At 34.4% G+C, this 72,089-nt stretch overlaps 3 protein-coding genes and 2 non-coding genes across 8 annotated transcripts; 3 read left to right on the top strand and 2 right to left on the bottom strand.

Annotated features, from left to right (window-relative positions):
* Positions 1-21,383: 21,383 nt before the first annotated feature.
* MEE14 (maternal effect embryo arrest 14) lies at positions 21,384-23,169 on the bottom strand. The gene is made up of 3 exons (XM_016326408.3): positions 22,721-23,169; positions 22,568-22,641; positions 21,384-21,960 (listed from the first exon to the last, which is right to left on the bottom strand). Exons 1-3 carry the CDS (start codon positions 22,947-22,949, stop codon positions 21,649-21,651), a joined length of 615 nt encoding a protein of 204 aa, XP_016181894.1. The 5' UTR covers positions 22,950-23,169; the 3' UTR covers positions 21,384-21,648.
* Positions 22,202-22,282, top strand: TRNAL-AAG (transfer RNA leucine (anticodon AAG)). Its single transcript has one exon. It is a non-coding gene; the product is annotated as a tRNA-Leu (tRNA).
* Positions 23,170-31,968: 8,799 nt separating the features above from the next.
* Positions 31,969-39,282, bottom strand: LOC107623255 (Clathrin adaptor complex small chain family protein). 4 transcript variants are annotated; one of them, XM_021112803.2, is made up of 9 exons: positions 39,028-39,282; positions 38,530-38,756; positions 36,031-36,108; positions 35,607-35,649; positions 35,476-35,537; positions 34,838-34,934; positions 33,012-33,082; positions 32,452-32,543; positions 31,969-32,257 (listed from the first exon to the last, which is right to left on the bottom strand). In XM_021112803.2, exons 3-9 carry the CDS (start codon positions 36,097-36,099, stop codon positions 32,191-32,193), a joined length of 501 nt encoding a protein of 166 aa, XP_020968462.1. In that variant the 5' UTR covers positions 36,100-36,108; positions 38,530-38,756; positions 39,028-39,282; the 3' UTR covers positions 31,969-32,190. The 4 variants fall into 4 exon arrangements, with proteins under 4 accessions (XP_020968462.1, XP_088364130.1, XP_088364121.1 ...); XM_088508004.1 differs by lacking the exon at positions 33,012-33,082; XM_088507995.1 differs by lacking the exons at positions 38,530-38,756; positions 39,028-39,282 and adding an exon at positions 37,538-38,442.
* A 1,262-nt stretch (positions 39,283-40,544) lies between these two features.
* On the top strand, positions 40,545-42,755 carry LOC107620572 (uncharacterized). The gene is made up of 3 exons (XM_016322709.2): positions 40,545-40,771; positions 40,865-40,980; positions 42,310-42,755. Exons 1-3 carry the CDS (start codon positions 40,548-40,550, stop codon positions 42,753-42,755), a joined length of 786 nt encoding a protein of 261 aa, XP_016178195.2. The 5' UTR covers positions 40,545-40,547.
* A 7,201-nt stretch (positions 42,756-49,956) lies between these two features.
* Positions 49,957-50,064, top strand: LOC148579858 (small nucleolar RNA R71). Its single transcript, XR_015893921.1, has one exon. It is a non-coding gene; the product is annotated as a small nucleolar RNA R71 (small nucleolar RNA).
* Positions 50,065-72,089: the final 22,025 nt, after the last annotated feature.

The raw sequence follows: 72,089 nt of genomic DNA, 5'->3' as shown, positions 1-72,089 counted from the left end.
TGAGTGGGTAAAATTCTTGTCCTTAAACTTTATTATTCCACTTGAGTATGGTTTGCTTGAGACAGATGGTCAACTTAAAGCTCTTTGTAGATCTAAGAGCAAAAGAGAAATGGTTAGTGGTTAGAATTGCCATTCGAAGTTCATTATGGTTGCATGTTCAAAGTCTAAATGCAAGGATTGGTGTAGAGCTAGATTGCTTAGGTCTAGGAAGATGTTTGTGTGCTCGAGTGAGAATTTGGATTGCTTGTCACCCAATTAGAATTGTAATAATCAACTTGAAGACGAGAGTGAAAACAAGATTTGGGATCCCGAATTACAAGATGAGGATTAATTTTGGGAGCTGTTAACTTGTGTGAAACTTCACCAAGGTTTGGTGTACTTGATTGGAAATTCTGGCAATCATTTGAAGTCCAAGCATTGGTAGAAGTTCAAGGATGAATTCAAGCACAAGCCTCCTTGATTAGAGCTTCCCAAAATGTCCCACTTAATAAGGACAATAAATAAAAGTGCTAGGTAGGAGACACCCAACTTAATTCTCTTAGATTCTCTTGTAATTTCTCATTTTTGCCATTTTTAGTTTATGAACTCTCTTGTTAATTTCAATTTCCTTTAATGCAATTTTGATGTTTTATGTTTCCTTAATACTTGTTTGAGTTATTGTTATTATTTTCTTGCATTTGGTAGTAGTAGATTTCATTGTTATTGCAATTTAATATGCTTCTCTTTTTATGCACACCAAATATTTGATAAAATGCTTGGCTTAGTTTTTTAGTAGATTTTGAGTATTCTTGACTTGGAAAGAGAAGTTTGGTAATCTTGAGTCATTAATACCCAATTTATGTTGGTGATCTAGAGTTGTTAGTTAATCTTGTTTCCATTGATGCTACTTATGGATTAGGGTTAACTAGGCCTAATTGATCTTCTCCCAATGTGGAGATAATGTAATAAGCTTAACTCTTGGTAATTATTATGTCATGATTAATGACTAGGATAGAAGACCTTGATTTTCAATTCTTGCCATGAATGCCTCTTTAGTGTTTGCTATCTTTAGTTGTTTGATTTACTTTCTTGTCATTTAAATTTCATGCCATTTAATTTCTTGTCTTTTTATCAACCCACTCCCGTGAATCTCATAACTAATAATTGAGCATTCAATTGTAATTCCTAAGGAGAACGACCCAAGATCTAATACTCTCGGTATTTTTGTTGGTTTGCACTTGTGACAAACAAAATTAAACTCTGATGTGGGTCGATTGTTGGTTTGGAGCTATACTTACAACGAAGCGATCCTTTTATTGAGGAGAAATTCCGAACTAACGTTTGGCCCGACATCATTGTGATATGGAGCTTCGTTTTCTTCTAGATTTGGTTCGATTATTGGCCTGAGTCCTGACAAAAAAAAAACTCCAAAAGACCTACCATCAAACTCATGGTTATTGACCAAAAAAAAAACTCATGGTTGATATTATTAATCAAACCCAACAGAACTTTCATCAAACACTTAACAAATTCACAAATCAAATTTTTAAAAAATCTACTGACAAAACTCCAAATAATAGTATACGAAAAAAAAACCTCCAAATAATAAAACCCCAACTAAACTCTCAATTGAAACCCAATATACTCAAAAGGCAAATATTACCATGTCTATAAAATCATACATTTACAATATCTACTATCAAACTTATAATTTTATACTAGTTATCAAACTCAACTAAAGCAAAAATCAAACTCCAACAAATTTAAAAATCAAATGCTAACAAATTCATAAATCAAACATCGAAAAAATATCCATCAAACTCATGATTTGCACAATAATGCTTGATGAAAATTTTAATTAATATTTTTATTGGCAATAAATTAATCTGATGATAATTGATAAAAAAATTTTCTATAGTCAAACCAGAAAAGCGATATTGGTACCAACTAAAGTTCGACTATGATGAGTAGTTTCGACAGCAGAGAAATAATATTTGGTAATGAATCATGTGTGTCCACATGAGACGTTCTAACTCAAATATTAACTAGAGCAGTCGAAATGTCAGGAATAAAAAGTGTGTTGGTGGGTTTTCAAACATCAAGTGGGGCCCACACAACTTTAAAACAAATAATAATAATAATAATAATAATAATAATAATAATAATAATAATAATAATAATAAATAAAAGAAAGAAGTGGCTTTTAGCCATGAGAGAGAGAGAGAGAGACTTTCAATTTTTGAAATAAAGAAAACGAAGCTCTCTGCTTCGACGAAGAGAAGAAAAATTGGGGAGAAAGGGCATGCTAATTTGATCCGATTAAACCGATAAATTTACTCCATTTCTTATGAAATTTCAGTATGTTATTCCTGGTGTAGAGATAAACATTAGGATATAGCTTGCTAGTTATATTACCTTCTCTTTTGTCTTATTTGAGATACCCACTTTGTGGAGGACTTATGTTGATTCCAAAAGTTTTGATGATGTATTTTGTTAATTATTAAGATGCCCTAGTGCCACTAGAAAGATTGATTTGTACCCATTATTTTGATAGTGGATGATTATACTGGACTAGGTCTTGTGGATTTTTTGTCTCTGTTTCGAGGGTTTTCCAACGATAAAATTCTAGTGTTTGATTAAATGAAAAAAAATACTATGGGCTAAATATGGTCAAATTGAATTCCAAAAATTATTCAATTTGAAAGATCCTCATGGAAGATATGTTGTATAGCAAGGAATTGTATGATCCTGTGGAAGGGGATAAATCCAAAAGTACTAAATCCAATACTGAATGGAAGAAGTTGAATCGAAAGGCAGTTGCTTTGATTAGGCAATGGCTCGATCTTAGCGTGTATCCACATGTTGAAAGAAGATGTGGAAGAAATTGAAGGAGTTATATGAGAGGAAGAATGTGCAAACCAAAGCATTCTTGATTCGGAAGCTAGTCAATATGAAATATATTGAAGGTAAATCAATGCCGGAGTATTTGACCATATTTTAGAAAATAATGAACTAACTGACAAATAATGAAATCACTTTAAATGATGAGTTACAAGCCTTGTTGTTGTTGAGTTCTTTGCTTGACAATTGGGAAGTTCTGGTTGTGACAGTGACAACTCAACTCCAAATAGAAAGTTGACGTTAGCAATGGTTAAAGAGAGCATGTTGAATGAAGAAGCTAGAAGAAGAGAGCAAAGTTTGATTAATGCCTCCTCCCAGTCAAAAGCACATGTTTCAGAGTCACGAGAGAGAAGTTAAAATAGAAAATCTCATAGTTCTAACAGGTCAGAAAGTCAAAGCAAGTCAAGAGGAAAGTACAAGCCAAGAAAGGAGTTCATTTGTCACCATTGTGGCAAGTCGGGGAATATCAAGAGGTATTTTAGGTTCTTGAAAAGAGAACAACGAAGGGGAAGAAACGAAGACAAAGGTAAAGATAGTGATAAAGAAACTGCTGCTATTGTTTATGAAGATGTTCTTATCACATATGATGAAAACTATGTTAATCTTATCTGTGATGATTCCACTTGGATTATGGACTCTGGTGCTTCATGTCATGTCACTCCGAGGTATAAATTTTTCACTTCTTATACTTCTGAAAATTTTGGTAAAATCAAATTGGGAGATAAAGGAGTGTGTGATATTATTGGTATGGGTGATATGTGACTTGAAACCAACATGAGATGCAAGTTGTAGTTGAATAATGTTAGGCATTTGCCAGATATGCGGTTCAATCTTATTTCAGTGAAGGCATTGGATCAAGAGGGGTATTGCACTTCCTTTGGTAGTGAAAAATGCAAGATTACTAAAGGGGCTCTCATTGTTGCTAAAGAAGACAATAGTCTCACTACTCTGTACCGGTTGCAAGCAAAGTTATGCAAAGAAAAGGTGAATGTAGCTGATGATTCCTCTTCTGGTTCATGGCATATGTATCTTGGTCACTTAAGCAAGAAAGGACTAAGCGTCTTAGTCAAGAAGCACTCACTTCTAGTGAAAGATACGACTTTAAATACTTGTACTCATTGTTTTGTTAGAAAGCATACTAGAGTATCATTTCATAGTTCTGGATCTTATAGGATATTACATGTTCTAGATTTAGTTCACACTGATGTTTACACTATAGATGCCAAGAAACTAGGTGGTGCATCATACTTTGTTACTTTTATTGATGATTATTCTCGAAAAGTGTGAGATTTTATTTTGAAATCTAAAGACCAGGTGCTCGGTATCTTTGAACACTTTTATGCAAGTGTTGAAAGAGAAACAGAAAGGAAATTGAAATGTGTTCAAGCAGATAATGGTGGTGAATATAGGGATCCATTTGAAGAGTATTGTAAAGGACATGGGATCAAGCTTGAGAAGACAATTCCTAAGACTTATCAATATAATGGAGTTGCAGAGAGAATGAATCGCATTATCCCAATGATAGAGTCAGGTGTATGCTCTCTCATGCAAAGTTGCCTAAATACTTTTGGGGTGAAGCGATGAGGATTGCGGTAGATTTGATCAACCTTTCTCCTTCAATTCCACTAAATGGTGATGTTCCAGAGAAAGTTTGGAGAGGGAAAGATGTCTCCTATAGTCACTTGTGAGTGTTCAGCTACATGGCTTTTATTCACATTCCAAGAGATGAAAGGTCCAAACTTGATAAAAATTCAAAGCAGTGTGTCTTCATGGGTTATGGTCATGAAGACTTTGGTTACATATTATAGGATCTAGTGAGCAAGAAAATAATTAGAAGTCGAGATGTAATTTTTCTTGAAGACCAAACTATTGAAGACCTTAAGAAGACAAATAAGCCAACAATAACTATTAGACATTCTGTTGATGATGAACATGGTCCTTCCACTAGACCTCCTATTGATGGGGGAGATGTATAAGTTGATAATGATGGTGATGATTTGCATGATGAACCTACATCTCAACCTGAGGTGTCAGATACAGAAGTTCACCAGATGTTGAAGTTCCACCAGAACCACCAGTTGAGCTTGAATTGAGAAGATATACTAGAGAGCGTCATCCTTCTCAAAGATACTCTTCTCATGAGTATGTGATGAACACTGAGACTGGAGAGCTAGAGAGCTACTAGGAAACTATGTTTAATGAGCATAAGAAAGATTGATTGAAGGCCATTGATGAGCGGATAATTTATACCCTTTTTGGCATTGTTTTTACATAGTTTTTAGTGTGTTTTAGTTACTTTTTATTATATTTTTATTAGTTTTTATGCAAAAATCACATTCCTGGACTTTACTATGAGTTTGTGAGTTTTTCTATAATTTCAGGTATTTTCTGGCAGAAATTGAGGGACCTGAGCAAAAATCTGATTCAGAGGCTGAGAAGGGACTGCAGATGCTATTGGATTCTGACCCTCCTGCACTCGAAGTAGATTTCTGGAGCGACAGAAGCCCAATTGGTACGCTCTCAATTGCGTTGAAAAGTAGACATCTTGGGCTTTCCAGCAATATATAATAGTCCATACTTTGTCCGAGATTTGATGGCCCAAACTGGCGTTAAACGCCAGCCAAAGACCCTTTTCTGGTGTAAAATGCCAGAACTGGCACACTTCTTGGTGTTAAACGCCCATTTTGGCACCCAGGGTGGCGTTTAACTCCAATTTGAGGCATATGCACGTGGAAGCTTGAAAGCTCAGCCCAAGTACTCACCAAGTGGGCCCCGAAAGTGAAATTCTGCACTATCTACACCTAATTACTCATTTTCTGTAAACCTAAGTTACTAGTTTAGTATAAAAACTACTTTTAGAGATTCATTTAGCAACTCATGACATTTTACATCTCATATTGTATTTTCTACGGCATGAGTCTCTAAACCCCATAGGTGGGGGTGAAGAGCTCTGATGTGTCTCAATGGATTAATGCAATTACTATTGTTTTCTATTCAATCACGCTTGATTCTATTCTAAGATACTCACTCGTACTTCAATATACAGAATATGATGATCCGTGACACTCATCATCATTCTCAAACTTATGAACGTGTGCTTGACAACCACTCTCGTTCTACCTTAGCTCATCGTAGTCATTGGGCGACAGCTTGAGTGCGTATCTCTTGGGTCTCTAATCCACAGACCGAGTTCGTGGGATTAGAACCTTCGTGGTAGAGGCTAGAACCAATTGGCAGCATTCCTGAGATCCAGAAAGTCTAAACCTTGTCTGTGGTATTCCAAGTAGGATCTGGAACGGGATGACTGTGACGAGCTTCAAACTCATGAATGTTGGGCACAGTGACAGTGCGCACAACGATAGAAAGATCCTATTCCGGACACAAGTGAGAACCGACAGATGATTAGCTGTGTGGCAGCTGTACCTGGTGTTTTTCATCCGAGACGAGAGATCCGACAGTTGATTAGCCGTACAGAAACCGTGCCTGGTATTTTTCATCTGAGAGGACGGATGGTAGCCATTGACAATAGTGATCCACCAACATACAGCTTGCCATTGAAGGAAGCCATGCGTGTTTGGAGAAGAAGACAGTAGGAAAGTAGAGATTCAGACGATAGAGCATCTCCGGAACCTCAACCTGTTCCTCATTACTGAATCACAAGTACCATTTATTTCATGTTATTTACTTTTCATAAACAAAATCATTTTTATCATTAATCTCCTGACTAAGATTTACAAGATAATCATAGCTTGCTTCAAGCCGATAATCTCCGTGGGATCGACCCTTACTCACGTAAGGTATTACTTGGACGACCCAGTGTACTTGCTGGTTAGTTGTACGAAGTTGTGAAAAGTGTAATCACAATTTCGTGCACCAAGTTTTTGGCGCCGTTGTCGGGGATTGTTCGAGTTTGAACAACTGACGGTTCATCTTGTTACTTAGATTAGGAAAAATTTATCTTTTTGGTTTAGAGTCACTAAAATTGAGTCTTCTATTATTGTTTTTTTTTTTCCGTTAAAATTTTAATAAATAGATAAAAAAAACGAATAAATTGATAATTGAGTCTTCTGTCTGAGTTTAGTTTCATGTTTTAAGTTTGGTGTCAATTGCATGTTTTTATTTTCCTTCAAATTTTTTGAATTGTATATTCTTTTTATTCTTCATATTTTCGAGTTTTATGTTCCTTGTTCTTTCTTAATCTTTAAGTTGTTCTTGTTTATTTTCCTTGTTTGATCTTTAGTTTTTCTTGCTTTGTGTCTTTCCTTGTTTTTCTTGTGCATTTTTGAATTATTAGTGTCCAAAGTATAAAAATTTTCAAGTTTGGTGTCTTTTGTGTTTTTATTTTCCTAAAGATTTCCAAAATTTGTTCTTGGTGTTCATCTTGATCTTCAAAGTGTTCTTGGTGTTCATCTTGACATTCAAAGTTTTCTTGTTTGTTTTCTTTGTTTTGATCTAAAAATTCTAAGTTTGGTGTCATTTTATTGTTCTTCTCTTTCCTCATTAAATTCAAAAAAAATTAAAAAAATATCTTTTCTCTTTATTTTAATTGAATTTTCGAAATTTACATAAAAAAATTTAGATTTTTATTTTAAAATTTTTACATTATCTTATCTTAGTTTTAAATTTCAAAATTCAAATCTTTTTCAAAAATCATATCTTTTTCAAAATCTTATCTTATCTTATTTCAAATTCAATTTTCAAATTTCAATTAAATTCCAAAATTCAAAATTCAAATTTCAAAATTTAAATTTAAAATTTTAAAAATCAAACCTTTTCAAAATTTAAATCTTTTTCAAATCTTTATCTTATATTGTTGACTTTTTTTCAAAATTCAATATTCAAAATTTAAAATTCAAATTTTAAATTTTAAATTTCAAATTTCAAAACTTTTTAATTTAAAAACTTATCTTCTCTTAAAATTCCTTGTCTTCTCTTACCTAACTTATCTTTTCTAATCTCAAATCTTAAAATCAAATCTTTTTAAAATATTTTCTTTTATTTATTTTCTTACAAGTATCTTTGATTTTAAGACATATCTTTTTCAAAACTTCCTAACCACTTTCTCTCCATTTTTCAAAAATCCTCACCTACAATTTTTCAAATCTTTTTAATTAGTTAATTATTTTAGTTTTCAATTTTCTTTTATTTCTTTTTCTTCTAATTTTTGAACTTATATTCAGTTTTTCATTTATTTTATTTTATTTTATTTTCTTTTTAATTTCGGTTTTCAAAAAAAAAAAGAGAAAAGAATAAAATTTTTATTTACAATCCACATCACTTCCCTTTTTCCATCATGGACCTAAGTGGAAATGAACAATCCAGGACTCTGAGGTCATATGCTAACCCCGCTACTGGTTCATATGGGAGTAGTATCTGTATACCCCCTATCAGAGCTAGCAATTTTGAGCTAAACCTTCAGCTCATTATCACGGTGCAGCAAAATTGCCAGTATTTCGGTCTTCCACAAGAAGAACCTACTGAGTTTCTGGCACAGTTCTTACAAATTGCTGACACAGTACGTGATAAAAAAGTAGATCATGATGTCTACAGATTATTACTGTTTCCATTTGCTGTAAAAGATCAAGCTAAGAGGTGGTTAAATAACCAACCCACAGCAAGCATAAGAATATGGAAACAGTTATCAGACAAATTCCTGAATCAATATTTCCCTCCAAAAAGGATGACACAGCTAAGGCTGGACATCCAAGGCTTTAAATAAGAGGATAATGAATCTCTTTATAATGCATGGGAGAGGTACAGAGATATGCTAAGGAAATACCCCTTTGAAATGTTTTCAGAATGGATGCAGTTAGACATCTTCTACTACGGGCTTACAGAAAAGGCCCAGATATCTCTAGACCACTCAGCTGGTGGATCTATACACATGAGAAAGACAATTGAAGAGGCTCAAGAGCTCATTGATACAGTTGCCAGAAATTAGCACCTGTACTCAAGTGGTGAGACCTCCATGAAAGAAGAGGCTGAGGCAGTATCCACTGAACTTAGTCCTTCAGAACAAATTGCTGAACTTAATCAGCAACTATTTTCTATAACAAAACAGTTAGCAGAATTTAAAGAGATGCTACTAGAAACCAAATATGCTAACCAAAATATGGAAAAACACTTGAATCAGACAAGACAACAGTTATCTAAACAGATAACAGAAGAATGCCAAGCTATTCATTTAAGAAGTGAAAAGACATTGAATGTCTCAACTCAAAGTAGCAGGAAGCTAAGAAACAAACATCTGATAGAGGATGACCAAACCACTGTCCAAAATCCCTCTGAGGATAGTAGGAGACCAGAGAAAAATGATTCTAGCATTCAAACGCCAGAAAAGGGCCAGAAGTTGGTGTTAAATGCCCAGTGGATGGCCAATTCTGGCGTTCAAATGCCAGAAAAGGGTGGCAATCTGGCGTTGAACGCCCAAAAAGCACCGAGTATTGGCGTTCAAATGCCAATAAGGGATCAGACACCTGCAAGTGCTGATAACAACCCCCTTAAGCAGGCTTCTCCAACCACTTCTGTAGGAAATAAACCTGCAGCAACTAAGGTTGAAGAATATAAAGCCAATATGCCTTATCCTCAGAAACTCTGCCAAGCAGAACAGGATAAACAATTTGCCCGCTTTACAGACTATCTCAGGACTCTTGAAATAAAGATTCCATTTGCAGAGGCACTTGAGCAAATACCCTCTTATGCTAAGTTCATGAAAGAGATCTTAAGTCATAAGAAGGATTTGAGAGAGACTGAAAAAGTTTTTCTCACTGAAGAATGCAGTGCAGTCATTTTAAAAAGCTTACCAGAGAAGCTTAAAGATCCCGGAAGCTTTATGATACCAAGCACATTAGAGAATGCTTGTACCAAGACAACTTTATGTGATCTTGGGACAAGTATCAACCTGATACCTGCATCCACTATCAGAAAGCTTGGTTTGACTGAAGAAGTCAAACCAACCCGAATATGTCTCCAACTTGCTGATGGCTCCATTAAAATTCCATCAGGCGTAATTGAGGACATAATTGTCAAAGTTGGGCCATTTGCCTTTCCCACTGACTTTGTAGTACTGGAAATGGAGGAGCACAAGAGTGCAAATCTCATTCTAGGAAGACCTTTTCTAGCAACTGGATGAACCCTCATTGACATCCAAAAAGGGAAGATAACCCTGAGAGTCAATGAGGATGAGTTTAAGTTGAATGTTGTCAAAGCTATGCAGCATCCAGACACATCAAAAGACTGCATGAGCGCTGATATTATTGACTCCCTGGTGGAAGAGGTCAATATGACTGAGAGTCTCGAATCAGAGCTAGAGGACATTTTTAAAGATGTTCAGCCTGATCTGGAGGAACCAGAGAAAACAGAAGAACCTCTGAAAACTCCTCAGGAAGAGGAGAAGCCTCCTAAACCTGAGCTCAAACCACTACCACCATCCCTGAAATATGCATTTCTGGGAGAAGATGACACTTTTTCGGTAATCATAAGCTCTGCTTTAAAGCCACAGGAAGAGAAAGCACTAATTCAGGTGCTAAGGACACACAAGATAGCTCTTGGGTGGTCCATAAGTGATCTTAAGGGCATTAGCCCAGCTAGATGCATGCACAAGATCCTATTGGAGGATGATGCTAAGCCAGTGGTTCAACTATAGAGGCGGCTGAATCCAGCCATAAAGGGAGTGGTGCAAAAAGAGGTCACTAAGTTACTAGAGGCTGGGATTATTTATCCTATTTTTGATAGCCCCTGGGTGAGCCCTGTCCAAGTTGTCCCCAAGAAGGGAGGCATGACAGTGGTTCATAATGAAAAGAATGAACTGGTTCCTACAAGAACAGTTACAGGGTGGCGTATGTGTATTGACTACAGAAGGCTCAATACAACCACCAGGAAGGATCATTTTCCTTTACTATTCATAGACCAGATGCTAGAGAGACTAGCAGGCCATGAATACTACTACTTTTTGGATGGCTATTCAAGTTACAACCAAATTGCAGTAGATCCTCAAAACCAAGAGAAAACAGCATTCACATGCCCATCTGGAGTATTTTCCTACAGAAAGATGCCATTTGGTCTGTGCAATGCACCTGCAACCTTTCAGAGGTGTATGCTCTCTATCTTCTCTGATATGGTAGAGAAATTTCTGGAAGTCTTCATGGATGACTTCTCAGTATTTGGAGACTCATTCAGCTCCTGTCTTGACCATCTAGCACTTGTTCTGAAAAGGTGCCAAGAGACTAACCTGGTTTTAAACTGGGAGAAATGTCACTTTATGGTTACTGAAGGAATCGTCCTTGGGCACAAAATTTTGAATAAGGGAATAGAGGTGGATAAAGCTAAGGTAGAGGTAATTGAAAGATTACCACCACCTGCCAATGTTAAGGCAATCAGAAGCTTTTTGGGGCATGTAGGATTCTATATGAGGTTTATAAAGGATTTTTCAAAAATTGCAAAATATCTGAGTAATCTGCTAGCTGCTGATACACTATTTGTCTTTGACACAAAGTGTCTGCAGGCGTTTGAGACTCTGAAAGCTAAGCTGGTCACAGCACCAGTTATTTCTACACCAGACTGGACATTACCATTCGAACTAATGTGTGATGCCAGTGACCATGCCATTGGTGTAGTATTGGGATAGAGGCATGACAAACTTCTGCATGTCATTTATTATGCTAGCCGTGTTTTAAATGACGCGCAGAAAAATTACACAACCACAGAAAAGGAGTTGCTTGCAGTGGTTTATGCCATTGACAAGTTCAGATATTATTTAGTAGGATCAAAAGTGATTGTGTACACTGATCATGCTGCTCTAAAATATCTCCTCACAAAGCAGGATTCAAAACCTAGACTCATAAGATGGGTGTTGCTTCTGCAAGAGTTTGATATAGAAATAAGAGACAGAAAAGGGACAGAGAACCAAGTAGCTGATCACCTGTCCCAGATAGAACCAGTAGCAGGAGCATCCCTCCCTCCTACTGAGATCTCTGAAACCTTTTCGGATGAGCAACTCTTTGCCATTCAGGAAGTACTGTGGTTTACAGACATTACAAACTATAAAGCTGTGAGATTCATACCCAAAGAGTACAGTAAGCAGCAAACGAAAAAATTGATTTCTGATGCAAAGTACTACATGTGGGATGAACCATATCTCTTTAAGAGATGTGCAGACGGAATAATCTGTAGATGTGTGCCTAGAGAAGAGGCAAAGAAGATCCTATGGCATTGCCATGGATCACAATATGGAGGACATTTCGGAGGTGAGCGAACAGCCACAAAGGTTCTCCAATGTGGCTTCTACTAGCCTACTCTCTATAGAGACTCCCGAGAGTTTGTACTTAACTATGACAGTTGCCAGAGAGCTGGTAATCTGCCTCACGGTTATGCCATGCCTCAGCAAGGGATCTTAGAGATTGAGTTGTTTGATGTATGGGGTATTGACTTCATGGGGCTTTTTCCACCATCATATTCAAACACTTATATTCTGGTGGCAGTAGACTATGTATCTAAATGGGTAGAGGCAATTGCAACACCCACTAATGATACTAAGATAGTGATGAAGTTCCTCCAGAAGCATATTTTCAGCAGGTTCGGTGTCCCTAGGGTACTGATCAGTGATGGAGGCACTCATTTCTGCAATAAACAGCTTGACTCTGCTCTGATCCGATATGGAATTAACCACAAAGTGGCAATTCCATATCATCCACAGACAAATAGGCAGGCTAAAGTCTCAAATAGAGAACTAAAATGAATCCTAGAATGGACTGTAAGTACCCGTAGAAGGGATCGGGCAAGAAGTCTGGATGATGCTTTGTGGGCATACAGAACCGCATTCAAGACTCCTATAAGGACCTCTCTATACCAGCTTGTGTATGGAAAAGCATGTCATCTGCTAGTGGAACTGGAACACAAGGCCTACTGGGTAACCAGGTTCCTAAACCTTGATGCTAAGGTAGCTGGAGAGAAAAGATTACTCCAGTTGAATGAGCTGGAAGTGTTCAGACTCAATACTTTCGAGAATGCTAAAATTTATAAGGAGAAAGCAAAAAAGTGGCATGATAGAAAGCTGTCATCTAGAGTCTTTGAGCCAGGACAGAAGGTTCTACTGTTTAACTCTAGGCTTAGATTGTTCCATGGGAAATTGAAATCCCGGTGGAAGGGACCATATGTGATAACAAGTGTGTCACCATATGGATATGTAGAGCTTCAGGATATTGACTCTAACAAAAAGTTTATTGTTAATGGACAAAGAGTCAAGCATTATCTTGAAGGTAATGTTGAGCAAGAATGCTCAAAACTGAGACTAAATTAAAGCTCAGTAAAGTCCAGCTAAAGACAGTAAAGAAGCACTTGTTGGGAGGCAACCCAACCATTAGCAAAAATTAGATGTTTATAACAATTATATAAGTTTATTTAATTTTGTTATTTATGTTTGTTAATACATTTCAGTAAATAATACAGAAAAATTAAGGTTCAGAACATAAAGCAGAAGAATCACAGAGAAAAAGAGCTCACTGGCGTTAAAACGGCAGTAAAGAGGCATTTTGGGCGTTAAACGTTCATCTTTTAATTTTTAATTTTCAAATATTAATAATCTTTCCAATTCTTTTTAATTCTTTTTTTTCAATTCTTTTCAATTCCTTCCAAAACATTTTCAAAACTTACATATCTTTTCAAATTCTTTTCAACTCTTTTTAATTTTTCTTGCATACAGTAATAAGTTTTTAAAATTAATTGCATCATTCTTCTTCTACTCCCTTCTATCTTATTTTGCTTAAGGACGAGCAAACCTTTTAAGTTTGGTGTGGAAAAAGCTCTGCTTTTTGTTTTTCCATAACCATTAATAGCACCTAAGGCCGGAGAAACCTCTAGGAAGAGGAAAGGGAAGGCAGTTGCTTCCAACTCCGAGTCATGGGAGATGGAGAAAGTCATCTCAAAAGCCCATTACTAGAAAGAGGATGGAACAAACAAGAGAGCCCACTCATGGACCTCAACAAGAGCACTCCATTATCCTCCATGAAATCAGAGAGGACCAAAGAGCCATGAGAGAGGAGCAACAAAGGCAAGGAAGAGATATTGAGGAGCTCAAGCACTCCATAGGATCTTCAAGAGGAAGAACTAGCCGCCCTCACTAAGGTGGACCCGTTCTTTAATCTCCTTGTTTATTTTCTTTTCTGCTTTATGCTTTATGTTTTAACTATGTTTGTGTCTTCATTACATAATCATTAGTATTTAGTGTCTATGTCTTAAAGCTATGAATGTTCCATGAATCTTTCACCTTTCTTAAATGAAAATATTTTCTGAAAAAGAAAAAAAATTACATGAGTTTCGAATTCTATCTTGAAAATAGTTTAATTATTTTGATGTGGTGGCAATACTTTTTGTTTTCTGAATGAATGCTTGAACAGTGCATATTTTTTATAGTATAAGTTTATGAATGCTAAAATTGTTGGCTCTTGAAAGAATAATGAAAAAAGAGAAATGTTATTGATAATCTGAAAAATCATAAAATTGATTCTTAAAGCAAGAAAAAGCAGTGAAAAGCAAAAGCTTGGCGAAAAAAATGCGAAAAATAAAGAAAAAAAGAAAGAAAAAGAAAAAGCAAGCAGAAAAAGCCAGTAATCCTTTAAACTAAAAGGCAAGGGTAAAAAGGATCCAAGGCTTTGAGCATTAATGGATAGGAGAGCCCAAAGGAATAAAATCCTGGCCTAAGCGGCTAAATCAAGCTGTCCCTAACCATGTGCTTGTGGTGTGAAGGTGTCAAGTGAAAAGCTTGAGACTGAGCGGTTAAAGTCATGGTCCAAAGCAAAAAGAGTGTGCTTAAGAACTCTGGGCACCTCTAACTGGGGACTCTAGCAAAGCTGAGTCACAATCTGAAAAGGTTCACCCAGTTATGTGTCTGTGGCATTTATGTATCCGGTGGTAATACTGGAAAATAAAATGCTTAGGGTCACGGCCAAGACTCATAAAGTAGCTGTGTTCAAGAATCAACATGCTAAACTAAGAGAATTAATAACACTATCTGAATTCTGAGTTCCTATAGATGCCAATCATTCTGAACTTCAAATGATAAAGTGAGATGTCAAAACTGTTCATAAGCAAAAAACTACTAGTCCCGCTCATCTAATTGGAACTAAGCTTCATCGATATTTTGAAATTTATTGTATTTTCTCTTCCTTTTATCCTATTTTATTTTTAGTTGCTTGGGGACAAGCAATAATTTAAGTTTGGTATTGTGATGAGCGGATTATTTATATCATTTTTGGCATTGTTTTTACATAGTTTTAGTTACTTGTTATTATATTTTAATTTTTATTATTTTTTATGCAAAAATCACATTTCTAGACTTTACTATGAGTTTGTAGGTTTTTCTGTAATTTCAGGTATTTTCTGGCTGAAATTGAGGGACCTGAGCAAAAATCTGATTCAAAGGCTGAGAAAGGACTGCAGATGCTATTGGATTCTGACCCTCCTGCACTCAAAGTGAATTTTCTAGAGCTACAGAAGACCAATTGGCGCGCTCTCAATTGCGTTGGAAAGTAGACATCTTAGGCTTTCCAGCAATATATAATAGTTCATACTTTCTTTGAGATTTGATGGCCCAAACTGGTGTTAAACGCCAGCCAGAGACCCTTTTCTGGCGTAAAACGCCAGAACTGGCACACTTCTTGGCGTTAAACGCCCATTTTGGCACCCAGGGTGGCGTTTAACTCCAATTTGAGGCATATGCACGTGGAAGCTTGAAAGCCCAGCCCAAATACTCACCAAGTGGACCCCGGAAGTGGAATTTTGCACTATCTACACCTAATTACTCATTTTCTGTAAACCTAAGTTACTAGTTTAGTATAAAAACTACTTTTAGAGGCTCATGACATTTTATATCTAATATTGTATTTTCTACGGCATGAGTCTCTAAACCCCATAGGTGGGGGTGAAGAGCTCTGCTGTGTCTCAATGGATTAATGCAATTACTATTGTTTTCTATTCAATCATGCTTGATTCTGTTCTAAGATACTCACTCGTACTTCAATATAGAGAATATGATGATCCGTGACACTCATCATCATTCTCAAACTTATGAACGCGTGCTTGACAACCACTCCCGTTCTACCTGAGCTCAACGTAGTCATTGAGCGACAGCTTGAGTGCGTATCTCTTGGGTCTCTAATCCACGGACCGAGTCCGTGGGATTAGAACCTTCGTGGTAGAGGCTAGAACCAATTGGCAGCATTCCTGAGATCCGAAAAGTCTAAACCTTGTCTGTGGTATTCCAAGTAGGATCTGGAACGGGATGACTGTAACGAGCTTCAAACTCACGAATGTTGGGCACAGTGACAATGTGCAAAAGGATAGAGAGATCCTATTTCGACATAAGTGAGAACCGACAGATGATTAGCCGTGCGGTAGCTGTACCTGGTATTTTTCATCCGATACGAGAGATTCAGATGACAGAGCATCTCTGGAACCTCAACCTGTTCCTCATTACTGAATCACAAGTACCATTTATTTTATGTTATTTACTTTTCATAAACAAAATCATTTTTATCATTAATCTCCTGACTAAGATTTACAAGATAACCATAGCTTGCTTCAAGCTGACAATCTCCGTGGGATCGACCCTTACTCACGTAAGGTATTACTTGGACGACCCAGTGCACTTACTGGTTAGTTGTACGGAGTTGTGAAAAGTGTAATCACAATTTCGTGCATCAGCCATGCAAGAAGAAATGAAATCCTTGCATGAGAATCATACGTTTGAATTGGTGATACTACCGAAGGGTAAGAGAGCATTCAAGAATAAATGGGTGTTCAAATTGAAAGCGGATGAAAATGTCTCACGGCCAAGATACAAAGCTCGGTTAGTTATGAAAGGTTTTGAGCAAAAGAAAATTATTGATTTTGAGGAGATTTTTTCTCCAGTTGTAAAGATGTCCTCTATTCGAGTTGTGCTTGGATTGACAGCTAGCTTGAATTTAGAGGTTGAGCAGCTTGATGTGAAGACTACATTCCTTTGGTGAGATATATAAAGAAATTTATATTGAGCAACCAGAGAGTTTCGAGGTTAAAGAAAAGGAGCATCTTGTATGCAAGTTGAAGAAGAGCTTATATGGGATGAAGCAAGCACCAAACCAATGGTACATGAAGTTTGATTCCTTCATGGAAGGTCATGGGTATAGTAAGACTTTTTCTTATCATTGTGTGTATGTTAAGAAATTCTCTAATGGTGATTTTATAATTATCTTGCTTTATGTTGATGACATGTTAATTGTTGGTCATGACACTAAGAAGATTGAAAGTCTTAAGAAAAACTTGAACAGATCCTTTGCTATGAAGGATTTTGGTCCTGCAAAGAATGGCATGAGTATCACTCGTGACAGGAAGAATGAAAAACTGTGGTTGTCGCAGCAAAAGTATATTGAGAAGATTTTAGAAAGGTTTAGCATGAGTAATTCCAAACCTATTAATACTCCACTTGCTAGTCATTTCAACTTAAGTTCGCGGCAATGTCCTACAAGTGAGAAAGAGAAAGCAGAAATGAAGAAGATTCCATATGCATCTGCAGTTCGTAGTTTGATGTATGCTATGGTTTGCACCAGGTCAGATATTGCTCATGCGGTTGGAGTTGTTAGTCGGTTTCTTTCTAATCCTGGCAAGGAACACAAACAGTGAAGTGGATTCTCAGATACCTTAATGGCACTTCTAGAGCTTGTTTATGTTTTGGGAGTGGCCAACCTGTGTTGGATGGTTACACATATGCGGATATGGCTGGGGATTTTGATTCAAGAAAGTCTACTTCTGGTTATATGATGACTTTTGCAGGGGGAGCTGTGTCGTGGCAATCTCGACTTCAGAAATGTGTTGCTTTGTCCACTACAGAGGCAGAATACATTGTTGTTGTTGAAGCTTCTAAGGAACTCTTGTGGATGAAGAAATTTCTACAAGAGTTAGCATCAATCAAGAGAAGTTTGTGTTATTTTGTGATAACCAAAGTGCTATCCATCTCAGCAAGAATCCAACGTTTCATTCCAGATCGAAGCACATAGAGGTGAGGTATCATTGAATATGTCAAGCGCTTAAGATGAAGTAATATTCACTTGCGAAGATCTATACTGATGATAATAGTTCAGATATGATGACTAAGAGTTTACCTACAGTGAAGTTTAATTCCTGCAAAGAGAAGGCGGACCTAGTGGAGCAGCCTATCCCCACTTGAGTTGGTGAGGGAAAGATTTGTAGGTGGGTCCCCAAACCTCAAATGGGATTCACACAACTTTAAAACAAAAAAATAAAAATAATAAATAAATAAAAGAAAAAAGTGGCTTTTAGCTATGAGAGAGAGAGAGAGAGAGAGAGAGAGAGAGAGAGAGAGAGTTCTTTCAATTTTTGAAAGAAAGAAAACAAAACCCTCTACTTCAACAAAGAGAAGAAGAAAAATTAGGGGAAAGGGCATGCCGTTTTAATCTGATTAAACCGGTAAACTTGCTCCATTTCTTATGAAATTTTAGTATGCTATTCCTAGTGTAGTGATAAATATTAGGATATAACTTGCTAGTTGTATTTCCTTCTCTTTTGTCTGATTTGAGATACCCACTTTGTGGAGAGTTTATGTTGATTCCATCAGTTTCGACGATGTATTTTGTTGATTATTGAGATGCCCTAGTGCCACTAGAAAGACTGATTGTGTACCGATTATTTTGATAGTGAAAGATTTTACTGGACTAGGTCCTGTGGGTTTTTTGTCCCTCTTTTGGGGGGTTTTTCCACGATAAATTCTGGTGTTTGATTATTTAATTTCTACCATTATATTTGCTACTTAGAGTATCTTTGGTATTGTCTATTTAATCGCACAGGTTGTGAAAAATTTATTTTTGGTGCTTTCGCTTTTAAACAGGTTCTTATTAAAACTCAATTTCCCAGAAAAGTGTAATGGTGAATCAGATAGTCAAATTGATAAGTAAGAAATGGGATGCAATTAACATGTGTTTGGAAATTAACTTGACCCTAACAAAGAGATTATCTTGAACATGGGAATAGTACTTGAATTTCAAGTTTTGACAAGAATGTGGGCAGTTATCCTTGAGGAAAGAGTAATGATAAGAATGTGGGTAAGGTTGATGACGGTTAAAAAACTCTCAGCAAAAAAAAGAGGATTCCTGCTCTATAAATAGGAGAACCAACAGGAAATCTCTACAAAATTACAGTTACATTGACGTAACGAAAGATCATGGAGTGTAAGTGCATGTGAGTGTTAGAGTCAATTATTTAACACCATAAATCCCTCGCCGCTCCCCATTGAGGGAGAAGTCAGAGTTGTCGTCGAGGGAGAAGCACGTCCATGAGCGGGAGTGGTGGAGACGACGTCGTGGAGAAGACAGAATCAATGTTGCCGCTGTTCCACACTCCTCGCTGCTGCTCCTCGCGTGCCGTTATTCCAATTCTTTTTTTTTTTTAATTGTTTTTTTTTTCACTTCTGTTTCTGCTTCGATTTCTTATGTTTCTTCTGTTTCTGCTTTTGATTCCATTATTGTTGTTGATAATGTTGTGATGAAGAAGAAGAAGAAGAATATGTTGATGTTGTGATGATGAAGAAGAAAAAGAATAAAAGAAGAATATTTTGGTTCGAAGGGCAATTTTAAAACCAAATTAAACTTTAGAGACGTTTTTGTATACAAGAAAAGGTTAGGGTCAAAAATATTTTTCAATCTCTACCTTAGAGACCAAAATCGTACTTAACTCATCATTTTATTCTTTAAGCATTTTCTTTCCATTTTAGTTCTTTGATTTAACTTCTGGCCTTGTTATTCATTTTACTTGTTTAAGCAATTTTCTTTTCTTCTTTTCGATTCCTAGTTCACTTTTAAGTCGGTTAGATTCTACTTTAACTTTTGTTCATGTTAATATTTGTTTGTACATTTTATTATCATTAATTAAAGACTTTTAGTTTTTTTTTATTTATTGCAAAATTTATTTCGATATTAAAGTTGATAATTTCCGAGATGAGCTCATTTTTTTAAAAGAGTTGTATCTACAATTCCAAATAAGATCATTGATACAAATTTAATAGACATCTGTATCGAAATTAAATAAAAATCAAGCGAAATATGAGAAAATTATGAAAAAATACATATGTTGTGTGTTAGTCAAATAAATTATAAAATGAATTGGAAAACCATGCGAAAAATTTGCAATAGTTTAATTAAAAGAGTAAAGATGAAAGGGAAAAATTCTGAAGATAATTCTAAAAATAAATATGTTAAAAAACTGATCATAATTGACAGAAAATTCTAATAGCAAGATTGAAAGAGAGAATACTATAAAAATTCACCTATGAAATATTTTTATGTGTGGGTAGGTTAGTGAAATAATTTATAGGATAAAAATCAACTTAAATGCCACGGAAACATAAGAATTTTATTCAACTGAAAAATGACAATGGAACATAGAAATGATGCGTTCAATTTAAAAAATTAAAATTGAATATAGATAAAAATGCTAAAAAAAATAAGATTAGGTTGGATGCTTTCTCTTATTTAACACGCATTTAACGCTTTATGATGCATAAACTTAGAGCAATTTCAATAAAATACTTTTTGGTATTATTTTTTATTTTACAATAATTAAACTGATTTAAAATTAAAATTTGTATTATATATCATTTTTGAAATGATACTAATATTAATAAAAAAAAAATTAGTAAAATATTATTACTTATATATCTATTAAACGTATTAAATAAATATTATAATTTTGTTAAGTACTATTACATTAAAATAAAACCAAGCATTTAAGTGACAAATTTTACATTAAATTTTAAATCAATTTTTATGATATATAATTTTACAAATGTTTATGTGACTTTTTGTGAGACCCAAAATAAAATTAAACTAAAATCAAGTATTAAAGATACTTAGTATTTTTTTTTCAATTTTTAAAAATAATTAAAATATGTAATTAATTAATAACAACTCTTTTTATATGGTTATCAATAATATTTAGTGTATGAATAATATTTTTCTACAATTGTCAATAGTATTTATTTATACCAAGCACATCAAAACACGTAAATTTTATATTTATTCTAAACAATCCCTATAAAATGTCTCTTATTCTTGTCGATTTTCCCAATTTTTAAGTACAAATTAAATTTCAAACCTCCAAGAAATTTATGCAACTTGAAATTAAGCATATAGCCTCCCCATCATTTATTAACAAAAAGTTCACTCTTCTTCGAGGACTTTACTGAATAAATCTAAATTAAATCCTACAAACTTATCAGTTATCAGTAAATTCACGAGTCTTAATATATGACTCACACAAGGACCCCACCGACCAAAGCAAAGAAAAAAGAACAAGGCCCCCGTTGATGGATATAACAAGAGTGAAGAAAAATGAATAGTTTAAAGTTTGTACTAAACACCTTTTAAGTTTGAAACTAGATTTAGGGACTAAAAAGGAATGAATGATTAAGTCTGAAAGACGGAAAATTTTAAACCATGTAGCAATTGAGAAGCAAAATATAGGCACATGAACCAATAGTATATTAACAATAGTGGAATGCTGTAAATGCAAAATTCCAAACTAGCAGTTCTTTATACATAACACATTTCATATTTCAACAATAAACTCTGCACACAATCCTTGTCAAAACATTAAAATGAAACCTTATTAATCTATATTATCAGAATCTTAACAAAATTTATATACCCTTTAACATTGAGGGTACTCCCAAGGACAACCCACTAATTAAGTATTAAACATTAATCAATAATCACCAATTAATCATCAATCTGTTTGATGATCAGGTGCAGGAGAATACCAAGCAGGGAACCTTCCTTTGCTTCTGAGAAGCCTTGTAAATGGTGAATCAGGCATTCTACCTTGCTCCTCTTCCAATAATTCATCAGCTGATTTTGGTAACCCATCTGGTATAGGACAGTGTCTATCTTCCTCCTCAGATTTCACATTCTTGGCCCAATTGACACCGTTCTTCTTCAGATTGTGCATTATTGCAATGCCATGCAAACATCCTATTAAGGATTTTACGCCACCGGTTTGGAGAATCAACCTCTCTATGTCTTCCTTTGGTGACTCTTTCTGTTAAAAAAAACTGTTACATTAGTTATTTCTAATATGCCTCTCCCTTTATGAATATCATATGTACATTTTTTTTTTAATTATAAAAGCACAAGATGGGACAATGAAACTCAAATCAAGTATCAAGAAGACATCATAATGACCTAATATGGCTTGTATTTTAAAAAGATTCACTGACAAAACACATGCCACCTAAAAACAAACAGTTATCATTTGAAATTTGATGTACAGTAATAACAAAGTGGAGATGGCCGAGTTGGTCTAAGGCGCCAGATTAAGGTTCTGGTCCGAAAGGGCGTGGGTTCAAATCCCACTTTCCACACAAATTTTATTGCTTTTTGTTTCAATGGCAGAGTTTAAACCAAAACTTTCTTTTGTTTTCTCTTATTTATTTTGTTCATGTTTCGTACCACATAAATTTGGACTTCCTGAAGAAAACTATAGCCTTTTCTCAGAAACAAAAAAAAACTTATATACCTTACTTCTAAACTTCGTATATAAACTTGATCAACATTAAAAGATTAAAGAAAGAATCAAAAAAGAAATAAAAGGACCTAAGTCAAACAAATAGAGGATAATGGCAGAAGTTGCAGAAATAAGAACAAACCTCAAGATCTTTGAGCTCAAAATACGCTTGCCAGCAACTATAGGATTCGTCACCTTCAAGCGTTGAGCAATAATCTGCACATCACAAAACATGAAGGATTTGGAAACGATACGGAAGGTTGAAGAAAGAGAAGAGAAAGATGTTGGTACGTACCAGCGAGCTCTTTCTCAGATTTTTGGATCAAAGGAGGGTCTTTGACGGCCCTCTCAAACTTGGTTCGGCTAAAAGGTTCAAGCTTTGGGATGTTAGACTCGTTCTTCTTCGATGAACAACAGATCGTGGAACCAAATCTCACTGTCGAATGAGTTCCGTTGTGACGATGAACATCTCTTGCGTCGAGAAGCAGGGGCGTAGAACTGGTTCGAATCAGTGCTGATTTCATCCTCCCTTGTAACGATTCGGATTAATTTAATAAAAAAATCTGGGTTTGGATAACGTTCTTCTTCAAAGGAGATTGATCGATGCAGAAAAAAGCATAGGCACCGGTAAATAATACTGTGATATTTTTATGGATAAGGATGAAAAATATATTATTTTAGATTTAGATATTTATTAAGAGAGAGAGTGTGTGTTACTGGGTGTGCGTGTGTGGAAGTTTGATTAATTTGGTTCGTTGGATGATAATTTTGATTTTTTGGGGAAGATGTTGAGCGTTGATTGGTGAAATGGTGAATAGTCTTTTGGCTAAAGTGGGACCACGATTTTGAACTTTTTAATTAGTGATTTTAATAGTAAGTGATTGAGTTTAAGTGGGGCCCAGTTGTGGAATATAGTGGTGTTTGGATGTGAGGTGTTTTGGGTGCATTGGGCTGTTTGTAGAAGGTGGCAAACGAAAACAACTGCGGCGGTTTTTAGAGTCGGCTTGTGGAAGATAAGACCTTGTCTTGTGCCCATGGGAATGGAACTGGATATTCTGGTTGAGATTGAGATTCGGATTGGGATAAAGTGCTCATGCGTCGGGTGAAACTGAGTTTAATGTGATTTAGATTCGATTCGAAATATATATTGGGTTTATTTATTAGATCTAAATCCGTCTCTAGATCTAATAAAATCTACATATTTTTGGGTAATAATTATACCAGATAAAAACCAGACCGTTATCATTACAATACTTTGATATCTTTTTATAAGTTAGTATGTAAAAATATTCAAATTTCTAAGATTCTAATTATTATTTAACATAATAAAATTCACTTAAAAAAATATAACAAGAACCAATTCTTCTTCAAAATTAAAACATAACCACAATCAATAGTAATATTGTCTAATAGCACCAAATATTTAAGTCAATACAAATAACACAATGTTATGCATAGGCCTAAAGTCTTATGCATTCTAAACATAAAACATTAACTTATAGTCTTATAATCACTAATAACACAAAATATTAAGTTTAAAATACTTAAATAATTAAATTTCACATAAAAATAACCATTATCCATCAATAGCCATTAATATTGTCAACTTGTTCCTTGTGATATGGATACATTAGTAAAACCTACAAAACATATAAAATTACTCATTTTTCATATAAAAGATTATTACTTGAAATAAACACAAGTAATAATTTAGAAATTAGTAAAAAATCAGTAAACACAAAACAAGTAATCAGTAAACACATCAGTAATCAAAAACAATTCAGAACAAAAATCAGTTAAATAAATCAGTAAACACACATCAACATCCACATCTAATCAGAGTTCTAATAATGAAAATCAACACCCACATCCCTAAATTCACAAATTCTGATAATCAAAATCCTTAATCCCTAATGAGAATATTAATTAAATAATAAAATTAATTACTTACCTAAAGAGAAGACTGGAGAAGAGAGAGGAACAGAAGGAGCGGGACTAGTAGAGCAGAAAAATGGCGGGACAGTAATAGAAGAGGACGACCAGACTAAGCACAGAAGCGTCAGGTCACCGAGAAACAAGGCAGCACCATAGGTCATCACCGTCGTCAGTCAAACGAGGAGCTACATCGGTGACTGGGGTGAGACACTGAGGGCTAAGAAGACCAGAACGGGAGGAGGAGGCGGCTGCGTGGTGAGTGCTTATTGGGAGTGCGTCTTGCGTGGCTGCGTGCTGGGATACTGGGAGTGGGCCGTGGAGAGAGAAGACAAGGTCAGCGGTCACCGGATTAGCCTGTGCCGTTGGGAGTGGGGACTGGGGGTATGGGAGTGAGGCTGAATGGCTGAGCCGCTAAAAGAGGCAGTGAATAGAGAATGAAGTAAATGCTTTGTTGCCCTAGCCCCTAATTTAAAATCTATAATTATGTATGATGACTAAGCCACCGAATCGGATTCAGGTGACCCGAATTATAGCCTAGTCCCGGTTTCACTCCCTTCCCAATTTTTATTTTTTCTCTCCGGATCACTTTAGGTCCGGGTCTTCATCGTCCAAAATCTTGAATCTTCGGATTGGATTGGACCGTGTGCATCCCTAGATTGAAATTAGGATTAGGCGACTAAAATGGATCAAATTTATGAGGACATGTCTAAACTCTAAAATAATCTTTTCACTTTTATGCATAATAAATTCGTTATTTTTCATGAATTATTAGATTTTATTATATAAAAATAAAAAATATTAATATATAATATTTTAAAAATAATAAATATAAATAGTGCATATTAATACGTAATAATTAGTACATATATATAAATATATTTTAATATATAATATTTTAAAAATAATAAATATAATATTTTATTTTAAAATAAATAAATATAAAATATATAAATATATATATAATATTTTTATTATTAATATTAATTATTATGCAGTATTATTTTTAATTATAAATAAATTATTTTATATTACATGAAAATAATCAGATTTTTTGTTAAAAAGATTAAAAACATTATATTAGTCAATTTTGTTAAAAATATATTATTAAACATAACAGAAAGAGCTTGACGTCGACGACTCTGATCTCTCTTCTTTTTTCTGTTTTTGCAAGCGATTCCATTCCCATTTTGATTCCGATTCTACTTCCATCCAATACCACAAGAAGGGTTTATATAATTATATGTGTATAACATACACAAAAAATAAGGGTTTATTTTATGGTCAAATCTGAAAAAGAGAAAAGAAAACATTCGCTCTGCAAAGTTAGGGTATTTCAACTCGTGAGTTCCAATTAGTAGTATAGTTTTAGAATAGAAGAAATAATAAAATTAAATTGAATTAAAGAAAACAAACACAATAATACAAATTAAGATGAAAAAGAAATTAGAAACTCTTTTATTCATGCACCAGAGTCAAAACAAGACCGATTTAGATCAAAATCTTTTTTGTTCCTCTTTTTTCATCATTAGTGATCGATTTGGATCCTGTGTTGAGGTTGGATTTTGATTTTTTGGATGCTGTTAGGAATAGTTAGGATTTTAAGGTTGAAGATGACAATCGTTAGGTAATTTGAGAATTTAATGTATTTTTTAATTGAATCAATATAAATTTAATGATTGGATATTTTTGTTTGATTTTTTTCGTATTTGTAATAGAAACTAAAACAAACAGAAATACAATACCAAAAAATTACACCGCAGAATTTTTTTATAAAATCTGTTTGAGATCATCACTTAGCTGAATCTACATCGATTGTAAATAAACACTCTTAGTTTCTATCTTAGCTAGACAATCAGCCGCAACATTAGCTTCTCTTCTAACTCAAGTGAATAACACCTCCCAATTTTTACTTAACAACTCCATAATCTTTTCGATAATATTCATATTATCTTCTGTAACATAAGTGTTAATACTGTTAAGTAAAAAATACATCTTTATAAAATCAATTTCACAAATTAGGAAATCACAATCAACTTCCTACACATTTATAAGACCATTTCAGATTGCCAATAGCTCATTCCTAAAAACTGAATCAAATGGCAGATATCCCGAACTGCCTAGCACCTAGGTGCTATAAAAATCACGGATAACGCATCCAAAGCCCGTAACAAGAGTCCGGAAGGACACTAGCATCATAGTTGACTTTAAGAACATTTTGGGGAGGTGGTTGCTGATGAGGATTTTATAAAACCACAAGCTATCGGCAAGTGCATCGAATTATATCAAGTAATACTACGAGAGTGGGTTATCGTTCCCACGAGAATTAACGGACTAAGCAACAGTAACCAATTGATTAATCTAGTTAGACAATCAAAATTAAGGATTTTAGAAATCTTTAACATAAAATAGTGAATTAAATACCAGCAAGTAGTAATTGTTGAGAAAGTAATATGATCGAAAGAGTTAAAGTTTCAGAGATGTTGAACTTCCGGAATAATGCTTTTCACTCTCTACTTTAATCATACAACATGTATCTATGGCAAATCATTAGTAATCAAATCTCAATTCCTTGGTAATTCAATTTCTCTTAACTTAATAAGCCACCAATTCCTTGATTAACTGATTATGAAAAGAGGTGAAGTACGTTCACTGATTTTAGAAGTCACGCAATTCACAAGAATTTATCCTAGTTGATTAGATGTCACTTATCAAGTCTAGTTTCAAAACTTAAAGAATTGTGAGAAGGAGTTTTCAAGCTTAATTCTAAAAACCAAGTTTTTCAAGATGATATTTAGAATTCAGTTAAGATTAGAATTATTTTCCAATAGATTCAAACCCTTCTGATGAAGAACGAAAACTCTTTCTTAAGAAAACATAAATGCATTAATCAAAAGTAGAAAAGCTATAACATTAGTCCATTAAAATCAATAGAGCTCATAACCTTAACTAAGGATGCTAAGCTTCAAAATAAAAAACAAAGTATGAAAAACGATCAAAAGGTCCCAAGTTTTCTCCGTCCAAGTTTTCAAGAGCCTTTTATCCTCAACCTAAAACAAAACCTAAAATTCAAATTAAAATCTAATGAAATCAAATCAAATCTTCCACAATTAATCTTCTATTCTTAATGTGATTCATGTCCAAAGCTTAATGATCCAATCCTTTAACAATTCAAATGTGGGCTTGAGTGGTAACTTGAAGTTTGTGGGTTCATGAGCCATGGGCGTGTGACACGCCCACATACTGGCGTGTTGAACGCCCAATCTTTTCAAGTCCCTGGGAGTCTCCACTTTGTGCATGTGGCACGCCCACCTCTAGGCGTGTTTCACGCCAATCTTCCTTCAAGTCTTGGGAATAATCATTTTGGGCGTGTGGCACGCCTAACCTTGGCATGTTACACGCCAACTTTTAATATTGGATGAAACTTCGAAGGCATGTAGAAATGGCACGCCCTTGTTGTTTGGCATGTGGCACGCCATGAAATTGTGCAATCCTAGATGTCCACCCTGGGCGTGTGGCACGCCACCTTCTCGGCGTGTTGCACGCCAACTTTGAGCTTCATCTGGAGACATTTTTTGGGCGTGTGGCACGCCCTCTCCTTGGCGTGTTGCACGCCCATTTTGTGTCTTGAAATGCCTTGAATTTGATCCTCTAGAGAATTGGTCCAACATGCCACGCCCTTGCATTGGCGTGTGGCACGCCAGCTTTTCTTTTGGTCTTGGGGAGCTTGTTTCATGGGCGTATGGCACGCCCTCTTGCTTACGTGTTGCACGCCACCTTCATCATCAATCCTGGGAGTTCTTCTATGGGCGTGTGGCACACCATCCTCTTGGCATGTTGCATGCCACTTCAGACGTGTGAAATGCCCAAAATTGATGGCCCATGGAGGTGCTTTGGAGTTGGCGTTTGGAACGCCACTTATGGGGATGTAAAACGCCTAAATTTTGTGCCTGGAAGTGGCGCTGGCGTGTGGCACGCCATGCTAGGCATATGGCATGCCAATGGTGCTTGGGATTGGAGCTTTGGCAAAAAAACAGGGTTGCAGGCGTATGGCGCGCCAATGTTTAGACATGTGGCATGCCAAGTTGTGTCTCTATTTTTATGCGCTGGAAGATGACAGTAGTTCGCAGCCCAAACTGAATGTCCACTATAGACTATTATATGTCGTTGGAAAGATATGGATGTTAGCTTTCTAATGTTACTAGAACCACTTCATTTGGACCTTTGTAATTCAAGTTATTATTGCTGGAGTATGAAGAGAATAGGGTTGCAAATTCTCGTTGAACTTCCCTGGCTTGTTTCCAACTCTTGCTTTCCTGGGAGGTTACTTCCTTTTGCTTGCCACCTTCCTTACTTCTTCCAAAAGCTTCTTTGATTGTCCATCTCCTCATTTGTTCTTACCTAAAATCTTTTAACAACTCTCTAAACATATCAAAGCACAAGGCAACTCCTCAAAATATTGATTAAAGCACAAAAATCTCACTTAAAATAAAAAAATCACTAACTTTGTTTAAAGAAAGAAAATCCAAGAAATATTGATTAAAAGCATGAAAATCTTAATAAAAACAAGAGATCACTAACTTTTTTTAAAGAAATAATAACTAAAAACAACTAAAGATGCTCATGTATCAACTACCACAAAAAATTCTGGACTACATCATCCCAAACATATTATGCTTGAAAATCTTCCAAACATATTTTCAATATTTTCATTATCTTTCATTTGGAAAAGGTCATACTCATGAACGAGTCTATCAATCTTTGATTGTTTGACATGACTTGTTCCTTCGAATGTTATACTAAACTTATCCCAAATTTTGTACACATGGATATCTTTATGTAGTCATTTTGTGTTATTTCATAATGAAGATAGTTTACAGCTTTGTGATTGAAATATACTTTCTTGTAATCTTCTTCAGCCAATTCTTTTCTAGGCTTTGCTTCTTCAATGATCTTGTCGATTCCATCTACTTTTGTGGTAGTGATTTTTGTGGGTACATAATTTCTACATTCAATCACATCCCATATTCTTAAGTCTTGAGACGTGATCCATATGGCCATGTGATTTTTTCGATAGGCATAGTTTGTTCTATCTTGGAGTGGTGGAAGGTGTGATGAATATCCTTCAAAATGGTCAAAATTTGTGCTTGTCCCAACCATGATCTACACTCTCAAATGGGTTAAGCTATGATGCCACTTGTTATTCGATAAGCACAAGATAAATATACTCAAGAGGGAGAGTGAATTGAGTGCTAATGACGAATTAAAAACTTTGCGAAATATAGATAAAAACTTAAATTGCGAAAATATAAACTTGCGAACAAAGGCGACGTACTTGTATTTTTTGTGGGCATATAAGCGAACTTCAAGCATTTAAACTATGTACTTAATATTTTTCATACCGCTTGGATAAAATAAATGAAAGTTTAAATGCAAGTAATTTCGTACTAGAATTTTTCCAAGGATTTGAACAAGTTTCCAAGCAAGTATACGGAGCCAACTTTCTACACCACTCTAAAAATGTAAATAGCAAGAAATATAAAGAGTTTAACAATTAGGAAGATGCACAAGCACAATATATTCTAGTTCGGTATAACCTCTTCACCTATGTCAGTCATCCCCGCCAAGATATGGAGATTTTCACTATATCACCAAGCTTATAAGACGCTTGATAAACCGCTACAAGATAGAGCACTTGATGAACACCTCACAATACATGATCACCACTTCGATTAAGCCACTCCACTTAGAGATTCCTTCTCGAAGAATTTGAAGTAATACCAACTTCAAGTGTTTTTGTTTGAGTGTTTAATGATTTTAGGTATCATCGCCGACTATAGTGTTTAGTAAGCCTCGCTACTCAAATAAAACAACCTCTAAGTCTCTCAACAATCAAGAAAAGCTACAAAACTCTTTGTTTACAATATGTGATAGTGAACTTCAGAAAGAATGAGCTTTCTCAAAAGAATATATGGTTACAAATGAAGCACTATGAGTAATCTCAAGCTATCTTTCAAATGTTTATGAAAAACACTTAGAAAACTTATGAAATTTAATCACAATGAATTTCAGCATAAAGATCGACCCTGTGGGCATATTTTCAGCAAATATGAATTTTGAGTTATGACACCTTTTGCATTATTTGATTGGGTCCTACTCATAATCCATTATAAACATATTAGGATCAGCATAGCACGACCCATATTCATCTTCAACCATTAAATTTTCGAAATCATTGGTTAAAAATCATTTTACTTTGATTTACATGATTTTAACTTGAGAGTTAAACTTGATTTACCCTTGACAAGTAAAAACTAAAGTCCTTCAACTAAACCTTACTTGTTGGACTGCTCCTTGTCATATGATCCTCATTGCATGCATGATTGATTCTTTGATGAGTTTGATTTGAGTCTGGTGCAAAAATCCCCTTGTAAAAATTTGTTTTTATCCATCGTAAAATAGTAAAAACTTTTTACGTCAAATCTTCGTCAAAATTTCTTTTCCTTCAAAATTACTCATCGAACTTGATGTTATATCATAGTTGTCATGCAATGATATTTCCATTCACCATATAGTTAATCAAGGGATTATGTTAAAGTCGAGTAAAAGATTAAGTTTGTTACTTCTCAAAACACTAGTTATCTTACTAGCAGAAATCACATGTTCAACACATAAGCATACATATAATATATGGTTAAGAATGCTGATTCAATTAAAATAACATTTTTAACACTTCTTTCACTTTGTTAACAAAACTTTATCACTGTTAAAATATTCTTCTGTCAAAATTCAAAAAGTTTATGTTATGATTTCTTCTTCTTGTTTTACATTTTGATTATTCTTCTTATTTCACTCTTTTACCAAGAATAAAAAATAACATTAGAAAGAGGAAAAGAAACAAAAAAAAAAATACAACACTAGCAACAACAAAAGAATGACGATGAAAAAGAAACAAAAAAAATTAAAAAGAACATGAAGGTCAAAAAGTGTGTGATTCATACACGTATTGTTTGAGTGATTTTAGTTAAATTTTGATCCATTTAATTAGATTTGATTCACAAAAACACTTGAATATGTAACAAAACTGTAATAATAATATACAAACTTGTTACACTATCAATGTGGATTACAATCTCTAAACCCTATTATTACCTTGTCTTACACATGCAGTAAGTTTGACCGCTTAAGTTAAGATTATGACACGCTACAGAAGGAAAGGTATATTAACCGATTAATTGCATTTACACTCTTGTATGTTATCCGCATTCTTACACCTTAAATGTTTAAAAGGTCAATTTGGCTCTCTTAACTTTCTTAAATGCCTCAATGAATCCCCTAAACATTTTTACATGTTCATTTTATCCAGAATAAGTCCAATCTTCAATTGAACTTTGGCTTCATGTACAGCTTCCCCCTTCACACGTTTTTGAAATATGCAACTTTGATAAATGTGTTACTTTTGTTAATAATTGATGGAAAAATTACCAAGGTAATCAATCTACACATTTGGAAAAGTTCAACAGTCTGAACTTGCACATTTTTTAAAGTTCAAATACCAAAAACAGAAAATACAGGAGAGAAAAGGATACAGAGGAAAGCAAGACAATCATATTAAGTAACATTTTAACATTAGACATCAAATAACAAATAATCTCTCGGACAAAACAAAATTAGGGCACTGCAAAACATTTGCTGGATCTTCCCATCACTCAATCAAATTTGAGGGGAGAAAAAGACCACGTCCCACTGACTTGTCTGATCAAACATATTTCACTTTACAAATCCCTTGTATTTGTTAAAGCATGTAATTCAAGAAGCTTAACCTTACCCAAGCTACCGCGACCTCCAATTAGAAACAGACTTTGAAACAAGATTGATTGCATTGGATGCTGCTTCTAGCCTGCATTATGCAAAAGTCGCACCCAGACAAATTAGTGCACAAACATAAAGCAGAAAATAATTTTTTTAATGAAAAATACTAAAGTTTATATTGATATTAATTCAACAGAACGATGTAGCATGCCCTAATTTAATTACAATGCGAAAATATAAACATTAAAAAGAATTGTTAAAAGCTGTGGAAAGAGATCGCACTTTGTTATTTCCTCGACAGCCTTCATAACCTCTGTTGAACTTGTCTCTAATACCTGACCTCCAAAAATAATCTCGTCTAGTATGGCATGTATCTGAAGAATTCATTTCCAAATGTAAATATGTGGAAACTTAAGATGCAAAGGCTTGTTAGCTAGGAAAAAAATAAATTCATTTTTGGAACCTTTTTTTGTTTTTTAAATAGAATTTCCCGAAATTAAATGTGGAACGGCATACAAAAAAGTAACTCAAGATCAGTGAACAAATAAACTAAAGGAGTTGCCAATTTTTTAGAATTGGACAACTTTAATCAAATTTTTGTGTATTGATCTGCATTTGAGAGTTGCCAATTTTTTAGAATTGGACAACTTTAATCAAATTTTTGTGTATTGATCTGCATTTGAGAATGGCGATAAAGCTTAGCTATGGCAAACTCCAAAATTATCCATTGAATATCACAGTTTGTAATTCATTTCTCTCTGATAGTAAAACAAAATTGCTGCTGTGTGTGGGTTTGTGGTAAAGAATATATGGTTCATGATGCAGGGCACAAAGCGTACAACCTTACTATAGTTGAACACAATGTCAAGCTCGCATACATTTCTGAAGCATTTGTCCAATGTTTCAACAAAGACTGGAAGCAGAAAGGACTCATGTAAGCAAATCGCCACATCAGGTTAGCAATCAAGTAATCGGCAGTATTGAACACCAGTCAGCACTCAGCAAGAGCAGAGTTATATCATAGTCATGCAAGGTAATAGATAAACATAGTTCAAAAGAAACAGAAAAGAACACGGAGTCCTTTAAAACCTATCCACAAACTTCAACTAACATCTATATACCTTCCCTTTTCAAATTGACAATATATTTGAGCTATTGATTGATTTGTTTGTTGAATGCAAATTTTAAGCATTTCTAAATAATCAAAATAATAGACACTAACTATATAAACCTGAACAAACAAAGGGCACCACTATAATAAAAAGGCAAGGATAAACAATTTGATGAACAAATTAAACAATAATCTGAATACATGGCACAAAAATAAGATATTGCACAAGTTAGGTCGATTAAATTGGTCAAGGCCATTACTAGATCTCAGAATGCCAAATAATGTTAATAGGAATCAAATTTATCATATTCTATATCACATAAATGAGGATTCCCAATAACCCTGTTTAGTCAGCTTTGATCATTAATAAACTGTCAGCTAATATTCACCAATTGTTAAGCAGAACACTACAGACATCTCTCAAAAGGCAGAATGTATATTGCTCAACAATACTAATAGACAATTGGTACCGCAAATCAAAGTGAGGGAAACATAAAGAGGGGATTTAGAAAATGGGCAGAAACTGTTGAGAGAGAGAGGTCTCTTTAACACCTTTCACCGCTATAATGTTTTGAGAGGGAATACACATTCTTTCCATTATTTCTAATATTCCTTTACTTTTCTGAACTAGTTTCACCATAATATCAGTTTGTATATTTTTATGTAATTTAACAATATTAGGAATTTTTATTGATTGTTTTAGTTATCTTTTATATAACTGTAGGTTTATAGCCCTTGAAGGACATGGACTAGTTAGGAACAGAAAATTTCTTTGTAGGCATCCCACTCTTGTTATTTCAGCTTCTTTTATACTGAGTTAAAAATGATTAAATAGACTAGTTCTATCATTAAATCACTTCTTGACTTTAACCTATTACGGATGTAAAGCAGCTTCTTGTTTCTTTATTCATGTGTGTTAATAACATGAATGACAACAATCAAGAACAACCTAAGCAATTTGCAATTATATTTAGAGCATGTATGATATTTTCCTCCAGTTATTTAGCTTAGCAGGAGGCCCTAGTTGCCTTGAGGATGGTAAAAATTACAACACATACCTTATGTTTCAAATTTAAGTGGCACTTGCTAACCTGTATGACAAATACTTGGCTATATATATTATGTGATGACTTAATTTGTAAGTACCAAGTAGTGGTAAAACCAGTATTGAAGCATTGAGAAATATCATACATAACTTCCTATATTTCATAGATATTGGGCAGGACCATATAATTCTTCTATACATTCAACTAGAGAGCCTCTCATTTCATGTTCAAATTTACCCATTCACTAACAATATAAAAAATCACATCATGTTTACATTCAGTTTTCAACAAAATATTTATAGTTTCTCTGACACATTCCTTCAGATATTAACCAATAGACATAAAATCAAATCAAACCAACAAGTGGCAATTACAATGTAAAGTTTTCGGAACAACCTGCAGAAGAACTCATCTCTAAAAATATTATTCTCTTGGATTTTAACATTTAATGCAATGGGAGCTAGGTAACACGGACAATATTTAATCAATAGGCAGTGGTTCAGAAATCTACCTTGTATCAAGTCGAGCATTGCAAGCTCATTTTCAGAGCTATCAAATATAAACACGAAGTACAAAGTTGCAAAATGCTTGTAGACGAGGCGAGAATCCTGAAGCATAAGACAAGTTAGGAATTATTTGCCTTGGCTAAAATATATAAATTTCTAGTAATACTAAGAAGATCCTAAGATTGCCTATTAGAGTATATGCATTCAATAATTTGAGTACAACAAAGTTTGCTGTTAAGTATCAGCTTAATAATCCTCATCCCGAAAGGAAGGGCATCCCCTTAAGAAACTAGTATATCATAATGATAAATATGAAATCTAGAAAACTATTCTTTTGCTCAGATAGATGGAAGAGTGGTCTTAACATCTCAAAAAGCACACATTCACTGTTATGATTACAGCAGTCCTTCTAACTTTAGGTTGAAAATCAAGTTCAGGAAAACTCAGAAGCTTTGCCTGTTTATACAAGATGCTACAATATCAATACCACAAAATCCCTTTTACATAAACCATTGTCTATCATACCAAAAAAGTGTCAAAGCACCTCCATAATCATAAAATTTTAGTTCTGAATTAAATTACAATTGTAATGAATTTTAAAACAGAAAAAATTATAAAATTATAAGATTGAGAGAGAAAATACCGGGCCAAAAATGGATTCAGCATCCACGAAATTGCTTACATGTTCTGCTCTACTGCACAAGACTGCAAAAAGAAAGTTACAAAAGGAAGCAACTTAGACTAAGTAATCAAGGGATCATCAAAGAAAGAAACCTGAAAAGACATTGCGAATTGCTTCATGCTGTTTCTCCACAGGCTGATCTACCACAACAAAAGAAAACATAGTTTGATCATTGGCATGGAAATTTCATCATGTATAACACATGGTAACTGAAAAAACAAGGAGGAAGAAAAAGAAATTGCAATTTATCGCTTTAAGTTTGGTTCATGTGCAATTTGACTCATTGAAGATATCAACTGGTCATCTGCTAAATTTTTGTGAAAGAAAAATCAGCAGAAGAAGGTTTCTGCACCATAATTTCATGATGCCGAATTGCACATTTTGAAACTTTGAAAGTTTATAAGGTAAACTGCATAAAGTCAAAGTTTGGGGTAAATTGTATTATTACTATTATTATTATTTTCCCAAAAGAGAATAACTGGATTAGAAATGTGCATGGCATTTGAAAACACGGACCCAAAATTCATAGAATTTGGTGATTCGAGGCCTCCCCTGCGTGTTCATCACCAGCACCGCTCTTATCATCTTTTGCTTCTGTGAACAAATATTCCAAAAATTAACCCCCAAAAAAAGAGAGAAAGAAAGAAGAAAAGAAACAAGATTTTCTAAAGAATAAAGAAGAAGAAAGAACAAATCGCAAATCAAATTAGAGAAGGGTGATAGAGGGAGAGAAGGTATGGTTGGTTTGTTTGTTTTGCGAACCAGAAAATGTGTAGCAGACTGAGAGAGGTAAACACAATTTGAAAGCTATAAAAGGTTGCGAGAACCGAACCGGTGGAGTGACTGGTTCAACAGTTCAGAGATTCAACCGAGATTCAACCGGTTTAATTAAATATAAAATAAAATTATTAAAAATTTAATATACAAATTTCGAATATTCAAATTCGATGATTTCTAAACTAATAAAATCCAAAATTTTGTAATTTTTCATAATAACTTGTTCATATTTTATCATAAAAAATTCACAAAATAAAAAATTTCTAAATAACTTTAAGTTCTAATAAAGTAATCACTAATCAAGTAATCAGCAATACTCATCACATCAGCAACAAAAGTTTAGAATAAAAAAATTTTCAACAATAAACGATTCTGCTAGGGAACCAATTAGGGGTATAGCGAACTAGAGCCAACTAGTTTTAAAATAGGAGGTCTGTTATAAAAGAGAAATAGTAATTCCCCACTATTCCTAATTTTTCAAATTTTAAAACTAAAAATACAATAGATTGCCATGAGTTGGCTCATGATATAGTTGGTTGATTGGTTCCCTAAACTTTTTCTTTATAATAATCAAATAATCAGAAATAATGAAAGATACAAACTTATATAGAAACTCAAACCATCAACAACAGAATTCAGAATCACAACAAATTTTAACGACGACTTTTAATTAAGTATTCAACAGCAAAAACTCAGAATCCAAAAACAGAAAACTTAGGGTGCATTTGGTTTGCGTTTTCATTTTCTGTTTTCATTTTCGGTGTTTTCACTCTTTTCTTCACAAAATCCAAAGAAAAGAAACCACTAAGAATGAAAACAGAAAATGAAAACACAAACCAAAAGCAACCTTAGCATCCAAAGCCAAGAAAATCCAAAAAAACAAAAATTAAACAAAAAAAATCCAAACTCAACATTCAAACTAAATTAAAAATCACATCAGCAACAAACCCTATCTCAGAACAAAATTTAATTAACAAAATTACAACAACATTCAAATAAACCATAAACCCAATACAGAACTCCATCAACAAAATTAACTCAACAAAAAAATTCAATAGAATATTCAAACCAACTATCAACCATTATTTCAGAAAAACCACTTGTAAACTATAGTGTGTTTCTGGGTATGGAACCTTTGAAGCTTCTTCCTCAGTTTCAGAGATACAATTTTCTATCTTCCTAAAATAATGGCTACACTTTCTCTCAGAAAATCAGCAACAACACAAATTGAAACAGCAGTGCTTACCGGCAGCGCGGGAGGAAGGGAAGTGACAGCGAGGGAGGAAGGATGTGACCTCGGACAGGGAGAGAAGGGGCTCGAAGATACAGGCTTGACACGAGGACAGAGACAACGATTTCAGGGCCGACGACGACAATAGAGACTGGCTTGACGACGACGACGGAGACTGCGACGCCAACGGCTCCGAGCACGACTTCTAGCGACGTCGAGGAGAAGAGAGGGCCGCGACAGAGGAACGAGACAGAGGAGACGAGCGGCGACGCGAGACGCGTTGCGTCGGAGGAGACGAGCGGCGAGCAGTGGGGATGGCGACTGGAGCAGATGCGACGGCGGCGGTGAGGCGGCGGTGAGGCGGCGGTGGACGTGAGTTTGGCGATGGAGAAGAGGGTGAGAAAGGGGGTTATGGTTGGGTCCTTAGAGAGTGAGAGAGAGAAACGGGTGGGGGTGGGTTCTGTGGGGTTTTTTTATATATAAATCCGAATCGGCAACCCAAAAAACCGGTCCGGTTCCGTCAGTTTACTGATTAACCGCTGATTCATCCGGTTTTTTGCAGGACAATTTAAAATATCAACCGGACCGACTAGAAGATCGATTCTCGGTTAATTCGATCAAACCAGACGGTCCAATCCGATTTTCAGAACAGGCAATATCAACAAGCGAAAATGTAAACCATTTGAATCTTCATAGATAACCATAACGAACACAAATTTAAAAGTAATACAATAAGTTTCTTCACCCTGCTGTTATTGATAGCATTAGATCTATGTAAGATTTCAAGAGGTAGTCTCCATATGGCTGTTAGTTAGAGCTTAGACATCAAAAGATATAATACTCAGAATTTGTTATACTGATTGCCTTGTACCAGACTCACTCTTTATACACTGCGAGAGTAACCAACTTATCTCTGATTTCTGTCATGTAATTAACTACTCATAAATTACTATATTGCAGCAAGAAATGAAATTAAAACAACAGAAATTACAAACATAATACATTACCTTCAAATTGATCTTCGATATTGTTTGGCAACTAGCTTCTTCTGAGATAGAAGCCTTGAAGTCCTCAAACACTGATGTGGACACTGCAGTGGTCTACTCCATCAACAGATGAAAAGGATATTCAGATTGTTCAGCAAACATAAACCATCTTTTTTATCTCCTTAAAATCCAGACATGAAGCAACACGTGTCACTATATCCTTTTTCTTGATGCTTTTGTTTGCTTTCCTGTAGCAATAAGAATTGGCCTCATTCTTTCATAAAGTAGCAAGGCCTAATCATACACTTTAATCAAGCTTAATCACACACACTATTTTCACCTCATAAAAGAGACAAATCCAGAACTAATCTAATAAAATAAAATAAAAATTAAAAATTGAAGTAATCCATATTCTTAACAAATCAAGTCATCAATATTCAATAGCCAATTAATCAGAAATCAAGATATTGAGAGACGAAGAGAAAACTAGAAGACAGGGGATCGGTGAAGAGATCTGACCCGGGGCGAGAGAGATCGGCTGCAGCCTCGCTGGAGAGACATTACAAAGCTACAGCGATGGTGGAGAGAGAAAACATCGCAGCAGCCGCAGTGAAGAGATGGGAGTGATGCTGGACAAAGTAGTAGGCTGTCGTTCCGATGTCTGACAGAGCGAGAGACTGGGGACCGTGGGAGAAGATTGGGGATTTGGAGGAGAGGGTATTGGCAGGCAAGGGAATAGAGAATGGGGTCGCATGGGTATTTACGAGGGGTTTTTATCACTAATTTACCAGGTTAATACTCAAATTCGTACATGAAAGATAATGCGATCTTCATTTTCTTTCTCGAATTTTTTTAATTAAATTAATCTTTAAAAGATAAAGTACAAGTCAAATTAGTCCTTTTGTCCGAAAATGCCACGTGGCATGATGACGTGACATGCCATGTGGCAGGTCAACGACACGTGGTACGTCACGTGACAGGTCACTTGACATGTAAAAAAGTTTTTAATAGTTAAAATAGTTTTTGAAAGTCTAGACATAAATCATTTTCATCCCTCAAATTTTAAAAATTAGTCAAACTAGTCCTTATATAATTTTTTTTCATTTTTTCTTTATAATATTAAATTTGAAATATTTTTTGATACTACTAATTTTAATAGAAATGTAATTGACAAACAAAACATTAGTAATCGTATATTTTCTTCTTAAAATTTTTTTCAATTACATTTCTATTAAAATTAGTAGTATCAAAAAATATTTCAAATTTAATATTATGAAGAAAAATAAAAAAAATTATATACGGACTAGTTTGACTAATTTTTAAAATTTGAGAGATGAAAATGACTTACGTCTGGATTTTCAAGAACTATTTTGACTATTAAAAATTTTTTTACATGTCAAGTGTCACTGACCTGCCACGAGGGACTTTCTGACAAAAGGATTAATTTGACTTACATTTTATCTTGGAAAAATTATTATAAAGAACCATTAGGAAGATTTAATTATTAAAAAGGACCTTTAATTTTAAAATTATTTAGAAAGACTTATTTTTTAATATTTAAAAAAAAGACCAAATCTTTTTTGTGAAGAGATAAATATATCTTTACATTATTTTTTTCATTTATTTCTTTTTTTAACATAATTTTTTTTAATTATCTATGACACTCAAATCCTTATTCTTCATCTATAACTCATAGAGACATTTGTTGCTGCCAATCACAAAATTTAAGACTTGGGAGTACCTATGAGTATACTCCTGGCAGATAAGTTGATTTTCTGGTATATCCTTGCAGAAACATTGCTATTGAGTAATATATTTCTTTCAAACTCGTTTTTAGATTTTAATATCTCTTCCCTCATTATTGGTTATTTATTGTTTTATATTTTTGCATAGACATGGAATCTACTGTTCGTCGACAAATTTTTTGTTATTTTCACATTGGAGGTAATATTGAAGTTGTACCAAATCAGAAAATTATTTATCATGGAGAAAAAATTATAGGAGAGCTAATTGAAGAAGGATGCACGCATTCAAATTTAATGCATAAGATATGGCTTCGAACCAAGGAAAATATGCAGAATAAACGCATTACCTACACAGTCAAGTTTAACCAATCTCAACTCATAGATCTCATTGATACTGATAGTGTTAACCAATTGATCACATTCAATGATGATACAGCTCATGTATATATCATGGAGGTAGAAAAGACTAACCATGATATTGCACCTCATGAGGACAATGACGACAACGTTCATGACAGGTATGTATTCCAACTGGGTTATCTTTTTATAAATTTTCTTATATTAGTGATTAGTGAATTGTTATGAAATTAATTTAATTTTTTTATGATTAGTACACTATCAAGTAATTCAACTCAAGGAGTCGTCGTTACTAATATTGATGGTCAAAATCCATTGACACCAATTCTATGTAAAACCCAACTTGTCCCTACACCTCAGATTATCAATGGCTCTGCTAAGTAGAATGATCTTATAAAGGAAGAAGGACAGATTTTTCAAAATGCAAGTAAGCTGAGGAAAGCATTGTTTGAATATGGTATTGCTCATAAATTTACATACAAGTTCTTAAAGAACAGTCCGGGTAAAATAATTTGTGTCTGCAAGGTTAAAGGTTGTCCGTGGAAATTGTCGGCTTATGCTATGGAAAAAAATACTTCGTTCCTCATGGTGAGACATTTTATCAAGAATCATAAGCACTCAGCTCAAGATGTATTAGAGAGTACTCACTCTTTCAGATCTAATTTGGTGTCTTCAATTATTGTCGACAAGTTGAGATTAACTCCTGACAAGTTGCCTAATGACATACGAAATGATATTTTCAAGGAATACGGATTTTCACTAACATATCACCAAGCTTGGGCTGCAAAGGAGAAAGCATTAGCTGAAATTAATGGCGTACCTAAAGATTCATATATGCTAATTCTTTGGATATGTAATCATTTAGTGAAAACTGATCCACAAACAGTTGCAAAATGGACATACTCTCCTAGTTATCAATTTGAAAAGCTTTTTGTTGCATATGGGTGTTGTGTGATAGGTTTTCTTCGTGGAGCAAGGCCTATATTATTTATTGATGGTTGCCACTTAAGTAGTCCATACAAGGGAACTCTTCTAGCTGCCTCTACATGCGATGCAAATAATGATTTATTTCCGATTGCGTATGCAATTGTTAGTGCTGAAAATAATGAGAATTGGATTTGGTTCCTATCTAATTTGAAAGAACTAACTGGGTCAATTTCAGTTACGTTAATATCTGATAGGCATCCATCAATTATTGCAGCTGTGGAGCAAGTATATGATAGGGATAGACATGCTTATTGTTATCGACATGTGAAAGAAAATTTTTGTGTAGAAACTAAAAAGTTACAGAGGGGAATACGCGGTGAAGTAAAAGAAGATGCAAAAAAACTACTAGACGCGGTTTGTTATACCCATTTTGGCACAGAATTTACAAAAGCTGTGGAACAACTTCGTGCATTTTCACCAGAACTTGCAAATTGGTTAGAGACTAAAGGAGATATTAACAAATGGGCAAAGTCTCAATTCCCTCATCGACGATGGGACCTCATAACTACCAATGTAGCTGAATCATTTAATTCATGGATAAGAAAAGAGAGGACTCATAGTATTTGTGCTTTAATAACAGAGCATAGAGACAAACTTGCAAATCTGTTATATATTGCAAAGTTAGAGATGACTAAATGGAATAATGAAGTTGGGCCAAAGATTGATAAAATATTGATGGAGCATGTAGCTAGAAGTGAGTTTCTTAAAGCAGTGAGATATGGAGATCATAATGTTATGGTTAGAGGGTCAAATGTTGATGTATGTGTGAATCTACTACGCAAAGAATGTACATATCTTGAATGGCAAATGACTGGAATTCCATGTCCACATGCTTGTGCTGCAATTAAATTATTACATAGCAACATCTACACCTATGTAGAGGAGTGCTATCTGAAAAGTTCACAAGAAAAGATTTATGCGAGCAGTATGATCCCAATTGAAACTCATGACATGCCTGATGTCAACAACCTGACCCTAACAGACTGGGAGAATAATATTTTTCTTATGCCACCTACAACAACTCGTTCTCTGGGAAGACTATGCAAGAAGCGCCGAGAGTCACAATTTCAAGATGTGCATGTTTACAAATGTAGCCGATGTGATCAGAGTGGTCATAATCGTTCTAAATGTAGAAATCCTAATCCAGAAAAAATATGAATTTTTTTTAGGTAGTTCTAACTTTATAGATTGTCACATTTAGAATTGCAATATTGGTTTTTCTTAAGTTATGCATATTAGGTGATTCTGCTGAGTTTCTTAATTATATCTGCACTTAAACTTTATAGTTTTACTTTGATTTTTAATTAAATTTGTGTAATCTTACACTTGAATTTTGTAGTTTTACGTTGATTTAATAGCGTTTCTGCAAATATGCACTTGAATTATGCAACAGGTTTGGCTTTAGTTCTATTGTGCAATTCTGCATTAAAGTTGCTGCACTTAGTAAATAAAAATCTGCAATTTAATTTTTTCTATGATTTTGCACTAATGTTCTGTAATTTTCTGCACAAACTCTGCAATTTTACACTAAAATTGTGTAACTCTGCTCATAGTTAAACAAAACAATCTTAGAAAAAGAAACACTTTTTATAAAATTTTCAATTGATATTTTCATTACAAGTCAAATATCCAATGAATAATTGTGCTTCCATACCAGTCTTCCAGTAAAATTAGACCACTCTAATGTTTTCATACCATTATTCCTTATGCTTCATTGATAGCCTTGATAGTTGCTAGTTACTAATAATCATGGACAATGATCATCACACTCATCAAAAAGAAATTCATATTTCAAATCAATTCAGGTTCATAGACTCAATGAGGTTGTAGAGAAACATTTCAGCTTCTCTTTCAATCTGTTTTCAAGCAAGAGATAGAATTCATGTTTGAAAGTAACCTGATTCTCCCTACAGCCATGTGTACTCAATGATGTTTCAATGTAGATAATACATTTCACTCTAATCAACTTTTTGAATTTTCAGATAAGGAGAAGCCGAATCTCGAAGCCGGAACAGAACAGTCACTAACCATAACATAGAAGCCTACTTTGCACCTAAAAGTGACTTAATGATAGTATCACTCATACCATCAAGATAAGGGAACAAGTGAACAGATCCTTTGAGTTCATGATACTGAATCCAGGGAAGATTTTCGGCGATGTATCGTTGCACTATAACAGGCACCATCAAATCTTCCTCTCTATGCCAAAGAAGATGGACAGAAGGTTCATTATTTGGAAACGGGTTTTCAAGATCCAAAAGACTAAAATCCCATTTACCAAATCCAATATTTAAGTCACGGTGGAGAGTCTCGTATTCTCCTTGCTGTCTTGCTTGAGCCTGTAGAAACAAAGTACAAAGTGAAATCAAGAACTTTGGTTAATTCTCTGGCAAAACAATCACCATAAACTTTTATTATTATAACCAATATAAATTATTTTAGGTCACTAAATTGTAGCCACCTAAAGGCTAGTAGTGATACTTACCACATGACCCTTTTTATTAGACCAAATTGTTGAAGTAAGCTCTTTATCTTTGAAATTCTGCATTTTTTTGTGTAAACATAATTAAGAGTCATGACATATAATCAGGTTCTTTTGATTAGACAAATAGAAAGAAATGCTACAATCATAAGCAACGCCAAAGCATTGTGTTTAAAGTCCATGAAAAATTTTAGAACACAAGTTTAGAAACAAAAACTGATCCATCTTTATTTTCAGCCTCATACCAAACACACCTTGAACATAAACCCTTCAAATTCAGATTCATTCATTCATTAATGTATTTTTCAATATAGACAACAAGTGTTATTAGAGTTCTTACTGGGGCCAAATATAACGCTCTTAACATCAATAATGCACTACTATATTCATTAAAAAAATTGTAACTTAGATTTTGTTTAATGCATATGCCCTTATAACTTGAAAGAAACAAAATTGAAAATCACATAATCAGTAAAACAAAACAGTGACTAATAGCATCATCAGGTTTGAATTAAGGCATTTCCAAATCACACTAAAATCTTATTCATGAATTGAAAATGTTCAAACTTCATCATGTATTGCAGTTTTCACCTTAAAAGCTATACAATTTTTAATTTCAGGGATACTAATATAGCTCAAAAGCTTAAGGCAGGGACTTGAACCTGAAATAAGCGTGTGGCTTTGGGGAGCTTCAGGTGGGGCTTGCTGCTGCGAGTGACTAGAGGAGTCAAAGGAGCGATGGTCGACGTGGGACGAATGAGTTTCACCGCCGGCGACGAGCTTCAGAAGACGATTCTGCCCGAAGATGACGATTTTGCCTCTGACAACTTTGCTGAATGGTGATGAAGACGAATCTCTTTTGACGCGACGAAGACGGCATCGATTCCGCCTCTGATACGACGATTCTACCTTTGGCGAATCTTCTCAAGCGCGCACCACCGACGTTTCCCTTAGGTTGGGTATGGAGTGGGTTTGAGAACGGGTGAAGAAGATGGGGAAAGAAAACAAGGGGAAGGGGAAGAAAGATTATTGGATATTATTGTCTTTTCATTTTTTATTTTTTTGTTTTTATTTTTAATAATATATAAATTAGTCCTTTTTAATAATTTTAAAATTAATAATCCTTTTTATTAATTAAGTTTTATTAATGGTCCTTTATATTAATTTTCCCTTGGACTAATTTGATTAAAAAAATCATTCGAGGATGAAAATGAAAATCGCGTGATCTTTCAGGGACGAATTTGAGTATTAACCCCTAATTTACCAATTTGGGATGTTTAATATTTTTTGAAAATATTCTAAACTGCGCTAACAAATTATATTAAAAGACAACTCAATATTTATTTTCAGTTCTTGATTTACATTTTTGTGAGATTAGTTAGCTCCTTTTTTAATATTTTTTTGTATTAATAAAATTAATCTACGTAATATATTAAATTATTGATTTATCCATTAAGAGTTAATTAAAATTTAATAATTCTTTAGTTATATTTTATTTTTTTATTAATTTGTTTAAATACATTAGTTAAATTTTGTATGTAAAATTAAGAAATATTAGTAATTTTTAATTTATTTTTATTTATAAAAACTAATGGAGGACATATTAGTGATTAATGTATCACATAAATATGTTTTAGAAAGAGATCATTGATAAAGGAACTAACAAATCTCACGAAATTAAATATCAAAGGCCGAAAATAAGTATTTTTTTATTAAGAGCATCATAGTCTTTTGAAAAAATTATCAGGGACCGAAATGAGTATTTACTCTAATATTTTTGTTAATAGTTTAGTGACATTTATATCTAAAGGTAAAATTGAAATCATAATCAAAGATAAAAAAAATTGAGGTAAATATCAAATCAGTACTTGAACATTTGTGATGCTCACAAAATGGTATCAATAGATGTTATTGACGAAATGGTTCCAGAAAAAAATTAAAATTTGACAAGCGTGCCATTGAGCTCGTCGGAACATATCTCCGATCATAACGATGCTGAAGTGGCTATCGTATTTTGATGATATGACAACCTTGTTAATATATACTTAGGTAAAATTTTTAATTAGGATAAGTATGTTTTTTGTCCTTAATATTTTTAAATTTTTTTAAAAATATCTCTAACATTTAATTTAATTCAATTTTGTCCCTATATAAGTTTTAATTTTATCCTTATCGTTAACTTTTTAACAGTCAACAGTTAAATAATTTTTTTTTTCAATTTTATCCCCTAATTCTCATCATCATTATCTTGGCTTTTCTCTTTTCATCGTTACCATCACCATCACTCCCAACTATCATCCACTGCTGCTGCCATCCATTCACCACTATCCACCATCGTTGTTGCCTATCATCCTCATCATCCTTTACGCTTTACACTTTATAGTCTCCACTCACTATCAGCATTCTTCACAACCACAATCTGACCCCCAACCCCAGCTGAACCCTTATTCCTACCCTTACCACCATCACAAAGCCACCCTCTTTTCACACTCATCGTAATACCCTGAACATCTCACTTCAACCATATATATCACTTCCACCACCACACCTTTGACATCACCCCTCTAAACACTCACCTCACACTTGTTATTCACCACCATCACCAACAATAATACTAATAATAACAATCACTCATAAACAGATTTCAATAGCAGATTTCAAAATGAGAGAGAATGAAAGAAGAAAAGAGAAGGAGATATTAAAAAATGGTGGTTTGATCAATGGTGGTTCGGAAAGGAGCAGTTTTGGCAACCTTCTTATCTAACATTGAGCTTCAGCAGCAACAACGACAATGGCGGTGACACTCCTTACCGACATCGCGTCCTCTCTCTCTCTCTCTCTCTCTCCGGTGCTCCCTCTTGTTTCCGGCGACAGCAAGGCAGTAGTCTTCGTCCCGCCCTCACCCTCTTCTTCTCTTCGATTTGCCCTTGTTCTTGTTCTCTTTATCTTCTTCATTATTCCTCTCCTCTTCTTGTCTCCTAGCGTCGACAGCGATAGCAACAGCAACTCTTTGCTCTGCTGGCACTGCTATCTTCATCTCATTCTCCCTTTCTTCTTATTCTCTATGCTGCTCATTCTCTATTTCTGGTCTTCCATTCTTTTTTTCACTATTTTTTAAGTTTAAGTTGCATGTGTATGTGTTCCTTCATCTTTCTTGTTGAATTTTACTTAATTGTTGTTAAAGGATTCTGATAATGAAACAGAATTTTATTGTTGTTGTTGTTTGGAGGGGAGAAGATGGATGAAGAAGATTATGGTGATGGTGATGGTGGTTACAGTGGTGATAGCAATGGCAGTAGGGGACTTGGATTGGCCAATTGGGATTGGAGAGTATGAATGAGTTAAGGTTAAAATTGAAAAAAAAATTGACTAACTTTTGACAGTTAAAAATTTAAGCGCATAGGTAAAATTGAAACTATTTCAATTGTTAAGGACATAATTGAATTAAATTAAACGTTACGGGTAATTTTGGAAATTTTTGAAAACATTAGGGACAAAAAGCATACTTTTCTAATGCACTCTCTCACTCTTTCGACCATGAGTTGCCCTAAACTTGAAAAATTTCCGATAAACCCTAATCGAGTGAAGGTTCCCCCCTCCTCAACGCACTCTCTCACTCTTTCGACCATGAGTTACTCCAAATTTGCATATTGAAATATGTATACGGCTAGAGCTCGTGGCAAATCTGATATGGGAGAAAGAACTCATTAATGCAATAAATAGTCAAAAATCCAATTGACATAAATTATTAATTACGGATTCATTTAGAATTCAAGAATATTAATAACAATAAGCTCACCTCGAAGAAAAATCAAATAGATTCATATACAATAACCAAAAAGAAAAAAACTCACCTCTACAACCTAGCTCAGCTTGGACAAGAGAAGAGAAGTAAGAGGTGGAGTCAGACAAGCCCAAAAAAAGAGCACTAGAGACAGAGGAGACATGGCACGCAGAAGCAGAGGCAGAAGCAAAGAAGGCAAGCCACAGTGGCACCAAGACAACAGCTTCAACATAAACAGAGGAGGCAATGCAGTGATTAGGGTGGTAAATGGGCTTGCCCACCCCGTCCTGCTTAGTGTGGCAGTCCCAAATTTCTATCTCACCCCGTCTAATGGTGGATTAGTAGGCTGGTGGATCAAGTCCACCAATTTTTTTTATTAAACCATTATATATATATAATTTCACAAACATCTCAATAAACTTATAATTTCAAAAGACATAAAAAAATGATAATTTCTAAATTCACAAACATTAAAGTCTTTATAATTTTAAATATCTAATAAACATAATCATTAATTAAGTTTTTTGAAGTCAAATAATAAAATCGATATTGTCCAATTATCTAAAATATGTAATTAAACATTGTCCAAATCTCTAATTAATCAAACATAGTTCAAATTATAACTTAAAATAAAACAGACAAATATTCCAAATACAAACAATGTTCTAAATTTAATTATCATCTTCATCCTCTTGTAGATCAATAACATCATTTGAACAAACTCCTGAAGAATAACCTTCGTCTTTTGCAATATCTTCCTCATTTGAATCTTTCTCTATAAAAAGTAAACCAATGTATCAGAAAGACAATACATTATACATGATAATGAACAAAATCACTAAAATAGGTATGTTATAAATATTATTACACCATAATGAGCAAATTCACATATCGAATTTCGAGTGCAAACTACAGCTTTAATATTATCTGGCAATAAACGGCTTCTATATTTGTTTAAAACATGGGAACCAATGCTAAATGCATACTCTAAAGCCACAATGGTAATAGGAATGCTCAACAAGTCTCGTGCCATAAGTGATAGTATTAGAAAACAATGATTATTGTCTTTTCACCATTATAAAATATCTATGTTTTCATTATTAGAAAACAATGTTGCCTCACTCAAATAAACATCAAGTTGGTTCTTTCCACTCCTATCCTTTGAAATACAAGCAATATAAAATTCAAATCACATATATAAATATGTATAACAAAGTAGAGTAATTCTAAGAAAAAACACTTACACCAACAACTTTAATAAGCTAAATAGAAACAGCGTTTGTAGAAGATGCCACTTGAGAAATCATACTTGGAGTTTGAGAAGAAGTACTTTCCACAATTATAGAAGAACTATGATCATAAAATTCAAAGAGTTTGTATAACTTACTCTTCACATACTCTGCCTTATCTTTGGCACCAATAGGATCAATCTCATTATATCAATAAGTCAAAGTATTAAGTTTAAATTTGGGGTCAAGAACTGCTCCAAATGCAAGAACAACACCATACTGCTTTAATTTGTTGCGTCTTTTCTCTTTTTTTTTTCTCTCAAGCGTGGAAGTGGAACCTTCAGAGTTACTTCATCAGGGGGTTCTTGGAGGCTTGGATCAATTGATTCAACTTTCATGCAATTCTCCTTCTCACTTGAATGATGCATGGTTTTGAAAACATGAAAAACTAAGTGCTCATCATACACCCTCAACATTAACTCACTCTTTTTCACATCAATCAAGGCTCTGTCAGTAGATAGGAATGGTCTTTCTAGGATTACGGAGGCATTTTCATCTTTCTCTATGTCAAGAATCACAAAATCTGCTGGGAGAAAAATTTTTCCCATTTTGACCAACACATTCTCAAATATTGCATGTGCATACTTTATTGATTTATCTGCCAATTGAAGAGTTATTCTTGTAGATTTCACCTCTTGAATTTGTAACTTTTTCATCACATACAAAGGACATCAAATTAATACTTGCTCCCAAGACTTCTTCAATGGTCTTCATGTGTATAGATCCTCCAGCCGAGTTGTTCAATGAATTCCTTGAAGTAGGAGTAATATCATTATAAAAAATCTAAAGTTGTACTTAGTCAACAAACATATCTGGGAGACACTTTTTCAGCATTCCCTTGTACTTCTCCCAAACTTCATAAAGGAATTCTCCATCTTTCTATATGAAGGTATGGATATCATGTCTTAGTTTTGCCAACCTCTATAGTGGAAAGAATTTGGTTAAAAACTTATTGACCAAATCATTCCATGTTGTTATGCTCTCCTTTGGTTGAGTTTCGAGCCACTGCTTGGCTCGATCCCTCATAGAAAATGGGAACAACCTCAATCGATAGGCTTCAGCAGAAGTACCATTGGATTTGACTGTGTCACATATTTGTAGGAAGCTGTATATGTGCAGATTAGAATCTTCTTGAGGATTCTCACTAAATTTGCAATTTTGTTGCACCAAGGTGATGAGTTGAGACTTTAACTTAAAGTTGTTTGCCTCTACAGTAAGGGCTACTATGCTACTTCCACAATTTTCAGGAGTGGATTTAGTGAAAGTCCCAAGAGTCCTCCTAGCATTGTCATTGTTATTTGTTATGCTTTCTGGCTCAAGCTCCTCAATGTCCTCTAGTTTTCTTTGATTTCTTGATTCCTTTCTTAGTTGTTTGAGGGTTCTTTCTATTTTCATATCAAATTGAAGATATTTTTTGTCTTTGTTACCTTGCATCAAAACACACAGATAACAAAAAAATTAGAATTCTCAACATCATAGTGAAGGAAGTTCCAGTGAATTGCAAAATAAAATAAAATAAAAGTCTAATTTAGAGAATTAATTAATGAGGTAGTTGTCAATCTCAATTAATCCCCAGTAACAGCGCCAAAAATTTGATGCAGAATTTTTTAAAATCACAACTCAGTAGGTGCAGTGAATCGTATCAAGTAATATCATGATGAGTGAGTTATTGATCCTACAAGGATTAAAGGACTAAGCAATAATGATTAATTGACTATTCTAATTAGACAAATCAAGAAACAGAAGAGTGATGAGGAATTAAAGCAAACCTGTAAACAAAGGCAATAAATAGTAAATAATGAATGTGAAAACAATAATGGTGAGAATGTTAAGGTTTCAGAGATATTCACTCTCAATCCTTATGTTTATTTTATTTGAGGCATGCAGAAATCAATCACGACAAATCATAAATAGTCAAATTTCAATTCCTTGACAATTCAATTTCTCCTTAACCTAATTAATTACTAATTTCATAGTCAATTATTCAAGAAAAGAGGTGAAGCATAATTCTGATTTAATTTCAAATAAGATTCAAGAATAGTCCTTAGGCTGAACTATATGTCACTTATCCAAGCTGCTCCTAAACAATTGAAACTTACAAGAAAGAATGATTTCCAAAAGTTTTCTAATCCGAATTTTATGTCACTTATTCAAACTAGAGCAATTGAAAATCACAAAATGTCACACACTCTTTGAAACACCATTCCTAGTTATATCAAAAAGTAGTGAGAAGGAGTTTTCAAGCTAATTTCAATATTACTTTTTTTTAACAATATTAGAATCCAAAACCGAGTTAGAATGTTTCCCAACAATTCTAAACCTTTAGAGATGAAGAAAAAAAACTCAATCATTAAATAGATCAAAGCATAAACATCAAATAAAGAAAAACACTTAGATTAATAATCCATAAAAAGATGAACATAGTTCCTAACCTTAATAAAGAAGATCAGATACTTATGGTAGAATGAAAACAAAATTGTAAAGTGTGATGTATTTGGTATGAGATGTGATGTCCGTGGAAACATACAACCCTTGGACTTATTTAAAACCTAAATAATAACCTGGAATTCAAATTCAATTAAAACAGAATCAAATCTAATTCAAATCAAATCTTTTCTTAATGACTCTTAACTAACTAGTAATCTTCCTTGTAACTGAAATTCAAAATTTGGTACCTTGCTTAGTTGAAATCATGGGCTTGAAACTTTAATCTTAGGCCAAAAAAAAAATACTTGAAGTTGGAGAGATTAGTGAAAGATTAGTGAAGGATCCAAAGCTCTGGGAGTGGCTTTTGTCCCATGCGTTATAGGCATGATCCTCAAGTATAATGCATGAAGAAATAAACAATTGAAAGGTTGCATTTTGGCCCATGCGTATAACATATGGATCTTCAAGTTATACGCATGGAGAAAATTGGCTCCTGGAAGGTGTACTTTGGCCATGTGTTATACGTGTGTGGTTTATGCGGTATATGCATGGCTTTTTTTTTTTTTTTTTTCTGAAAGTGCTTTTTGTGGCTTGAGTGTAGTTGCCTTCAATGCAAGAGGAGGTTGTGTTAGACGCAGGTTCACTATATATATATATTGTTAGAAAGTTCTGAATGTTAGCTTTCTAACGCCGCTAGAACAGCTTTATTTGGACCTTTCTATCTCATGTTATGCTTGTTGGAGTATGAAGAGGTCGGGGAGAGCTGCGTTATATGCATGGTTCAATTGGACTTGAGATGGGGCTGCGTTCAATGCAGGAGGAGGCTACGTTAGACGCATGTCCATATGGACTATTATATATCATTGAAAAGTTCTGAAAGTTGGATTTCTAATATCATTGGAACTGCTTCATTTGGACCTCTATAACTCAAGTTATTCTTGCTGGAGTATGAAGTGGTCAGGGTTACAAAATTCTCTTTGAACTTCTCTAGGCTTGTTTTCAATTCTTGGTTCCTTGGGAGGTTGCTTCCTTTTGCATGCCACCTTTCTTGGTTCTCCCAGGAGCTTCTTTGGTTGTCCTTCTTCTCCTTTGTTCTTGCCTAAAATCTTTTAGAATTTTCTATACATATCAAAGCTCAAAGCATCTCCAAGAAACATTGATTAAAGCACAAAAAATCTCAATTATAATAAAGAAATCACTAAGAAAATAATAAAGAAAACAACTAAAGATGCCCATGCATTACAATACCAAACTTAAGATCTTCCTTCTTCCTAAACAAGAAAAGAACTATACACAAAGGAGTCTTCCAAATGAAGTGAGTTGAAGAATTGATTGTGATATTTCAGTGAGTGAAATGATCAAGTGACAATGGAGTAAAGCCCGAATTGTGTGATCATATATGGATTTCAGTGCTTTCTAGGCTTACAATTGAAAGTCTTAGAACTTAGGAATTCCATTCGGATGATATTATGGGGGTCTCTTTATAAGTTTTCACTTTGAAAACAGCTTTCCATTTTCTTTCTCTTATTATTATCATTATTTTCTTTTCTCAACTATACTTATTTTGGGGGTTCTATTGCACGTTTGACTCTAAATGTTTTAAAATGAGTTTTCAATCGACACTCCCGAGCTAGTTGGTTCAAGTTATTGGGTGTTGAAGCACCCCTCGAATTTACTTGCTCAAGCCTCTCTCCTTGACACAGTCACACCACAAGCACTTACCTAGGAAAATAACTCTTTGAGTTTTGTTTTTTTTTGACATTCCTAGTCATTGGTGCTCAGAGCCTTAGGCCTTACTCTTTGTTTTGCTTTTTTTTTTCTTGTTGTTTCTTGGTTCTATAGATTTTTGAGAACATTTATAATACTTCTCTAAACTTCATTTCATGTCTTAGAGTTCCCCATGTAAATTTTTGCAAACGTGTAACCTCATGACATACTCACATGATCAGAACCTCCACTTATCTTAATCTTACTTGCGCTAAAATTTAAAAAAATTCAACTTTTTCCATTCAAAAACTTTTTGTTGCATGCTTAAAGATATTGGGTGCAAGAAATTTCAAAAGTAAGGTGAAATGAAGAAGAATGAATCATGATTATCAACTAGATGCAAGATATAAGAAATAAAAGCTTAAGGATAGAGTTACCTCCCTCTTCAACATCTTCTAGGCTATGTAGAGCATAGCCTCCAACACTAAATTTAAAATGGTTGCTTGTCCTCAAGTAACAAAGAAAAACAATGGTGATGTAATTATAAATAATCATGATTATCTAGTAAAAATAAATAAGTGATGCACAAGCTTATTCAATTAAAACAAACGAAATTAAAAACAAAACGAAATTAAAGACAAAATAAAAGGTTACCGACGGTTGGGTTGCTTCCCAACAAACGCTCTTTTGACGTCACTAGTTTGACGGTTGGTTCTTGCTAAGATGGAGGATGATCATGGTGCTTCAATTCCTCCCCTATCACTATGAATCTTTTTTCCATATCTTTATCTAAGAGCTCAATGTGTTCAAGAGAAAGAATTTGGTTTACTGTATATGGCTTCAAGGGATAGTAAACTAACATCACTTTCTCCCCTGGTGAGAAGCCTTCTGTAGGAATTTTCTTGTTTCTCCACCCTTTGGGCACCTTCTTGAGAACTTTCTTCTTATTTGATGATGCACACCTAACACCAAACTTAGGCTTGGTATAAGGGAGAGTTTTGTTGATTTCAAATGGAGGCTTAGGTTGCAAACTCTTGTTAGCCTCTATCTTGGCTTTGGATGCTGAGCTTTTTGAATTTTTGTTGTTGAACACTTAATTAAAAGTTGTTAAAATTTGTTATGATTCTGAATTCTGTTGTTGATAGTTTGAGTTTCTGTATAAGTTTGTATTTTTCATTATTTTATTATTAGAAATTATTTTTGAAATTTTTTTTATTCTAAACTTTTGTTGCTGATGTGATGAGTATTGTTGATTACTTAATTAGTGATTACTTAATTAGAACTTAAAGTTATTTAGAATTTTTTTATTTTGTGAATTTTTAATGATAAAATATGAACAAGTTATTATGTAAAATTACAAAATTTTGAAGTTTATTAGTTTAGAAATTATTAAATTTGAATATTTGAAATTTTATATTAATTTTTTAATAATTTTATTTTATATTTAGTTAAACCGGTTGAACTTCTGGACCGTTGTACTAGTCATTCTACTGATTTATTGACCGATTCAGTTCTCGCAACCGATTTATATCACTAGAACTCCCCTCCCTCTAATCTTAGAACCCTACTGTTAAGTGATGCCATAGTAGTCTCTAGATTCAGAGGATTCTTTCTTGTGTAGTTTTGTATTTTGGGCTCTTTAGACTTGTTGTAAAAAAAATCACTCTGTAATTGTTTATTACTATTTTAGGCTTTAGCTTAAAAAAAATCAAGTTATGCAAGCGGAATTGTAGGGTGTTGTCCATGGGCTTAGGATGACATGAGACTTGGGTATAAGGAGAGTGGTTGTAGAAGTTGATTCAATGGAAGTGTATGAGGAGATAAATCTCAAGCACAATACACAACGTTTTAATCCCTAACTAAGAAATTGAGGAGTTTCAAAGAAGACCCTGAAAGCTCATCTTTCAACACACCCTGAGAGAAAGGAACATGTGCGCTGATTGACTTGCAAAAAAAAAGTTTCAAAAGGCACCATGATTTCAGCTTCATTGATAGTATGCCTAAAGGAATGAAATCTCTATGGGTGTGTGTGGTTCAAGTATTACTTTGTTACAAACATTCCATTCCCATGGGAATCAAAGATACCCAAGGAGAAGGTGGGAATTGAAATTATGGTATTTTGATTCCCTGAAATCAAACTTACTTAGGAATAGCTTTTCAAACTTTGAACCAAACATGAGAATATGATATTCCCATCTTAAAATTCCTAGGAATTATTTATAATTCCTCCAACCACACACACCCTATATGTAAATGATAAAAGAGAGATAATCACTCCAGACAGTTAGCCTTTGTTTCTCTCCTTGGACTTTAACCCCAATGGTTCACAAAAAAAAGTGTTAAAAGCTAAGAGAATAGAAGTATAGAATAAAAGAAAAAAGTTGCCAAGGAATTTTAGACTCCCAATATTATTTTTTCTCAAAAAAAAAAAAAGTTACCAAAAGTGCGATTATACCAGCATTAATACACTAAATCTCATTAGAATTCTGCAATTAAGTATGCTTGGGTGAGAATACTATCAGAATGGGTGGTCTCTTAAAAAGTTTTCGTGTTGCACATCTTTTAAAAATTAATTTGGGTTGGTCAAATGACTAATTTACTAGTTCGTTTAAATAAGTGTCAGGAGTTCGATTCTTCCTTCTACAACAACAAACAAATAGAATTGATATTTACGATGGATTAGTTTTTAATCTGTCAAGTTAAAAAAATATCATGAAAAAAAAAGTTACCAAAATAGAAGAAACAAAAGAATAAAAATTATCCGTCCAAAAAAAGTAAGACAACTAATAAAAAGTTTTTATTTTTCTAAATATTCTATCAATACATTTAATATGTAAAAAATATAAACGTAGCTCTTCAATAAAAAATTTATTTTACATTGAAAAACTATGTTTAAATTAAGGTGAATTCTATTTAATCTCTCTTAAAATAACATGTAAGTTATTTTTTATAATGTATCACATTTTAATTAGATATTTATTTTTAACTTGAGTTACTATCTTACCTATAGTATGGTCATTTTATAATTAAATTATTATTTGGAATGGGTAATTATATAATTCTTAAAATACTAGAAACTAAATTTATTTTTATTTTTTCAAATCATTGTTACCTAAAAGAACACCTCTTCCATTAATTGAAGTACATTTTCACTCCTCTATTTTTTTTAATCACGTAGCTTCGGTCTTGTCGTCGTGACAAGAAGCTCGATCATCGTCAGAAATTTGTACTGGAATGGATCAATCAATGAAGCAAGAAAAAAGTGTCACACACGCTATTTGAAAGCATCATGTATATGATTGACTAACCATGAAAGTTTGACGAAAAATAGGGAGGAGGTGATTTTTTTCTAGTTATGGTCTGGAACCGACACGGCTCAAACTGGTGAGCTCCGACATCATGTTGCTATCTACGCGAATTGATTCTGCCTCTCAAGTATCAAATGGCGTCATTTCCTCCGTCATTAACGATGCCACCATTAACGATGATACTTAAATTTTTTTGCGACAGAGTATTTTCCAATTTCATGTGAATATGATAACAGTGAGTTCAACAATAATGGACAAAAGAAAAGTTACGACGGAGTTTTTTTTTAAGCATTGATTGATCCATCCTAGTACAATAATGGGCGCTGCCTCGTCGATGGAGTATTTTTTTTTTTTTTTGATTGATTGATCCATTTTAGTACAAATTTCTGACGACGATGTTTGGAAAGACTAAAGCTTCGTGATGAAAAAAGAATAGAAGAATGAAAATGTGCTTCAATTAACGGAAGAGGTGTTCTTTTAGGTAACAATGATTTGAAAAGATAAAAATAAATATAGTTTCTATATTTTAAGAAATTATATAATTATTCATTTCAAATGATAATTTAATTACAAAATGACTCTACTATAGTTAAGATAGTAACTCAGGTTAAAAGTAAGGTGAATATAGTGCTACCATACCCTCTCTAAAATAAAGGGTAAATTACCCCTTGTGATATATATAGTGTTTATAATTACAATTAGGTTGAATATTAACCATAACAATTAGGTATATATTCTCTACTTTTCTTTCTCTCTCTTATGATTATTTAAATTTAGTTTAGCACCACCAGTCTATGGTGGTGGTGGTGGCTGTCACCGCTGGAGAAATTTTTTTGCGGTGAACTCACAAACCCATCAACAAGGTGCAAGTATGTACTCAATTCGTTACACGCGTGACAACATTTGTGCTACCGAAGTACGGAGAATCTCTGCTACATAGGCGCAACTCCTTCCCAACCTCAGCGTATACCCACTGCGTTTCCTCCATCCTCTTCTGTATGATGATAACATCCTCGGAGTTTACTATCCGCAAAACTTTTGTCCCCTGAAAGTGATTAAATTCTTGTGCATAATTGTCACCTTGTCTTGCAAATCCTATTGTCTGCAATTGAATTTGACTTAATCTCCACCTCATCGACAACAATGTCTTTAACCTCATGAGGATCCGAATTTACCATCCTTTGAAACTTGTATTTGACACATCATCAACAACAATGTCTTTAACTGTATTTATGACTTGAGCATCTAAAGAATCTTTTCAAATATCTTTATGACTTCTATCATCACGGACCACAGGAGAGCCAAACTCTCGTTTATCTTCAAGTGCTATTTTGTTATGAGCCGAAATGGCTGTGTATGATAATGAATTTTGGCTGATTGCGGAATATGTTATGAGCCGGATGGCTGACTATGAATTATGAATTTAAGCCGAATGGCTGAGATAAATGTTGATTTATGGCTGAGAATAAATGCATATATGCTGAGTTATTAATAATGTGAATGTTGCACTTCCACTATCTGAGACACGAGTTTTCCTGGGAGAAAGCAGTGACTAGCCACCACGTGCTCCAGGTGGAGACTCGAGACTGACCCTATATCCTTAGTGTGGCCGGACACTGTGAAAGTCCCAGATAAGCTCGCCCCGTGAATATACACCAGTGATGGTGTTGGATATGAATTATGAATTATACCGAGTATAACTCGAGTTGGGGATGCACAACAGAGGGACAGTCCAATGGTTAGCTACCAGGACTTGTCGGGCTGGCTATATAACCAACAGATAATATCATCAGCCAATAGGACAGACATGCATCATATACATCTATGTGACATTGTTTGGGTGTGCATATTGTACTTGGTTTGTCTTTGTGATTACTTGTGATTAACTGCTAATTGTTCTACTTGCTGTAACTGTTTGTTTGTGCTTGAACTTTTCTATTTGTGTTTGCGACTGAGACTCTGTTGGACTGTGGGGATGAGTTGTTGTTTGGGTTGTTTGGGCCTAGAGCTGTGGTTGATCATGAGGTGGGCCGAAGGCCATGTCTGGTTGATGTTTCTGGTTTGGAAAAGTATGAACGACTAATTTGGTTCAGCATAAATAATCCTTTTTGAAAGGCTTTTGAGTTTTTAAGAATTGAACAATTCCTCTTTTCAGAAAAGATTTTCGGATTTCTCTATTATAGTAAACCGTTGCTTTTGAAAAGATACATAAGGCGGTTATTAATCACTGTAACGATTTTATCTCGCATATCCTATTATTGTAATTCTGCAACCCTATAGTGAGAACTTTTTTGAGGATGATGTTCTCACTCCCCTACAAATTTTCCCTTTTCAGGACATGGACGCAAAAGTCACGAAGAGCTTATCTAGTTATTCTCGTGATGCTTTGTATTGCTTTAGTTATTGTTGATTGTTCCTTCGCCTTTATCTTTATACATTCTGTAAGAGGGATAGGAATTGTATTGGTTGATGCTTGTAAAACTATTTAATATATATATATATATATATATATATATATATATATATATATATATATATATATACATATGTATGTACTCTGAGAGTTTTTGTAAGTTGTATTGTATGTATGGATGTACGCTGCATACTGGAAGTATTTTTGGAGCGGTATTGCGGTTTAAAGTTTTAAACATGCTCATATTTTAATATTAAATAGTATAAGAGTCGTCGTAATGTCTGAGTTATCAGAGTAGCATAGCCGGAAGCGTGATCTTTGGTAGTTAGGGTGTTACAGGTCGCATACATGAGTGATGAGGACTTCAAGCAATACTTTAAGAAACTTCTAGGTGATGCAGTTGTATTGGAAATTAATTACGGGCTAAGACCTACTGAACCTATCGTGACAAGCGGGTTAGTCTTTCAAGGGATAAAGGACCCGGTCCGTGTGAGAACGAAGGGCACCGGACGATGTTCTCAGGCCGCTCCGTCAGTTGGGAAGAAGCGACGAAAATATAGCACATGTAGCTCACTTGGACATCGAAGGACACAATGTCCCAATGCACCGAGCCAGGCTTCCTTAGAGACGAGTCTGTACTTAATAGGATGACTCAAGAAGTTCAAGCAAGTATAATGTTGTTCTTAATGAATTTACTTTTGAAAACTAATTGGCTATGAAATTAAAATATTAAGATACATTAAAGATGATACCTTATTTGTTTTAGTTCATAGTTATTGACATCCAACATTATTATTCTCATATTTTAACAAGTGACTCTTGAGTAGTGAATTTTTTTTTATGTTGGTGACATTTAAATTGTAAAAGAATCGATTATGTGGTAAGGTTATAAAAATTTGAAGTCATTCTAAAAATTAGGTGGTAATACAATAACAAGGACAGGCACTAACAGCACTTGAGTAGATATGTCCAAGCTTATGACATGAGATATTAGGCTAATAAGAAAGGCTATTGTATCTGAAATGAGTTACCTTAAATGAGGATGGGATCATGGAAGACTATTAGAAAGGTAACATTAACATCAAAGAATATAAGGCAATATTGGAGTACTTGTGACATAAGATCTTACATCTTTTAAGTTTTGCTACCATTGTCATCTTTCAAGGTTTGGTTTCATGTGATCATTCTCAGCCATCTGAATTAGTTTTAGTTGAGACAATATCTTATAAAATTCAGGCTTACCTAAGTGTATGCATATTATTATCTGTTTTCCTGAATCATTAATCAAATACCAATCCTATTGAATAATCCAAAACCATTTTAAAAAAGTGATTATGTTTTATTATTTTGTTGTGCTAACGAATTTTCACTAAGAGGGTTTCTGTTGACAACACTGTTCAACCACGCACGATGGCAAAAAAAAAAAAGTTCTGACTAGGAAGCTAAAGATTGGTTGCAATCCTTTTGTTGTCTAAGCACCCATTTTCCTCGACTATATGACATGTATAGGTGAATGTAGTCAGTTGCTGAAGGTGTGACCCTTAGAATAAATAAAGACATAACCCAAATAGTGTCGTACTAGGGTTACATTTGGCTGTGATACTCGACAAAGTTGTAGTTTGGATCATTTGTGTTTACTTTTATTTAAAATGGATAAGTAGTTGAACTATAATGGAGGCTTTATTTGTTGAATTGGATTGAGTTAATCCGTCTGGATCATGCTTCTATATTCATTGGTGGAAGTTATTAAACTAACCAGGTGACATTCCAATTTATTTAAGACTACTTACATCACCTATGATGCTTCGAAATAATTAATTAGTGGTATAAATTGTGAAATATTCGTTATTAAATGAATTTAAGTTGTATCACCATATTTCGTCATGGTTCGAAAGACTTTTTTCTAATATTTTTTTAGTTTCGTAAGAATTACCAGATTTACCACTAATGCATGTCAGTAGAGACTTTTGAACTATACTTGTGTGTAGTGACAAATCTATGTAATAGAGTATGGGAGCAAGTGCCTACACTACTATTTATAAATTTCTTGTGCAGTATATAACAATAATAATTATTTATCCCTATTAAATTCATTAATTTGACCTTGTTAGAATTTTTTTAACTCAATCCTTTGTACTTAATAGTCAATATGAGAGTTTTAGTTTAGATATGCATTTTCATGATCAATTCTCGAACTTAAATAAAATTGGTGTTTTAAATAAAATTGGTGTTTTAATTTGTAGTTACATAATTTAACTATTTTATACAAATTAGATTTAAATATTATATTAGATTTTATAGCTTCATCAAATTTTTATTTAGGTTCTTATAATTTAAAAATTTGTAATTATGTTGAGTTTCTATATTAGATAAAAATCTTCAATTAGGTTCTTTTTAACTTTTTTTTAACATTTGTTTTTATATTTAATCTAGGATGACTTATAAAATATGTTAAAAACAAAATATTTTATAGTTAGTCTTTATTTTCTAAAAGATGACAACTACTAAGGATCTAATTACATTTTTTTTGTCTAATATAATGAATTTATTATAAAATGTTAGACTATAAGAACTTAATTAAAAAATTGGTAAAGATAAGAACTAATAAAATACTGAAACCAAAATATTATTAATATAATTATTATATTAAAAAATATTTTCAAAAATAGTAGTTCCGAATAGTTAAGGAAGATAAGTCACGTTTACTTTAAACATAATTAAAGAGCCCAATTTTGCAAAACATAGACAATTCCCATAAATTAAATTGCCTAATACCACATACCATTAACACTAGTGGTATTCATGATTCAAAATATATATGCATAGATAGATTTAACAACAGTGAAACTTAAAGACTAATATCCCACACATGATTCAAAAGAGGTAACTATGAAAGAGTATACCAAAGATGGAAAATGTGGATTGTGTGCTCTGACGGTGTAGCCTAGACCACTATTCTCCACACCAAAATAACTAAATAAGTAGAGCAACTAATATTACACCTTAATATCATGATCGACCTAAATAATTGATTAACATTTTTCAATTCCAAGCTACGTAGACATAATCCATGTTTGCTACTCAATGTTGTGCAGAATGGTGCTCCATGCTGCTGCACTATTCAAGTCAACCTTGTTTAGAATCTCGTTGATTGGGAAGCAGAGATGTTTATAGCTATCCTTATCCGTACCCTATCTGGCGTTGTCTATTCATGAAATCCACACAAATTTTAGGGAATCAAATGAAATATGGACGAGGAATGCAACTTTTGTGGCAATTTTAAAACAAAATTTGTGTATGTTACCATGTTCTCTATGCTAGTGAGGTTGAATTTGCCAGCCAGTTGCAGCCAGTATAACATCCATATTGCCACCTGAAAGCTACCATTTATTTTTACCATAAATTATTTTCACATCCACAATGGTATCATTCTTCTGTAAACAATCATTCATGAGCTTGATTTTCTCATACCTGTCGTCCAGAGTAGAAACTCCTTGTGGATACTAAATAAGCCCCCATGTGGTAGGGTCAGGGGACATAAGGTGGAAGCTTCGAGCATTGCGGTCTAGCCTAAAAATCTATGATAGCGCAATCATCTGAAAGGTAAAATAAAAATGAATTAACAAAGAGCTCCAATTACAATCTTATCTCAGGAGGGAATCAGGTGTTGCGTTCATGGTTTATCAATATGAAACAGATTTTCAAAACTCACTATGGTTCGCATGTTGCGTTCTCTCCTTTCTACTGTATCTGGTGCCTTGGTCACGTCAAGAGAGTACACCCTTGCATTTGTTACATCTTTGACCATCAGATACCATGAATGACTTTCTTCGCAAATTGACACAAACACCTAGAACTCATCATTTGAAAGATACGTATGAACGAAAATTTTAATCATTAATTAATTTCACAGATACTCAAGTACAACAAGATTTTTATGATAAATATTATATGTTCCAGTTGGGATGTTTCAGGCATCCATCTCTCAAGGTACCGTTTGATGATGACCTCCTAGGGTTTTAGAAGGAGGATATCATTTGCCATTGTGGAAGGAACAAACCAATTATGAGGTGGTAATGCTCTTGAGGCTCTTATGGAAGCCATCATTACAATAATATTCACAATCTGCAAATTTTTTAAAAAGAAATCAGACGTCAATGTATTCTTCGTGCCAAATGTCTCAATGTTATATCTAATACAAAAAGGAATTAACTTACATCAGAATGGGGCACATAACATGGACATAGAGAAAATAATTACCCTCTAGAAACCTCAAGTTGAGTGAATTTGAACAAGATCTCCCTCTGTATGAATGGGTCAAGTGAGTACATTTATTAAGTAATTGCATACAAAAAAGTAAAAAACAAAATCAAACCATAATGGCAAATTGATGCAAAAGAAAGTACCCATAGTCACTAGTCTCATTAGTCTTCCGAAATATATAAGCAGCAAATCGGACTTCATCATACATAAAGTCCATCTCCATGGTCGGCCTGAACTCCATGTCGTAGGCCTGCGCATAATAGCAACAAAAAAACACATGAACTCTTTGTTCCTTGAGTTGGGTTATTTATTACTATCAAATCCTCTCATGTGCTTGCCTGTGGAATTAGAAAAACTGGGGAATCATAGCTGTTCAAGAGTGGATGTCGCGGGACACCTGTGGGTGGAGTGACTTGGGTTATGAGAGGGACTTGATTGTTGACACATCCTCCCATCGAAAGGACTGGTCTATGAGTTGGAATTTCAGCTGGATGTGGAACACTGTCATTGTTTGCAGGCTCCATCTTGGGTAGCTTCATTGGTCTAGGCCTAAAAGGTGAACCTGAAAACAACTCACAAACCTCGATGTTGCAGTCCATGTGGGTTAGGCTTAGAAGTTGCATGACATACTGCATTATCTAGTTCATCAAAACCTTACATCATTTACAGCAAACTGAACAGAGTGTGTAAAACATTGATTGTGGAGCATCTGAAAAATAAAGAAATAGACTACAAATTGTACCATCTCTGTGGATCTTATGATATGTGAACTTCTAGCGATAGTTTGGGAGATTCCGACTTTCGGGACTCCAGTCGACCAATGTAATTTGCGAGCTAGTGGGGGTTTTGAATTTGCTACATGAGACTTAGGCCTTAGTGTAGAACGTTGCTCGTTGATGATAACATCGTCGTCATAGCCCGGAGAATTGGGGACTATAATGTCAAAAATCCCTCATCGGCATTCTCCTGCAATGCCTTTTCCCTTGTCATGCGAGTTGAGTGTAGATGTGTCTGTTATTTTTTTTCCACTGGCATAGGGACTTCATCGGCACGGCATTCGTCAGTCTTAGAGTACAGCTTTAGACCGGTTAGTTGTGCTTGTGATGGGCTTCTCATGGCCTGAGTATTGATTGTAAGGATCCCCGCCGTGAATGTTTCAGCACCTCCTTTAACATGGGGCAAAGAGTTATGAAGGTCAGGGAAGCTCCTCTCAATATTTAACAAGCACTTCTCAAAAGACTGCATGTTATTCTCCATGACAGTAGTTCTGACATCAGTGTTCTACAGAAAAAACAACTAGCATTATGTTTGACTCTACTATCAGGGGATAAAGTTCCAAAATAAGTGTCAGAATAAAATTATTCATGGATAAATAATGAATGCGTAAAGTTAAAAAAGCGGTTTATCTATGTTGGAAGGCTTTGTTCCACCCCTATGAACACTACATGTGCCACATTCAACAATGGAAATAAACACTAAGAATTTCTACGGTATACAAACCTGCACAATATCTAGCACCTTTTGGATCGAGTCTTTATCGACGACTTCAACAGCATCATCAGTAGAGTACTTAGGAACAAATTGCTCCACCGACTGTTATAGAGTCATGAAAAAGCGCAACAACAACACAAACAACATTCGGCACGTCATCATTAAGTAAGTGACAATAAAATTAACCGAAACGAAAAGACAAAAGTTAGACACCTCACCCCTTGGATCATGAGCCCCATATTCAAGTTAGTGTTGTCTTCACCGAAATGCACCTCGAGCACAGATGTGGGACTCAGCGCTGGAACAACCTTACAATACAAACAGTTATGTAGTATGGTTAAGCCAAGAAGCATAACAAATGCAAGAACCGTGAATTAATTAACCGATTAATTAACATAAAATAATAATAATTTAATTGTCCGGAATAGGTTCAAAATTTTAGAACATTAATTAGAAAATTTAAATACGATATTTGGACTCAGTAAATTTTTCTGAGTTGGAAAATGTAATTTTCTTCGAAAAATTGCATAAAAATATGTACCAGTAAATTAACTGGCAATACCGGCTTAAATTTGTCCAGTACTGTGTGAGAATAATAAAAACAGTAGAAAACCTTAAAAAAATATTTAGAATTGAAAACCGGGCACTAATTTTAAAAGTTTGGTCCGAAATTGGACTAGACGGACCAAAAACACTAACGAGTTAGACCGGACCTAAGTTGGGCTCAAACCCAACACTATATAAGTCCACTAAGTGGCCATTTCAGCCACTTTAACACAACACAACCAGCAGCAACGTGAAAAGAGAGAAGAGAGGTAGGGTTCCATAATTCACTATTCATTTTCAACTTCATTCAACTATAACTTGAGCTATGGTGCTCCGATTCGCGTGCCGTCAGAGGCTACGCGAAGCTCTCACCGAGCCCGTTAGTTCTATCCCACTTATGTTGGTAAGATCTCGAAATTTACTGCCCAGTTTCCTGCCCTTGTGAAATTCGAATTTTGGATTTTTGGTATTGAGTGAAATCTTGTGATTTTGGGTACACTCTAGCACTTGATTCCTATTGGGTTTTGACTCAATCAATATTGGATAAGGTGAGTTTACTCTTAACCTTTGTGAAATTGTAATTTTGATGAACCCTATGTTGATTAGTTATGAATTATGTGCATATAGCTTGAATTGGTGTTGTATGGATTATGTTGGTGACTTGAATTGCTTGAAAGTGGATGATGAAGAGAATTATTACCGGTTTAGAATCAAAACAAGAATCAATTCGTTGGTAGCATAGTCCAAACCAACAATGAATTCTCAAGATCAAATATTAAATCCAATACAAAATAACCGAGAGTAATTAAACCTCGGGTCGTCTTCCCTAGGAGTTGCAAATGAAGTGCATATTATTGGCTATGGGAGGAAATGGGGGTTGGATGAATGCAAGAAGCAAGAAATGTAAATTCAAGAAATTAAATGAACATGAAAGAAGACTCTTGGTGAGAATTGGGGAATTAAGGATTTCTATCCTAGTTATGGACCACAAACATGGCAATTATGTGGAATTCATCCCAATTAGTCAATCCTACTTGAGGATTAGTCAAAAGGGCATAATTGATTCCAATCCCTAAGTCCTAAGTCAACACTAGTGGGTCACTTAGAGTCAAGGGAAACCAAACCAATTAACAATCCTCACACAATGCGAAATGGACATCCACAACTCAATTCCACCCAAATAACCGATTTCTCAACCAAGAGTGTGAAAACTAAACATGCAAGAAATAAAAGTCAAACAAGCAATAAAAGTTAAAGCATGGAAAATTCAAATGCAAGAAATCTCTTGGCATAGATTGAGAGCTAAGGCTACCTATCCTAGACATTGACCACAAACACATGATGATTATGAAGAGTTAATCCTACTTTGTTAACCCTAACATCGAGGATAAGTCAAGTAGGCATAGTTGATTTCAATCCATAAGTCCTATGTCAACACTAAGGGTCACATAGAGTCAATAGAGACCAAATCAACTAACTACTCTAATGTATCAAACTAGAATGGACATCAATGACTCAAGGGTCACTAAAGTCATCAATTTTAAGCCAAGAGTGGAGAAAAACTAAGTAAAAACTAAGCCAAGCATTTTATGAAACACTTGGTGTGCATGAAAATAAAATAATATTAAATTGCATTAATAATAAAAGCTTACTACCAAAAGCAAGAAAATGATAACAACAACTAAGAAAGCATTAAATGACATGAAAACATAAATTGCATTAATTGAAAGTAAAATTAACAAAGAGTGTTCATAACATGAAAATGACAAGATAAAGGAAATAACAAAGGAAATGAAGAAGAACAAAGATGTAATAACAATAATGACAAGGAAAAGTAAATGAAAACAAGAATTAAAAGTAGAAATTACAAGAAATTAAACTAAAGAACCCTAATTCTAGAGAGAAGGGGGAGCTTCTCTCTCTAGAAAACTAAGCTAAAACATGTAAAAATCTAAACCTAAGTGCTTCCCCCCCTTCATCCTTCCTCAATTTTGCTTGAAATAGCTTCAGAAATGAGTTGGAGTGGGTTTTGGGGGCCCAAAAATCGCTGCCAGCGAGTTGCAATTAATGAGGCCACGTGCCAGGACCTGTGCGTACGCACAAGCACCTGTGCGTATGCACACTTAAGCTTATGTCCACTATAGCAAATTACATATCATTTTAAAACCCCGGACGTTAGCTTTCCAATGCTGCTAGAACCGCCTCATTTGGACCTCTGTAGCTCAAGTTATGATCAATTTTAGTACCGAGAGGTCAGGACTGGCAGCTTTCCAAATCCCATTTCTTCATGGTTTCTTCCCTTTTGCATGCTCTTCTCCTCACTTATCCAACCCATGCTTGCCTTGGAAACCTAAAATCACTTAACAAATACATCAAAGCACAAAATGGGATCAAAGTGAATAGAATTGACTAAAATTAAGTACAAAAGAGCATGTTTTCACTTTTAAGCAAAATTTAGGAAGAAATCTCAAAAGCATGCTATTTAGATGAATAAATGTGGGTTTATGTGATGAAGTCCACTCAAATCAAACCAAAATATATCGTAAAATATGGATTCATCAATTTCCCCACACTTAAACAATAGCATGTCCTCATGCTAAACACAACCAAAGGAGATGAATGAAAGGCTAAACATTTTATTCAATGCAACTACTTACATGCATGCAACTATACTAAATGCTATCTATTTATACTATGTTTCCTATTGAGTTTGGCACATAACAAACAAAAGAATCTCAATCAATCCAAAATAGAAACTTAGGGCTAAGATAAAGCAAATATAACAATATGATCAATGTCCAAAGATTTGATTTGAAAATTTTCAAAATTAAGTTTAACAACTTGCAAGAAGATATAGGATAAGAGATGGGAAACATAGAATTGAGCGATCGAGCCCCTCACCGGATGTGTATACACTCTAGTCGCTCAGTGTTTAGGGCTTAATCACTCAAGTCTCCTCTAATCATGCTTTCAAAGATTTGCAAGTCATCTAACAATCAACTAATATTTGATGCATGAATGCAAATATCATGAGGACTTTTGAGGGTTGTAATGGGGCTAGGGTAAGGGTAGGATTAATATGGTTAAGTGGGCTTATAGATTGGATCTTTGATTAGCTCAAGTATCCCACCTAATCTTATATCATCCTATATACATAACAAAACAACCTAACTACCCATTTATCCCCTTTTCTCACATTCACTCATGCATTCTCTTTCTAATTCAACCACATATGCATCTCTTATTTACATTCTTATTATCCTTTCTTTTTTTTTTCTTTTTCTTTTTCTTTTTTTTTCTATACAAAGTATATACACCAAAATTTTTTTTCTCTTATCAACAAGAAGAGATGCATATGTTTCAAGTAATAGATGCATGAGTATTTATCCATTTTTCCAAATATTCTCAATGAACACCCAAAGTAAACTAACTACCAATGTCTTCCCACAAATTCCCCCCACACTTGATTAACACACACACACACACTCAAACCCAAGCTAATCAAAGATACAATTTATGGTCATAAATGGTTTTTCACTTAGGGTGAATGATGTGCTTAAAATTAGAACAAAAGAGAATTAAAGGCTAAAAAAGTGGTTTCAAATGGTAGATGTAAGGGTTGGCCATATGGGTTTGTGAGTTCAATATCAAGAATGGCCTCAATCATACTAAATGCAATTCAAAACATCAAATATAGGACATATAGACTAAAGCAAATCTGAGATCACAATCATAAAAGGAGTTTAACACACAAGAACAAAAATTGTGGTTGATAATGCGCAACCACACAATTAAAGCTCAAATCTCACTTGGTATTTGTTCAAGCTCTTTTCTATGTTCCATAGAAAGATACTTCAAGCAAGTTCAAAAACAATTTTTCAAATCCAATCAATGGAATGTCCTAAAGAGAGATTTCTTGAAAATTCTTTGTCGTTTTACCAAACTTATTTACTATACTAGGCAACATGCAAATATAACTATCATAAAACTATAATCATGCAAAGATATATACAAACAAACTAAGCAAAGCATAATGTAATAAAATACTAAGCAAATATTCACAAAAACATAGCTACTAAAAACTAAAGAATAATGCAAAGTGTTGAGAAAGAGAAAGTTACGCCCCAAAAGTTGCGGATCCTCCCCCACAATTAAACGTTGCACGGTCCTCCATGCATGACTCAATCCGGGGGTGAAGAGATGCTCTAAGAGGCTCCACCTTCAGATGGTGGGCACCGGGGCTCCGGGTTGCTGTATAAAACAAATAAACGAGAATTGAGAAAAAGTAAGTGGTTGTGGTACGAGAAAAGACAATGTGCGTCTTCTAAATGCGCGCGGTTTAGAACATGACACATTGACCGGGTAGAACGGTAACCACATAAGCAAAAGAAATAGCATGTTCCTCAATTAAAAGGCCTATGGTGCAAGTAAAGAATAAGCAAAACTTAAGGCACAAGCAACCCTAGGTAACTACAACTAAAGTGAATTGAATGTATAAGATATTGGATATTGAGATTGTGCAAGTGAAAGCGCAAAATTAATAGAAAATAGCACAATTAACAATAACCAATTCAATAATGAAAAGTGACTACTTATTCATCCTTAGAAATAATAAAATAATCACTTGTATAAGGTGCTTGTTACAAAAAGTGACAAGTCTTGATAAGAATCAAGTCAAGTCAACTCAAAAAATGCAAAGCATTAACAAGGAACAAATACCTTGTTATGTGATTATATACACTTAAGAACCATGATGACTAAGTAGTTCAACTCAATTCACTAAAGTAAAAGTGCACAATTCATGATTAAGATGCCAAACAAGGATATAGTCTAACACATATGGTAGCTACAACATATGAGTCAAACTCACAATTCATTTAGGCAATCAACAAAGACTTGATACATAGTTGACATATTCATTAATTCAAAATTCAAGCAAGAAGCAGCTCAATAATCATCAAGCAAACACTTGCAATTTATTTAATTAACAAGCAACTAAACTAAAACTAATATAATAACTAAAATAAAAATGAAATACAAACAAAACAAAGTAGAGCAAGTAGAGAAGAGGGCAAAAGCAAGAGAAGAGAGGGGTGGAGGGGGTGGAAGAGAAGAAGTAGAGAGAAGAGAAGAAAAGAAGTGTAGAGGTGAGAAAACAGGGGTGTGTGTACGCACAGGTATGTGTACCCTGTGCGTACGCACACTAAGCGACACAGGGGGCTGTGCGTTCGCACAGGGTGTGCGAATGCTCCAAGCAGAAGAGGAATTAAGAAGTGTGCGTACACACAAAAGTGTGTGCACGCAGAGAGGGTAAAGAAACGGAGGGTGAGCGGACGCACAAGTGTATGCGAGTGCTTTGAGCAGAGAGGGGATTAAGAGGTATGCGTACGCACCAGCGTGTGCGCACGCACAGAACACTCACTTTTTTTTTTTAAACATGAAGCGTCAAAATTGCCAGCTATCTCGCCATCTGTGCGTACGCACACATGTCCATGCGTACGCACAAGATGCAAAAAGAGGAGGGTGCGGACGCACAAGGTGTGCTAACGCTCCCAGCAGAAGGTGCAAAAACTGGTGTGCGCGTGCACAAAACGCGAAAACTGGGGTTGTGTGCGTATGCACAGGTGTGTGCGCACTATTTTGAGTGCTCTAAGGCACCAAACTTGACATCCAAAATAGCTTTTCAACCCCAAAACATATTATTCATCAAAAACACATGATCTAAACTAAAATCTAATCAAATTAAGCTTGAAATTAAACTAAACCTAAGCTATTTACAGGAGACAAAATGCAATAAATTGAAACTATGTACAAGAGAGGGTTAGAAAGGTGTTACCATGGTAGGGTGTCTCCCACCTAGCACTTTCATTTATTGTATTTAAGTTAGACTTATGGGGAGCTTTGATCTTGTGCTTGTATTCATCATGGAGCTTCCAACAATGCTAGAATCTCCACAATTCCCAATTGATTGCACCAAACTTGGATGGAGTGTCCAACAAGCTAAGAGCTCCCAACAAGAAAAACAAAAAGCAAACAAGAAAGGCATATTTACGATAGCAACCAAAAAGCAAGATATTCACATATTAGCATATTCACAATCAACCAAAAATAAGCAAGCAACATATGTAAAATCAACCAAAAACAAGCTATTTACAATATCAATATATTTATAATAGCCAAAACATACACCATTGTAACTCCCCGGCAACGGCGCCAAATTTGATAACGAGAATTATTGTTAAATTTTAGATTCGATCAAAAACAAGAATCAATTCGTTGGTAGCATAGTCCAAACCAACAATGAATTCTCAAGATCAAATATTAAATCCAATACAAAATAACCGAGAGTAATTAAATCTCGGGTCGTCTTCCCTAGGAGTTGCAAATGAAGTGCATATTATTGGCTATGGGAGGAAATGGGGGTTGGATGAATGCAAGAAGCAAGAAATGTAAATCGCAAGAAATTAAATGAACATGCAAGAAGACTCTTGGTGAGAATTGGGGAATTAAGGATTCCTATCTTAGTTATGGACCACAAACATGGCAATTGTGTGGAATTGATCCGAATTAGTCAATCCTACTTGAGGATTAGTCAAAAGGGCATAATTGATTCCAATCCCTAAGTCATAAGTCAAAACTAGTGGGTCACTTAGAGTCAAGGGAAACTAAACCAATTAACAATCCTCACATAATGTGGAATGGACATCCACAACTCAATTCCACCCAAACAACCAATTTCTCAACCATGAGTGTGAAAACTAAACATGAAAGAAATAAAAGTC

This window comes from Arachis ipaensis, chromosome B10, assembly GCF_059453495.1.
Source record: "Arachis ipaensis isolate K30076 ecotype BB chromosome B10, ASM5945349v1, whole genome shotgun sequence".
Lineage (NCBI taxonomy): Eukaryota > Viridiplantae > Streptophyta > Magnoliopsida > Fabales > Fabaceae > Arachis > Arachis ipaensis.
Note: the sequence above shows the minus strand (reverse complement) of the source record. Positions and strands in the feature narration are given on the sequence as shown.

Excerpts from the sequence above, each read along its gene's own strand:
- LOC107620572 (XM_016322709.2), top strand. The coding sequence starts at position 40,548 with ATGCATAAGATATGGCTTCGAACCAAGGAAAATATGCAGAATAAACGC. Across the intron at positions 40,772-40,864 it reads GACGACAACGTTCATGACAG|TACACTATCAAGTAATTCAA; the intron begins GTATGTATTCCA and ends TTTTATGATTAG. Across the intron at positions 40,981-42,309 it reads TACACCTCAGATTATCAATG|TGAGATATGGAGATCATAAT; the intron begins GCTCTGCTAAGT and ends TTCTTAAAGCAG.
- MEE14 (XM_016326408.3), bottom strand. The coding sequence starts at position 22,949 with ATGAAATCAGCACTGATTCGAACCAGTTCTACGCCCCTGCTTCTCGAC. Across the intron at positions 22,642-22,720 it reads ATCTGAGAAAGAGCTCGCTG|ATTATTGCTCAACGCTTGAA; the intron begins GTACGTACCAAC and ends TGTGATGTGCAG. Across the intron at positions 21,961-22,567 it reads TTGAGCTCAAAGATCTTGAG|AAAGAGTCACCAAAGGAAGA; the intron begins GTTTGTTCTTAT and ends TTTTTTTAACAG.
- LOC107623255 (XM_021112803.2), bottom strand. The coding sequence starts at position 36,099 with ATGATAAGAGCGGTGCTGGTGATGAACACGCAGGGGAGGCCTCGAATC. Across the intron at positions 35,538-35,606 it reads AATTCGCAATGTCTTTTCAG|TCTTGTGCAGTAGAGCAGAA; the intron begins GTTTCTTTCTTT and ends TTCTTTTTGCAG. Across the intron at positions 33,083-34,837 it reads AATGCTCGACTTGATACAAG|TCTTTGTTGAAACATTGGAC; the intron begins GTAGATTTCTGA and ends TTCTGCTTCCAG.